This window comes from Falco rusticolus, chromosome 3 (genome assembly GCF_015220075.1).
Source record: "Falco rusticolus isolate bFalRus1 chromosome 3, bFalRus1.pri, whole genome shotgun sequence".
Lineage (NCBI taxonomy): Eukaryota > Metazoa > Chordata > Aves > Falconiformes > Falconidae > Falco > Falco rusticolus.
In genome coordinates, this window is record NC_051189.1 from 118,546,933 (window position 1) to 118,617,819 (window position 70,887).

The 70,887-nt window shown below is 54.4% G+C and overlaps 1 protein-coding gene across 1 annotated transcript; it reads right to left on the reverse strand.

Annotated features, from left to right (window-relative positions):
• Positions 1-12,922: 12,922 nt before the first annotated feature.
• Positions 12,923-57,526, reverse strand: EPHA10 (EPH receptor A10). Its single transcript, XM_037381583.1, has 17 exons — positions 57,424-57,526; positions 56,296-56,360; positions 54,334-55,003; positions 37,602-37,757; positions 36,487-36,828; positions 29,713-29,837; positions 27,320-27,482; positions 25,837-25,945; positions 25,570-25,625; positions 24,087-24,212; positions 22,169-22,354; positions 21,334-21,395; positions 21,007-21,210; positions 19,100-19,249; positions 18,712-18,905; positions 18,442-18,606; positions 12,923-17,911 (listed from the first exon to the last, which is right to left on the reverse strand). The coding sequence occupies exons 1-17, from the start codon at positions 57,524-57,526 to the stop codon at positions 17,797-17,799; spliced, it is 2,991 nt and encodes a 996-aa protein (XP_037237480.1). The 3' UTR covers positions 12,923-17,796.
• Positions 57,527-70,887: the final 13,361 nt, after the last annotated feature.

The following is a 70,887-nucleotide window of genomic DNA, read 5'->3' on the forward strand; positions in this document are numbered from 1 at the left end:
GGCAACACTCTTCTGGCCACGTGTACGGTATCAGCAGCATCGCAGGGTGTTTCCTCCCCTGGCAGAGCAGCTCTAATCGATTCTGGGCTAATTCCTGCCTGGAAGACTGGCAGGAGGAGAACGCTCCCAGTCCAGCTGCCCACGGTGGAAAGGGGGGTGTGGGGGACACTGCTCCCCAGCTCCCCTGCTCCATGGGGGGGCCCGGCACCACTGAGCCCCAAGCAAGAGGGAACAGTCACCATCCCAGTGATACTTTTAATCAGCCAGTGCAGTCAAAGGGAATCAGTCACATTAAAAGGGAATCGTAAAGCTGCTTTGGAAACCAGAGGGCCATGCAGAATTGCTCAGCGGTGTTTGTTGAGAGCCCAGCCGTTTTACGGTGCCATAAACCTCCCGGCACATAGGCTGAGAAGCGTAAATACTGCCTTTACTCTTCTACGCACCGGCTAATGGCAAGGGCATGGTGCAGAATGAGACAAGCTGACATGGGGACCGAGGCGACGTGTCACCACGTCCTTGGTCTTGCACAGCTAGCCTGATGAGATTTATATTTTGCTGAGTAGACAACTCTGTGCTCCTGGGACACGATGGATGTTGCAGCTTCTCCATCCCTGTAACACTCATTGTAATGCGACTTGCTGAGCTTCTCAGGCTTCAGCGGTTTTCCTCTTTGTCACCAATCTCCAGATCATGTTGCTTCCTCTTCTCGCTCTTGGCTCTGGACCAAAGCGGGCATCATGTCTCCTCATCTGCCATGATATATAGGTCTCTGCTTACAGAAATGTTTCTTGAAAACTGGGATTTTGCTGGAGTCATTCTTCTAGAGGAGCTGCTGCCGCAATAGGCTCTGCCAGCAGGTTCCTCCCCCCAGGACCTGAGGTCCCTGGGGGCACAGAGGCACCACCGGTCCCTGCGTGGTGCTGCCTCCACTGCTCCCGGCTTGGTCCCACTGCTGCTCGGGGACAGGAGGACGTGCCTCGCAGCCCAGCACATCACCTCGGCCTTGCTGTGCCCACAGGGGTTGTGCCCACCTCTATGCTCACAGCCCAGCGAGTGGAGAAGGGGCTCCTGGGCAGGAAAAGGGTTTTTTTTACTTCTGCTCTTCCACCTGCCACCTCCCCGAGGTTCCCGGCATGAGCCTTGCTGGTGTGTGGGGCCAGGGCAGCACCCTCTGCCCGCCGTGCTCTGGATGGGGCCATTCCGTCCCAGTGACCACAGCTCCACGGCGTGGGGACTGGAGCTGCCCGCGGGGACCCAGGTGACAAATCACTGGCAAAGTTGCTGTGGGGAGCATGCACAGGCAGTAATGGAGTTGTAATGAATTAAGTGCTGTTAAAATTGATGCAGGGCTACTGTAATGAATGTGCATGTGTTGTGAGGATTAGGACACGGGTATGATGAATATTGTCTATCAGCTGTGATAAAAAGCCTATCATCCCAATACATATTTTCAAAAACGAATTTAAGGCTGAAAGAGATTATTAAAAATGAGGAGAGGAAATTGTCTGGGATATATTTAGAGTCCCTTGCTAGGTAAGATGAATTCCAGAAGTCAAAATACCGCCTGTGGGGTGAAAAGGATAGATGCGGATATTGTGGTAGCTCGAGATAAGAAGACAGAGCTGCGGTGATCCTTCCTCTGGCAGGGAGTGTCCGGGGCAGCCCCTGCCTGTGCGCGGGGGACCCGCGTGCCAAGCCAACCCCACAGCACGGGGACCCTCCTGGTCCCACACAGCGCGGGGACCCTCCCCACCATGGAGCGGAGCACAGTGCTGCTGCTGTTTCCACACGTCCCTGCCCCAGCCTGGGGTCCGGCTAGTCCCTTCCATCGCCAGGGTCTGTGACCGCTTTGGAGCTGTGCCATGAGGACACCAGCGGCCGGAAGCGCTGATAAAGGATCCGGGAGCTCCCCTGAGCAGAAAGAGATGCTGGAGGAGAAGGTCTAAGAAAGGCCTTTGCCTGCAGCTGCCAAGGAAAGGACCCACCAGCGCTGCTAGGGATGGGTGGCTCCGGTTCTGTCACTCCGTATTTCATCCTCTTTCGTTAGGAGGGCACGTGCACACGTACGTGTACCCCGAGCTGCTGTGCCAGCTTGGCTCCGAGGAGACAGGGCACCGCGAGCCTGCAACCTGCTGTGCTCCGGACGTCTGGAAATCTGAGTTTTGATCTTGACTGTTCCCTCAGTCTTTCATTTAATCTCTCTGTGCTGTTCACAATGACAAGATCATTAGAAACCCGGTTCCTGTTGCAGAGCTCTTCCTCCTGAGCAGTGTATAACCATGCGGACGATGCCTGCAAGACAAGAGGTTTAATTGTGTTCTGCCAGCATCCAGGGGGATGTCAGCGAGTCAAATTTAAAGCCAGGCTGGATGGGGGTGGGAAATGCACCTCCATTACTCACCCAGCCTGAATGAGGTTTAGGTTTTATTATATCCCAAAATAGCCAGTGCCTGGGAGGTGCTGATTGAAGCCATTTGAAAACATGACAACATCCTCAGGACAATAGGTGTCTAATCTAATGAAGCCAGAATGCATTAGCTAAGAGCTGCGTAAAGTGAAGAAAATGCAATTAAAGCATTCCTGAGGACAGATGTCGACCTACGTAGGGGACACTGATATGAAGACATCGGCAGAAGTCTAATGAAAATAAATGATCTGTTTGAAACATCCCTCAAATCGATACCGGAGCCCAAGCCACCACCGTTCCCCCCAGCCCTTGGTGGCTGCCGCCTCGCTCCAATCCCACCCGCGTTTCGGCATGTTCCGGCAGAGCCTGCCTGGCTCTGGGACAGCTGGGGCTGCCGGGAGGATGGTGGCTCTGGGCGAGAGCCGGGGGGGCATGGCTGGCGCATGCTCCATGCCCACCCACACGGGGAGCAGCTTTGCTGGAGGCCTGTGGCTTGGGTCAGAGGGCAGGAGTTGGTTCGGGGGGCTGGGGGCTGAGCTGCTCCAGCACCCACTGGGGGTCAGGCTGGGTGGGTCCCACTGGCAAAGCTAAACCCGGGCTGGGTGGCTCAGTGGGTCCCACCAGCCCTGGGCTGGTGCAAGCACTTGCCCATGGGTGGTCACAGGGCAGGGGCCGATTGCACGCCTGCCCACCCAGCACCGTGCTGATGGCAAGAGTTTTGTCTTTGCAGCAAAACAGCCCAGGAGAGTGTCACCCCCTCACCCCGCAGCGATGACAGGGTGGCCTGTGCGTAGGGAACCACTGTGATTAGTGCCTGTGCTAGACAGGTCCAGGCTTTTCCCAGACAAATGCCCTTCCCGAGGCTGGGAGACCGAAATCTCTCTTGAAGCCTCTTGACAAGACAGGATCCCTTCCCTCCTTGCAGAATTTTGTAAGTTTTTGTCTCTAAATAACCACTTAAAATACCTTGGGCTGCTGAATTTTAAACAGCTTTTTTCTTCCTTAAAGACTAAATCAGAGGAACACACAGAATCTTTCAGTGCAGTTAGACATTGATGCATAGGAGCCAAATCTCAGAGATTTCATCATCAATAACCGTGGCCTCTTGCTGTGTCTTGGATTTTAGGTTCTCAGACACTCTCTGACAGATTTCCTTTTATTTCCAGCTCCTCGCTGACATGGGAAGTCTGACAAAATTTTGATCTCAGACCATACATCTTGCTATCTTTTTTCATCTCCTGATGCTGCGTTAAAAATCTCCACAGAGCCACTGCAGCCCTACATCAGGGTACACTTTTCCCTGCGCCCATTCCCTTGCCCGTGGAGCACCGTGTGGGAATGCCACCAGGGCACCAAGCCTCTCCACACCTACCCACAATCAAGGCTGCGTGAACGAAGGCGGTATTGGGGGAAATGCATGTTTCCATTGCAGTGTGACTAGTGTAAACAGCTGAATAATTCAAAGCTCTAGACCAATATATTTTGAAAATAAAAATTCCCATTTCAGTTCACCCATAGGCAGGTTGCTGGCAGCAGGATCCCTTCTGGCAGCCTGGGGTTGCCCATGGGCCATCCCTGCCTGCATCTCTCTGCCTGCACGGACCCCCAGCCCATTTTGGGAGGATGGCTGGCTCCCGGGGCTGGTCCTTGGGTGCTGCTGCCGGCAGGCACCTCCGGCTCCCCTTGGGCTGGATCCCAGCACAAGGCAGCAAGCATGGATGGGAAGGGCCATCTGCTCCCACCTCCTGATCCTGCCATCCAGGAGAGTGCCCGGTGTCTCCCCAGCCTCAGCACCACTTGCTGTGGGTGGGTGTGCAGCCACGCTGCTGGTCCCCATCGTGGAGCCCATGGCCAGGGGACGATGCTCTGGCAGACCTGATCAGAGCCTCCCCACTGACAGCAGCTGCCGTCGCCCCCCGAGTGTTTGGTAAGTGGGGATGGAGACAATCTGCCTTTTCTTTGATTGCTCAAAGCGGATTGTGTTTTGCTCGCTCACTCTAAAGCTCTGCTACGGTGGAGCCACATCCGGGATCTGGGATTTCTGTTGTACAGCTAGCGCGTATTTGGGTAGAGACACCTTCCTCTTTTCTTTAGGCTCTTACTCGTGTTATAAATAGTAATTAAAACCACCCACTTTCATAAATTGCTGGCAAAAGTAACTTGCATCAAATCATGATTCTTTGGCAAGAGTTTAAATTGACAGTGACAAGTTTATTTCTAGAAGAAAGTTTTATTTTGGGGAGCTTGATTCATTATGCCACATCACATTTTGATGCAGTGTGATGTGATACCTGACACATTGCGTTTCCCCGCAAGTCAAAGCAGGGATTTATATATCGCTCTGCTTTGTGCTGAGAGACAGCACACGGGCTGCCAAGAGCCACCCTGCTCTGATTAGGCAAGACAATACTCTGTTAACAATAATTTTAACAGACTCAGGGAAACTTTTATCCTTCTGTGGGCAAACGTTAAAGTCACAATAGAGCTTCCTTATAAAATAATTTAGGTGGAAACCAGAACCTGCCCCAGCTGCAGGCACTGTAAACCCTACTATGCACTTAATCATGATTAGGAAATCAAAGATGTTGCAGAGCTGACTGCAAACGTCTTTCTGCCTAGCTCAGCTCAGCACAGCCAGCTGCCCCACTAACACAAGCACTTTGATTGCCGGTGCAATGGGTGGAAAGAATTTGGGCACATCTGTGAGACAAGCAAGACGAGCGCCTCTGCCATGTCTCCTGCTAGTTCAGCTCCCATCTGGACACCCACCACACCGCAGCATGCAGGGGTTCCCCAAAACCATTACCAGACTCCAACATGCTGCAAACTTGGACAGGGTGTCTGCTACATGGGTGTGATGGTTTTATGCTTCAGCCAGCAAGGATTTGGTGGCATCTTTACTACCACAAGAGGCCCTTTGTTTTTTGCAGGTGGGAACATGCAAATGCGCAAAGGAGAGCCTTGCAAAGGAAGGTGTGAGCCTGGCCCACAGCAGCTGGCTGGGCTGGAGGCTCGCTGTGCAGGAGCATCTGCCTCGCAGCAGCAGTGTGAGAGCGTGCGACGCGCCCGACACGTGAGACCCCCTTGCCTTGGGTGATACACACACGTGTACAGACAGCACGAGGAGAAAATAGTTCCTTCAGGATTGCTGGTGATGAAATGGTGGAGACGGAATGACTCTGTTGCTGTTCCTCACATGAACTGCTGTAATGAATTCTGCTTCTCCTGCAAAGCCGCATTATATCTTCACTTAATTTAACTTTGCCCAGAAACAGCCATAGTGAAAGCAGTCTGGCTCCCTGAGCCTGTTTGTCCCCAGAGACGTACAGCATTACCAATTTACATACCACTTACCCTGGGAGCTTGTATTTACAGTCACAAACCGCTATTTATCCAGCCCACCAACTGCCGTCACCCCAGAGCACCTAAATCTCACAAAAAGCATTTTCATTGCCTTATTAATCTCTATGCCTCCTGGCGTTTAATAGAATTCACTTAAAAATATTTAACAGCATAAAACCCCCGTGGCTGAGTGCCATTCCTACAGCTGCCTGAAGAGATTGCCCTGCGGCCTCTGTGCTTGGGACACTGCGAGCGCATTGCTCCACTGTGCTCTCATCCCTGGCCCTGCAGCCTTGGGGGCTTTATGAGAGAGCAGGGGCTGCCAGAGCTTCCCAGTCCCAGAGCTGGGGCCAGACAGACCCTGGGCGGCAGTGGCACTGGCACCAGCACTGGCACTGGCAGTGGCACCAGCAGGGATGCGCTGGGTACCAGCCTCCCTACAGGGTCCGTCTGTCCATCAGACGTGGCAATGGCACTGAAGCTGGGGGCTGGCACGAGGCTCAGGCCAACAGTTTTTGCTCTCCAGGATGCATCGAGATGGGAGCCTTGGGGTCAGACGGAACACTGATCTTCTCATGCTTCACCCAGAGAAGATGGCACCTGAGCAGGACGGAGGGAGGCACTGCCAGGGCTGTGGCACAGCCCAAAATGAGCCGTAGAAGGGATCGGCGGCAGATCACTGCCTGCGTGCTGCTGCCTGCTGTGTCACAGCACTGGTGGCAGAGCAGGACATGGCGACTTGCAGGAAACAAATTAAGCCGAGTTACGTAAACACTGCGGTCTGGTTTATTCATTGCCAATAAACACAGCCTGCAGCAGGGCCCGTGCTGCTACACCCCAGCGGGTGAACATGCCTGTTTCTGGCCAGGCTGTGGTCCTCCGGGGTGTCCCTGCTGCCCCTGCCCATCCTGCGCAGCTGTGACAAGGCCAGCTGGCCTGCCATAGGCATGAGGAGGGTGGTGCACAGTGCAGTGCACAGCCCACGAGCAGCTTGCCCTGCGCTGCTGCATTGGGCTGGGTTTACCATGTCCTTCTGTTGCTCACTTGGCCCTTGAGGCCCCGTCCAGACCTTTGCTTCTTTTGCCAGAAAATGCCAAAGCCCCACCATTGCCCCACTGCTGCCCACCATCTCTGAGCACTCTACTAAGCATCCAGCTAGCAGAGACGCAATATTCCCCTGGGAAAACATCAGCAGGAACAGGCTTCATTAAAGAGAAGGGACTTGCAAGAAAAACCTGAATTGCCCAGTTCCAAGCTCTTATCCAAATGTGAAGGTTTCCCCAAAATGCCTCTCTGCAATACATGATCTAGGGCTCCAGCGGGGATAAGATGCTGCTGCTTTATTTTTAAATACTGTGCAAGTTAATGGAGATGTTTATGGCTGTACATAAAAAAGCGAGCTGTGCTTCCATCGCGCTGTGCAGAGAGCGAGACCACCCCTCCACACACTGCAGGTGCCTGGGGGGTTCCATCAGCACCCAGAGGGGATGCCCAGCCTGCGACACCCCTGCCGGGGGTGCCCCTAACCCCTGCCCCTCCCTTAACAGCTCGCCCCTGCTCTCCAGAGCATGTGGCTTCATCTGCGCAGGGCAGGCAGAAGATGTCCCCAACCCCACTGCCACGAGAGCCAGGGCCGCCACCGCAGCGGAGATGGCACTCACAGCCAGGCAGCACCATGCTGCTCATCTGTGCTAAATGTTTGTGGGTAAATATTTCATCACCCATTTGTAAAGTGTGATTTAATGAATATCCACATTCGACGGCACCCCCGAGCCTGATGCGGCCGCATCTCTAATGAATGCGTTTGCTCAGCTGTTGCCAATTCCCAGCACTTCATGGAGTTTCTCTCATCTAATGCAAGTTTTATTAGGTGTGATACAGACCCACGCACGCAGCCTCTGCATCACTCCAGTCAGGCTGGCGGCTGTTGCAGCTCAGGATGCTCGGCTGGGCACAGGAGCCTCCGGGGCTGCTGCAGCGGCAGGGAGAGGAGGTGCTGGCCCTGGCAGTGGTCACAGTGCCCTGTGTGGTCTCAGGATGCCAGCTGGTTGTTCAGCCTGCTCCGCTGACCAAGGACATCGGCTTCTCCTGAGATGTGCCAAGGCCGCTCGCTGCCAAGGCCACTGCTCTAGCAGCCCACCGGCTGCTCACTTCAAAAGTGCCCATTTGCAGTGAGCTTTGGGAACAATTGTGCAGCGCTCCTGGCACAACTGATTCCTGGCAAGTCTGCTCTGCTAATAAACCGGGACGCATGAAAATGACCCTTTAATTACTTACATCCTCTAAGTCAGATGCCACCATAAAAAAAAGGGGGCAAGGGGTGGGCGCCTGGGAAGAGCACCTTATGAACACATTTCATTGCAACAAACCCTCTAGACAGCCTCCCCTCCCTCTCCTTTCCCCCTTTGCCACCAGAGACCTGCCACCGGCAAGCAGCTGGATAAGGACACCTCCCAGCCACCAGCACCATCCCAGTCAGCAGCACCATCCTGGCCACTGGTGTGTGTTTTACTTCCAAACACTGTGCAGACAAAGCTCAAAAGGCAGGGGCAGAGGGGCACAGCCCCTGCCAGCCCATGGGCTCCTGCTGTCAGGGCTCCAGGCGTGCCAGTTGTTGGAACACAACAAAAGCAAGGCAGCAAAAGGGCCAGCTCAAACCCCCCGAGTTGTGGCTGTGCGCAGAGCCTGTGCCGAGGCAGTGGCTCAGGGACTGATCTGCACCCGCTGGCTCAGTGCAGTTCTTCTGCTTTTGTTTGTGCCCCTTCACATGTGGCTGCTGCCCAGGAAGGCAGGCGTTGCACTGAGTGATAATGGCTTCTCTTTGTCTGATGCTGAAGGTGCTTGTCAGCCTCGGCAAGATAAAAAGGCCAAAGACATTTATAATTGTGTAATTAAATGGCTCCTGTGCCTTCCAGGCATCTCTTGCTGCTGGGCAGATGGCTCTGTTGTCAGCAGGCAATGGAAAGTGCAAAGGCAGCTAAGGTTACCCGTGGGGGCTGCACGGGTGCTGCTGGTGGACACCCAGCCCTGAGCCAAGGCCACCCAGCCCTGTGCCAAGCTTGTCTGAACTGGGATGTGCCACCAACCCCAGCACTTGCTTCAGCCTGGGCGCCCCTCGGCCGGTCCCCGCTCTGCGGTGGGCTCAGCCAAGCCACACCTCTGTGACCACTCCTGCTGGACAAGCCCTGGGCTGGCACCTTGGTTCCTGCCGGTGTGACCAGTGGCAGAGATGGTCTGGTCCCAGCAAGGGATGGGGGCCAGCAGGAGCTGGTCCCTGCAGCCTTGTCTCTGCGCTGGGTGGCTGAAAGGGAGGCTGCAGCCTCTGCTTTAATTAGAAGTGATTTAAGCAGATGGTGCAGGCAAAGTCCTGAGTAGCTGAACACCCCCCCAACAACTCCTGTCTCTGAAAACTCGCTTACCACACCTTCGACGGCTGTGAGGTTAGCACGTTGCCTCTAGTGCATTTTCAGCTTTTACAATTAGCAAATAGAGCGCAAGAGTCGCAGCCCTGCAGGACGCGGCAGGCGCAGGGAGAGCTGGCCCCACTGCCTGCTGCCCAGCCGGCGGGGCACAGACACGCTTCCCAAGGAAGCCGCAGCTGGGGGATGTGCTCCCCTCGCCCGGCGCAGCCTGTGTTTCCCAACTGATGTTTGGCTGCTGCCATGCCCCAGCGCTCCCTGCGGAGCTGACAGCTGGCTACACTGCCCAGGATATCGCTCCATCACCCACCTGTCCATCGCCCACAGCGCCGCTTTACATGCTCATCCGTCATTTTCCTCCAGGAAAGGCTGACGAGCCCCATGTGGGCTTTTAGCCTTTCCCAGAGCCCGGGCTTGTGCTGCTGGTTGGTGAGCAGAGCTGCTGAGCGCACCAGGGCACGGCTCTGAACGCACACCACGCAGGGTGGACACCTTGTCCCTCACTCTGCAGGGTGCCTGGGCTCTGCAGGGCACCTCCACCACTGCCCCATGGCCGTGTCTGGGGGATGGCTGTCCCTTCGTGCCACCACGGAGGCACCCACCCTGTCCCAGACAGGGTGGGCAGTGCACGGCACTGAGAGCGGCTGGGAGGGCACCCATCCTTTGTGGCAAAGTCCCGGCGGGGAGGTGGGTGCTGCAGGGTTTTGGCCATGCCCCAGCGTGTGCATCGCTCTTGTGCACTGAGATGGTGGGAGATTAATAAGAGGAGGAAAGATGCATCTGTCCCGGTGACACTTGAACTGACAGATAGCTGATTATGATGATAAATGGCACCGGCTCTTCCTGATAATTAGCAGTCGTTCATATTTAAACATTGCTCTTCCTCTAGAGCCAGGCTCTTTTTAACATTCCCTGGGCATTGCTTTCCTCCTGCCCATCTCCTTCCCACACCAGGAGGACGAGGGACACACGCCAGCGAGGCCAGGCTTGTCTGACCCCACCACGCCGCTGTCACGGGGGCAGTGGCTCGTCCCGACCACATCAGCCATCACAGCAGCGATGGGGCCATGCAGCCTCACCGCAGTAAATGTCCAAAGGAGGAAGGGGAGAGGTGATGGATGTCATGCCTGAGGCCACTAAGTGGGAGCGAGGGGCAAGCTCCTGGGGTACAGGTGGGGCTGGCTGGGCACTGCGGCCAGCTGCTCTCACCAGCACCGTGCAATAAATATTTTATCTTAAAAATCCCCCCCTATGAAGCAGCACCTGCCAAGTGCTGAGTCCTTCCTTGACTGATCGCTGCTGCATCTCGCGTTCTGCTGCGCCTCAGCTGTAACAGCTTATTGATCCTTCCTCTGTCACCAGAGAGCAACGTCCTCCGCTGCAGCGTGCTCTCCACCAGCGCCGGGGGTGAGCCACAGGCGCAGGCACAGCCTGGGCGCACGGGGAGCAGGGAGCTGACACCGGCACTGCTCAGCCATGGGCCAGCTGTACATGGTGAGATAACCATGTTGTTTGCTGTGATTTTCCAGACATTTTCCAGAGCTAGTTTTCTTCCTGAAAGACACTGCATGTGTCAAAAGCTGGTAAGTCCATTGCTGGATATACAAGGCACATGCACAGTTGCAGACCAGGCTGTGATTTTCCCCTCAAACCTCCAGATCAGGGAAGCAGAATTAGAAGGAGAGAATTTTTTCTCTGGTCTGTTGTGCAGAAGATATTTGCAGTCTGGTCAGCTGCATCAGCAGAGGGTGGGGGAAGAAGGTGCAGCAGCTTCATTGTCAGCCCATGCAATCCATCACTGCAACAGGGCAGCTGTAAAAATGCGAGCACTAAGTTATAAAGACAAACTGTCCAACTCAGAGAGGGCAGGGAGATGCTGACACCGCTCAGCACAGCAGCTTGACCCAGTAAGGCAGCAAATCTGCTCCGCGGTAGGCAACGTGGCGAACTGCGCCGGCGTGGACCTGCGGTGGGACAGCCAGGGTGGCAGTGGGGAAGGAGCCCCTTCAGTGCCATTAACACCCGCTAATTATACAGGTGCATAACAACTCATTTCTGGGCAATTACCTTCCTTAGCTTTGGTTTTTTTCCACTCCCCACACAAGGCTTCGAGCGCGATGAGCCCAGACCTGCCAAGGCAGACAGGAGAAGGGCTCCCGAGTCTGGAAGCCGGGGTGAAGGCTTAGCCCCGGGGGGGGGCTCACAGCTGCCAGCCCCCACGCAGGCGGCTGTGGAGCCACGGCACGGAGCCCTGTGGTGCCCGCCCCGCTCTGACCGCCTTTCACGCTGACCTTTCCTGGTGCACGGGGAGGCAGCTGCTAATGATTTCTCGGCTATCTCCGCGAGCCGTTGCGCGCAGCCTACAGCAGACTTGTTTCCATCTGACGCGATCTCAATTATTAATGGCTCGATTTACACGGCACGCCGCAGCCTTTGCCCGGCACATTCCCCAAGGGAGCCGCCCCTGCCCACGCTCCACGCGGCCCAACACGCTGTGCCTTCACCATTGCCCCCACCCACGCACCAGACCCCAAGGGAGGGCGATGCCTGCAGCAGGAGACCCCCACCACCCTCAGCATCACTCCTGTCCTCCACTGCACACCCCCGCCGCTGGCTGTGATGGGTGTAACCAGCCCCCCAGCAGCACAGGGGTCCTCAGCCCCGCTGTCACGCCCAGAGGGGAGGTGTCACACGGCCCCCAGTTGAGCCTGTGCCACGAAGGTCACAGAAGAGAGGTAAAACCATCACCCACAGACCACAGGAAGCACGAGTGCCAATAACTCCAGGCAAAAAATACATCTGCTTGGCCGCCACTCGCAATCCACTATTCATAACCCCGCTTCAGAGCTCTAATTATTTCTTTATAGTGCCAATATAGCCCCGGCCAGGCTGCTAGTGAAGACTGGCTGAATTAATTGATCGACAGAAGGCAAATAGACTTCACCCATTTTAAGCACCCATTCAGTTCCCTTTTCCTAGCAGCTGTCACTGTTGTCAGCGTGCCGAAACGAGGCTTTTGTACATGTTCTTTGGCATTAAGCAGCCCAAGAAAAAGAGAAGAAATGCAAACTAGTGAGAGTTGCATTGGATTATTTCTAAATATTATTGTTTGTGCAGTGTTGGCATTTAACATGCTGGCCATACACTGCTTTCATTTACTCAATTAAACAATTAATTACATGCCTTGAGCACAGTGACTCTGCAGTGTTTTCCCTCTGCTCAGCAGCATCCCCACACTTAAACAGCAACACGTACATTAGACTGGCAATTGCACTTGTATTGACAGCTCCACACTGTGAGCACTTCCAAGGTTATCTGGTCCTCAGGGTGACAGGAAGGACTCCTGCCTGCCTGAACAGCATCTGGCCTGACAGGCCCCCTGACGGACCTTTCTGCCCACAAAACACACCCACTACTAGTTCAGTCATGGTTTTTTCCCCCGTAACGAAGTGTCAGTAGCAAGAAACCACCACCCTGACTTCCACTGTTGCTGCCACCTCCACAGCAGGAGCAAAGGCTCTATTCTAATCACACTTGCTGTTTAATAAAACAATGCAGCCTTTCCTGCCTTGCTACTAGTAAAACTATTCCTTACCTGACACCTGCTACCCTTGCTAAAGTCTGTCCCTCACCACGACACCTGAAATGACCCACACAGACAAGCCAGGGCAGAATCAGTGGTTGTTTTTACTTAGGTATTTAGATATCTTATTATTGCAGTCTTCCAACATAGTTCAATAAATACAAAATTAACAAAAGTGTCAATAGATCTTTATTACCTTTTATTATTATTATTATTATTCCAAACCAACTGTGATTCCCTGGAGATGTCTGACTATAGTTCAAACATGAAATGTACACAGTGTCCCTTATGATATTATATTACATTTGTTTCAAGCTTATAAAAATATATATTGACTTCTCAAGTATGTATTTACAGTATATAACACGTGGTTAATGAATATCAAAAAGCGTGTGGAGATGAACCAACTTGACTCCAGTTTTGGTTTCACGCGAGGGGGTTGTTGGAGGTGCCGGCACATCCTGCCCACACTGAGCAGCACCACATCGGGCTGCAGCCGGAGCTTCCCAAATCCTGGCTCCAGCACATTGTTCCTAATGCTGCCGTCCCTGGGGATGGGAGACACGTCCCTTGCCCCCTCCCTCACCCCTATAGCCCCATGGGGCCTGATCCCGCAGGCGCTGTGCCTTGCTGTGCAGGATGCAGTGCAAGATTGGACATGTGGTTAGGGTCCGTCCTTCCGACCTCATGGAAAACAAGACGTGACACAGGAGGGAGATTTGGGGACTGCAGCCGAGGGAGCTGAGGGGAAAGGGCCCCTCCTGCAAAGCAAAGCTGCAGGGAATCGCTCCCCAGTGGGAATCGCTCTCCAGCCGCCCCAGGAGAGGCTGTGCCTGTTCTCCCCAGCAGAAAGGAACACCCAGCGGAGACGTTCCCATGAGGAATACCAAGCAAAGCCCAGGAAAAGGAGCTTTCCTGCTACTGTACCAGGGCAGCAAAGTGTTGCCTCAGCAACGAACGCTGAGGATGCGAGGCTGGATGCCGGGGCCACATCGCTGCCCCCCAGAGCTGCACTGCTCTTCCTGAGGTCACGCGATGGAAACAGTGTCCTCCTTTACCGTCACAAGGCACCGACAGCCGGCGGGACACTGAGGGGCAGGGGTTGTGTTCCAGGTGCTTCCCCTCCCTGCACAAACAGGCTCGTCTGCACACGAGCTCAGATACCTGCACTTGCTCCGCTCCTCTAATTCCTACCTGGCCCCCACTCTGCCTGAACACCTAAAATCTAACCCTCTCAGAACAGCATTTATTAGCTCCAAAGCCCCCAGATTACCAAACACTCGTCGTTTTTTCTTCCCTGAACAAGCCCATTAATGCTAACGCTGCTGCAGAGACGGGGAGCGTGCTCGGCCGGTCCTGAGCCCCTGTTAGCACCAATGTGACTGGGGCTTCCCCGCAGCCAAGGGAGGAGGAAGGAGCCTTGCACAGGGTCAGACGCTGGATGCACAAAGAGACTGAAATAATTTTTGAGGCATTTCCCTTGGTCAAGCAGATTCAAAACAGTGTTGCTAATTAATTTAATTATAAGGCATTGAATACTTCCCCGAAGAGAGGTGCTGAGAGGAGGCAAGTTAATTTTAAAATCATCACAACAATCCACAGCTTAATCTGCTCATTTTGTTATCTTCAGCATTGATGAGGAGTTCAATTAAAAGTGTTTACTGTTGCAACGAGCTAGGCTAGGAAGCGTATTTCCATTATGTGCTTTTTCTTTTCTTTCTTGAAGGAGAGGCCAGGAAAGCAAATGCCTCTTGTTTCAGCTGAGTTAGAGCATGATCCCATCCACAGAACCACACTGTCTAAAAGAAACAGCTTTCTGAAACACCACGAGACCCTCACCAGGGTAGAGTCAGGAAAGTAATTAAATACTGAATTTCTTTTGGGAACAGCTAGAGACACGCAGACAGAGAAATTACACTTTCAGTTCGGTTTGTGCTAGAGGAGGTAGGGTGGGAGCCTAATTCAGTGGGGGGAATGCTAAAGAGATGATTGAAAGATGGTCTTACTTTTACTTGGAGTGCTCCAGCACAGAGCGAGCACCAGGCGCTCACACAAGCAAACAGCACAGGAGCTGCGGGGCTGCCAGCCCCCTGCAGAGCTCAGTGGCTGCGGGAGGGCAGGGACCCCTGCCCACATGGCCACGGAGGCTTCCCAAGGGACCCACAGCTCCCAGCGAGCCACCGGTCACCGTGTCCTGGGAGAAAGTGCCACGACTCTGGCTAAGCTGTGCTGGGGTTTCGCTCTCTCCACTAGGCAGCGTCCAGAGGGAGTGGGGGGCAGACTGGGGCAGCCCTGCACACAGCCGGCCCCTCCTCGCACCCCAAACTGTGGAGACAGGGTCTGCTTTGGGGGTCCTGCTCACAGCCAGCTCTGTTTCCCAGACCCTGAAGCACTCTGTCACCGCGTCACCAAGCCCTGGATTTCCCCAGACCTCCCTGAAAGCAGCTGCACCCACCGGCTGCAGCTCCCGGCATCCCGACACAGGAGGCTGCTGCAGATCCCACCGACAGGACAAAAGCAGGGAGATGGGGGAAAGGATCCGGAATCAAGTTGGTTCAACTCCTTGCCTAAAGAACTATAATATACTTTCTCTATAGATAAAATGTAAACATAAAGAGCATACAAATTGCACTTGATCCTTGGGATCTGGCATTTCTACCAAATGAAGGTTTTGGTTCACCTTTATTACTCTTCTGGGTGAGAAACAGCAGGATGGCGAGTGACCGACCAGACCACACAAGGGCCAAACTTAAAGACAAAATTATTTCCGCTAATAACCAAGTGACACTGGGGGACGTTGTTTAAAGTGCCAAGGTGGCAGGAAGGAGAGAGCTTCTTTACCCCGGTGAGCAGCAAACTCCCTGGAGCGTGCCCAGCACGCATCTGCCCACAGCATGCCAGCAGCTCCGGGTCCTGCAGGGCGAGCGTTCCCGTCTCAAGCTCTGCACACACGTCTCTGTGCTGCCTCACGCCCCCCTTGGGGTTCGCTACTGGGAGCTCAGGACCTGCATGGTGGAAGGTGCCCTTCTCCCTGCCAGCCAGTGCCACCGGGGCTGCGGGACCCCAGAGCAGCTGGGAGCGCACAGTGCCCAGCGCAGCACTGCCCAGCAACGCCGGCACAAGGCAGAAAGAGCGATAATCCACCATTAGCTGGCACCTTCTTGACACCACCGATCAGCGAAGTTCAGGCAGAGAGTTCTGATCTCTGATGCAGTCAAGCTAAAATATCTGAAAAAAGTGAAATCTTGCCACTTTGGAGCACTCCTGGGCATGCAGCCGAGCCAGAAGAGCCCGAGGGCTGGCGAAAAGAAAACGACAGTGCATGAGGCTTTGCTAAGCAGAAGCTGGATCCCTGCAGCGACGTGTTGTGCAAGGGCCAGCGGGGCCAGGATGGCCAGCGGGGCCAGGATGGCCACCAGCACCTACGGCCATGCTGCCCTGCTTGACCGCATGACCGGGAGGGGAAGACACCGCGGCAGGGCAGGTGCTGTGCCAGCCACGCGAGAGATGCCCGAGGGCCCTCCGCTCCATCATCGTTTAGAGATCCTCATCCTCTCAGAGCAGGTTAATAGAAGGATCTGACTCAAACAGATTTCCAGCCACATTGTGAACATCTCCCACAGCATTCACTCCCTTTATAAATCTTTGCCTTTCATCATCGCTAATTCATTTGCAACACTTACAGATGATAATAAAAGGCCTACAAAACTCCACACAAGGCTGCAAAGATGCATTTCATTAACTAACTTCAAGGAAACTTCTATTATTAAGCAGGTGTTATTTAGGTTTTTCATCAGGGATCAGGCCCACATCAGTGGGAACTGCCGGCACGCAAGGCAGGCAGTACTGCGCTACTGTCCGCAATAAAATAAAGTGCTGATGTGCCCTGGGTTGCCTGGATTGCACGGCAGGATTTCAGGGATCCCACAGATGCAATGGTCAGTGTGGGGCTGGGGTGCACAGTTCCCGGCACAGCCCCTACAGCCACCCCGAGCACCCACAGCTGAGGTGCACCTGCTGCAGAGGCTGTGGGTGATGTGGGGTGCGCTGGCACTGCAGCCCTCGGGCACGGACCTCCATCCAGCCATTGACCTGTGGTGGAAAACTGATGCCCCGGCACAGCAGGGCAGGATGCTCCAGACAGGCTTCTGCCTCTCCCTTCCCCGCTCCCAACCGGGCATGGGGCCAGAGGAGGAGGAGGAGCAGGAGGCGGGGAAGAGCACTCCCCGCAGCTGAGGGGGCCCTTCCAGCGGCCAGGGATATGCTGCCAGAGTGGACATGGGAAGCAGCCCCCCAAATCACAGCCATGCCCGCTGTCTCTCTCACTCCAAACCAATTCCCAGGTTTTCATCCCATTTCTGGCTGAACTGGGAGGCTCCTTTCTAAGGAGCCTTAGAAACATTCAGCACCATTTGCTCCGCACTTTAGCAGAGAATATTTTTGTTCACCAACTGGGGTGTCAAGGCTCAGTGAAGTAACTCTCGGAGCAGAAGGGATGTGGCTGGGAAAGAGTTTCCTTTAGCATAGCAGATGGGGAAAGTCACCTTCCAGGAGTTGGGCGCTGGGTGTGAGCTGTGCTCCAGTGTCTAAAAATAAAAGCAATAAAAGCTCCTTGTGGGGTTGCTAGAACATGTCAGCTTGTATAAAAATACCCATGGATTTCACCAGAAGGATGCTAGATACGAAAATGCTGTCAACTCTGGATTAAGACAGTGCGCAAACATCCATCCACCCTGTTAACCTAATTACCATACGAAATGGCATTATTACAGTTTGATTCATTTTACAAAACAGTGCTGGGGAGAGCCACGTCCACCTAGGTACACCGCAGGCGTGTGACCCAGGAATCCTTGGCTTTCCCGGCACAGGGGACGGGAAGCCCTGCTCTCTTGCCACGTGGAATGACTTGTTTGGCAGCAGCCCAGTGATTCCTACATCCCACCTGAAACCGCGGTACGTCAGAGATTTGGTCCAGTTTGGGGCTGGCTGGCTGCTCCTCCCTGGGAGCACCAGGTCAGTGCTCCGCACCGCTGTGGGGGTCTGCTTCACACCTGCACGCCTCGGCCATGCATTTGGATCACCTGTGCGCGGAGAGTCTGGATCCCGCTCAGGATGGTCTTCTGGTGCTCCACCAGCGTGATGCCCAGGCTGAGGATGTCTCTGCAAAATGAGCCCTGCATCAGCCACGAAGAACAAGCCCTAAACTCTGAAGCACCCCGACACCAGCTGCTCCCAGGCAAGGGCAGCGCAGGTTTCAGACCTGCCAGAGCAAGAAATCCCTGACATGTGGTCCCAGCCGACGCAAGACGGGCCCCAACCAGGAACCCAGGGGTAGCACGAGCCTGCAGCATGCCAGACGTGAGAGCTCCCAACCCTGCCCCCCCGTGCTGCCTGCGTAACAGGTTAGCGCCAAATCGCATTAGATTTGACTCCACTTTCTGGAAGGGACAGGTCACGCTCCTCTTGTCAGAAATGAGAGGTTAAAGTCGCAAACTCCAGGTTTAAACCCCTGCTTCAAAAACCAGCAACTGAGAGGCACAACACATGCAGTCCAGCCCACGCCAGCTCTTACAGGCATGTTGTGGAAGATCTGTCCTCTCGTTTAGTGACGCCTGACTAACGACAAAGCCGAGCTCCCTCATGCTGCACCCAGCAGCACCAGTTTATAGCCAGGAAATGAGTTCACTTACTGGGCTGTCATCCTGGCCACTGATTCCAGATAGCAGTAGCCTGCAGCTGTGAAGTTGTCTTTGTACCTGCCCATTTCTATTGCCTCCAGCCACTCGCCTACGGAGCTGAAAGACGGGAAGGCCGAGAAGGTTCGCTCGGTGAGGGGTATAGACGTGCTGTGGGACCTGCCAACAAAGCAGGGCGGTGAGGAGGGAGCAGGCACGGCACGCCTGGGGTGGCAGCCGGCAGGCAAAGGGGAACAGCAGCCAGCAAAGCGAGAGGGTGGTCACCTGGTGCAGGTGGAGCTGGGGCACTTCGGGGGCTCTGGGCTCTGCACCAACTTGCTCAGGATGTTGTGGATGTGCGAGAACTTGGGTCTCTGGCTGCGGTCCTTCTGCCAGCAGTCAAGCATGAGCTGGTGGAGCGGCGGCTGGCAGTTCACAGGGGCGGGCAGGCGGAACCCATCCTCCACAGCCTTCATCACCTGCAGCGGGCAAAGGAGGTGGGGGGACGGGGTCAGGTGCTGCCACGCAGATCATATGCAACCCCCTGGGGCAAACCTCCCTCCTCACACCCTGCCTGGGGAGCGGCAGCAGCTCCTCTGCGCACCACGGAGCCACCTGCACATCATTAGCAACGGCAACATCGTCATCTACCACGCGGCCGCTGCGGACTCACGTCCTGGTTGGACATGTCCCAGTAGGGTCTCTCGCCGTAGGACATGACTTCCCACATGACGATGCCAAAGCTCCACACATCGCTGGCCGGACTGAAGTGGTGGTACTGGATGGCTTCAGGGGCTGACCACAGCACCAGGCTCTTCCCGCGCTGGATGGGCAGAAGGGGAGAAATGACACGCTTGCACCGCAGGATGTAGCTGATGCCCGTGGTTCCCAGGTGGCCGCTCACCGTGCCCTGCCTGGCATCGCAGGGCAGCCACCAAGCAACCCCGCGTGCTACGTGCGGGTTTAATACTAAGAGAAAACTTTTGCCTCTCTTTGAAAACCGCCATGCAACTGTATGCTACATGGGAGTGTGAGTCCTGAAATATTAATGGGAGAGGAGAATGTCTCTGGGAAGAGCTGATGGCATTTTATACATTAATATTTAATGAAAACCGTTTCAAAGCTGCACAAACACACAGTCCTTCCACCTTGGCTTGCTCTCCTGTAATTAGCAATCCCCGTCTCGGTGTCTGCAGAGCCCTCTGGATGCGCTAAGGAAAGCAGGTGACAGAGACCGCAGCTAATTGTAATTAACAGCGGGGAGACCTTCACCCCAAAGCCACAGCCCTGCTGCACCGCACTGGGAGAAGCCAGGGCTCCTGCTGTGCTCTCCATCCCCCTCACCGAGCGAGCTGCTCCGTATCCGGCGGCACGCCAGCGCAATTCCGCTCGAGAGCTTTGCAGCACGGCTGAGCTGCAGCTCTGCAGGCAGCTCTGGCCACAGCGAGGGGCATTGCGCTTTGCCAGGGGCACTACGGGATAGTGGTGCTCTCCCTGCCCAGTGCACCCAGTGTGCCTCCACCCAGCTAGCGGTAATGGCTGAAAAAGTTGGCCAAGACTCTTTCTGCCACTGGTCTGCTCAGAGCTGGCAAATGAGTGCAGCTCCTGGCAGAGCACGGGGCAAACCCTGCAGCCAGGCTCTTCCCACTGGGACACCCATACCCTGCACTGGGACACAGGGACCAGGTCCCTGCAGGCAGCGCAAATCAGCTGCTGCCTCCCTGGCGCTGCCCAACGCTCTCTCTGCAAACAATAAGTGCTCATTTGATTGAGGAATCAATGCTCTTTAAAATATTAATGCCTGCTTAATGCGACACGCTAACAGCCCCAGCTGATGCCGGGCGGCTGCAGGGTACCGATGAAATGTCTCACTGATCTGCAGTTCAACATGCATTGATGCACCCCAAACAAAGCGTGCCGAAGGGGGGTGTGGAAGCAGCGCTGCCCCCAGCTCTGTGCCCAGGGGCTCCCGGGCAGCTTCGCCAAGCAAACGCAGGCACTTGGGAGACAAGCTGGCTAACAGAGCTGATGAGGTGTAAGTGTGAATCAAGCAGGACTTAAATTCTTAATTGAAAACCATGAATTTCATTACAAGTGATAAAACAGACATAAGGAACCCTGAGGCTGCCAGGGCTGCCTCCAGCCGCCCGTCACCTCTCTGCCAGTTCTCACAGACGCGTGGCAGGGCTGCGGCCAGAGGAAGAGCCGTGCTGGGCAGCTGCTCTGCAGTTCCCTGGCTGAACGTGTCTGATTTATAGCTGAGAAAGAAGCTGTTAAGATGCAGAGCCCCCATTCGTACATGATGAAGGAAACATGAGCCCAGGAAAAACCGAGGTTCTGGAGCAGGATTGCTGTATGCCTTACTAACTCCACCTGTGCCAGCTGGCTGGCTTTGGGTTGGATCCTTATTCACATTCTGGGCAGGTTGCAAACCTCTCCAGTGGCGCCAGGCCCTGTGCTCCTGGCCACAACCACACGTTGCAGCCAGGGAGACCCACCTCTGCGGCAGGTTTTGCAGCCACACTGTCAGCATTTTGCTTTTGGGGAACGCTGACAATAGAATTCGGAAATGCAGCTTACCATGGTGGAGAAGATGGTCTCCATCTTATCTTCTTGGGGCCGTCTGAAACCAGTTATTTTGCAAGCTAGGCTGCTGTTCACAAGGACTTTGTGGGCAGCAAGGCTTTTGTGTATGTAGCCCATCTCTGCCAGGTACTTCATGCCAGAGGCAATCCCCTGCAACATGCAAACGAGCTGGGTGGCTGTGAACTGTCCCTCATGTTTCTGTTAAAAAAATAGAGGAGGAAAAGCCCAAAGTGAGGAGTGCCCAGCTCAAGGGGGCATGGCCAGCAGAGCCTGGGTGGGTGGCAGACGCCCGCAGTTACCACCAGCTCCCACAGCACTCACCCTGAGAAAAGAGTCCAGCACGCCGTTCCCCATGTACTCCATCACTATCATCATGGTACTCCCTGCACGGACAGACAAGGAGCACCGCGTGAGTCCTGCCCACGGCTCGGGCAGCAATAACTCTGCAGGTGTCAGAAATCCGGGTGCTACCCCCCCGGGCACCGTCAGCCCACGCTGCCTGGCTACTACGGGAGACGAGGACTTTATCCCAGTTTACAAGGAGCAGTGGGTGCGAGGCCTTCCTGCCGTTCCCAGCTGGGATCCCACTAGATCCCAACACCAGATGCTCCTTTTATCAGGACACTGAACCACACCACAGAGGAGGACTGCACTACCCAGTGAAAGCAAAAGCAACCAGCTCAGCCCAACAGTCAGGACAGAAATACTGCCTTCCCGAGCGAACAGGCTAGTTAAAACCAGCACACATGCTCACGTTTCTTTGGATTTACATGAATATCCATTTAAGTACAGCATCCGCAGACCAGTTCAGCGCGCACACTCCCAGAAGAGCTGGGAGCAATCAGAGTCATCTGTTTTACTGACAGAACCTCACTTCAATTTGCTTTTATTAAGAGCGCACAGTTTTGCTGCTAAGCCAGTCTTTGATTTATTAATCTAGCTGTAAGCATTTTATTAATCATCAGAACGCTAAGTAGCTAAACCACAAGGAAACACCCGATTTCCAACAGAGCGCCAACAGCATCGCACCTCCAGCACCAGGCCATCACTCCAAAGCCACAGCTCAGGCGCTCTGCCCGCAGCAGAGCCTTCCTCCACCACAAGTGGCTCCAGCTGCCCCGTGTCCCTGTGTCGTGCAGCCCGGCGCCCCCCTTACCTCTGGTGATGACCCCCTCCAGGCGGATGACGTTGGAGTGATCAAACTGGCCCATGGTGCATGCCTCCGCCAGGAAGGAACGCTGCTGCTTCTCCGAGCACCCTGCCCGCAGGGTCTGGATGGCCACCGGCAGCTCTCGCTTGCTGGGCAGCTTCAGACAGCCCCGGCAGATTTCTCCAAACTCCCCTGCACAGCAGAGAGACGAGTTACAGGGCATCCAAGGCAGGAGTTCCTCGCAGCCGCGGCTCGGCACCGTGCCTTCCCAGAGGACCCCCTGCCATAGCGTCCACACCACTCCTTTGAGCACCGACACAGATCCCTCTGCCATTTCCAGACCGTGAAAGAACGAGCTACCTGCCAGCTGGCTTCACGGCTTCCTCACAGCTCTCAGCATTGTTGGACAAGGGCGATGCTTTACTGAGTTGGTGCAAGGCACTATAAAGACAGGTTATATATATAACTCTCTATACCTGCTACAAAGCAAAGGGCAGCAGTCCTCTTCTGGGAGGTCAGATTCCCTTTAGGGGATATTTTCTCTGCTTTGGGACTGTAAAGCGCACTCCTGTAGCACCAGCAATGTGCCTGGCTGTGCAGACAAGACATTCCCATGGCGAATCCAGGGATTTGCCAGCCCACACTCAGGAGCATGCGGAGCCCCCCATGGCTGCGAGTTTCCCCCCCAGAGCCTGTTTTCCCATCCTCCCCCTCCTCTGCTGAACACACAGCCCTGCACACGAGTCTAGCATCAGCACGTGATACCAAAAACCTGTGAAAATGCAATGCAATTTCTTCTTCCTCTTCCTACGCCATCCTCTCCATGCTCTGCTCAAGTGCATGTTCTGCTTTTTGCCCGTGGGAGGAAGATGAACCCCCAGGTACAGACCCCCTCTGCTCGGCACACGCAGGGTCTGTTCCCCACGGAGCAGAGCGCGGCCGGGCAAGGGGCGTCCTGCAGGCTGAGGCAGAACAGCCCACTCTGCGCAGCCACGCGCTTGAGCAGGAGCGACCGAATTCATAACATAAAAGGCCAATATTGGCTTAACAGCAAAAAATGTGTAGCTATGAAAAGCTTTATTGATTTGAAAGCCAAGGTACTTGTTAGGTCAGCAGTGAGACAAATGCACTCCTGGATTCCTTGTATTTAAATGACTAATTTCTTTCTTGATTTTTTTCAAACACTGATTTGTTTCTTAAAGGTATGTGGGATTAGCCTCAGCTGCTCCGCTCAGCAGCCACAAAGATAACCTTGTCTTCTCCTCAGTGTCTTCTCCCCTGCAACACGGTCCCTTCAGCTGGTGGGCAAGCCCTTCCCTCTTCCCTTCCTCCACCTCTTCCTTTTTGTGCAGCTGAATTTATCTTTAGGAACAGAAACGACAAAGAAAAATCGTGTTTCCCATGTTCTGGCACACATTAGCAATTGAGGCTCTAGGGCCCAGTGAGGGGATTTTAATTTGCTTTTAAGTTTTAGGCAGTGAAGTTGATGAAAATCAATAAATCATTAGGTTCACATATTTATAAATAGTTTTCACGCTGCTGTCAAAGTGCCCAGATGCAGATAATTGCTGATGCTTTCTGGTCTGCGCGTCACCGGGTTGGCTGTACTTTGCGCCTCAGAAAAACAAACGGGAATGCGAAATCAAGCTCTCGAACAAAACGCTCCAGCCCCGCTCCCATCTCCTCGCCGCGAGCGCACCCCCCCAAGACAAAAGCAAGAGCAAAGGTCCAGGGTGCTGGAGGGTGAGGAGCTGCTGCGGGAGCCCACGGCGCTGCGGCTTGGGCAGGCTCACAGCAGGCACGGCACGGCACAGCATGGCACGGCACGGCACAGCACGGCACGGCGTGCCGGGGCCGAGAGGGGAGCGTTATGGCTGGGCACCGGCATGGCCATCGCCATCGCCACCACCGAGGAGGAACTTGCCTGTCCCAATGATCCTCTCGATTTTAATACTAGCGTTATCCAGCTCTTTGGCAAAGAGGTGCACAGCCTGCATGGGGTCTTCACAAGTGTCAGGGTCGATGTACGTCCTCCTGGTTGGTATTTTAACTGCAGGAGAGGCACAAAGGGTGCATGAGAGAGGCTCGGCAGAGCTCCTGCCTGCCTGTCCTAGGAAATGCTCTCCCAGGTTATCCCTCTCCAGGTCTGCCGACAGGGCTAACTTCCCACTCTTTTATAAGCAAAGCAAAAGACTCACTGTAAGGTTGCTATGAAATTTCTTGTGGGATTAAATTAAATCGCTCTGCTTTGCTGCCACAATCCCTGCTTTAAAGGAGAGCGGCTCCTTCCCTCCAGCGCAGCCCCCTCCCAGACCGAGCCTGTCTACCACCCATGCTAATCCTCAATCTCCAAACCATCTCTGTTCCCAAGACCTCTAAGAGAGATAAATATCATCGTAATCATAAACAACAGCCATGTTTCAGGTCCCCTCGATTGGCAACATGGGCAGCAAAATACCTCCCACAGGCGCTACCATCTCCGGCGCAGTGAGTGACCCTGCCCGCAGCACATCCAGGGGAACCGTGTGGAACGAGGCTGACCCGGCTCACCGGAGCCCTGGCAAAGCTCCGGAGGGGAAACAGCCACCCGTTTTCTGAGGCTTCCTCAAACCCCTGCCTCACATTCCTGAAAACAGCCAAAACACGGGCCAAAGCGCATCAGCTCTGCCGCTGGCCAGGTGCTGCCGGGAGGCTGCTCGCCCTGGACAAGGCAAGGAAGGCGACGGATGTTTTGCATCAGCTGCTTGGCCCATCCAGGACCAGCGCATGGGCAAACGGCAGAGCCCTGCTGCCCCCAGGAAGGGGTCACACCACGCCAGGCTCCCCCCTTGCACCCCAGCTCCCTTCACCCCACACCAAAAACCTCCAGCAACCTCCCCAGGGCTCCTCAAAGCTGCTGCCTCAGAGAAGCACGCAGGCTTTGCTGCTTCTGCGATGCTTCGGGGAGCAGAAGACCATGTGTACGCTTCACGGGCATATGCCAGGAATCAAATAAACTCATCAATCCCGATGTCTGAATTTCCTTTGACAACTGTTGTCTGTAAAATTATTGCTGCTCAATAATCAAGAGTAGCCCCAGAAAACAAAGCCGTGTTCTGATGTAGCCGATTGCGAAAAGCTGACGGAATAATTCATACGCCCCATGGAAAGCTGAAAGCATCCCTGTTCCCGTTGGCACGGCAGTGACCTGTGCGTGGGAAGGACGGACCCTGGCTTATGAAGCTGTCAAGCCCACCGTCCCCAGAGAGCCTTCGCTGCGCTGAGCCCCTGCTCCGGGATAATGTGGGATGACAACACTTCAAAAGCAAGGACTGGGGGCTGCTTTGTCGGGAGCTGGGTTATTATTAGCGATAAATACCGGGATCCCCACACAGTCATACTGGCCACGGTGGCCAGGCTTCACTTACAGTGGAAGTACAGCTCCTCATCCCCGTCCTGGCTGGCTTTGCTGTACCCACACTGTCTGCAACGAGAATGGAGATGCAGAGTGGGGGCTGGGCAGCAGCCTCTCGCTGGCCAGAAAAGCCTCGAGCCGCAGCACACAAGGCCCGAGCCCAGCCCCCGGCACGAGGAGCCAGCCCCCACCACCGCCCCGCGCCCCCGACAGCCCCTGCTGGGGGGGGCTTCGCTTTGGTCCCTCTGCCCTGCCCCAGCCCCAAAGCTGCTCCGCTCACCTCCTCCACACCATCATGCCGATTACCATGGACACCAGCACCGTCAGCCCCGCGATGGCCACCACCGCGATGATGAGGACGGGGTTCTGCTCGCTGGAGGCCACCGTCACTGTGGGAGGGAAGCAGAGCCAGTCAGCAACGCACCCTGGGGCAGGTCCAAGGCGTGGGGCAGCCCCAGCTGCTCCTCCCAGTGCCAGCCTGCGTCCTCCAGCAGGGCTGTGGGACAATTCACCCGCAGCACCAGGCTGCTTTTCACCATCCTCACAACAATTCACATTCTGGTTCAGTTATAAGAGCTCAAGCTGGTGCCATCGGACCAATGTACCGGGCAGTGTCACAGGCACGGGCGGAGGAACACCAGCGCTGCCACACTGGGGTCCTGGTTTTGTTAATCAGCGCTGAGGAAAGGTTCCTGCTTATCAGAGGGACATATTAAAATTTATGGCTTACAAATAGTTTTCCTTCATCACATTAATCGCTTCCCTTTCTGCTTTTGCAAACAGGGGTATTAGAAAGCTACATTCTATATAAAATTTTTATTGGCTTCAATTCATTCTGAAAATGTCTTCTGTGTGGCAAATGGATGCAATTTAAAGCCCTGTTAAACACAATCTGTGAGAGTCTTACTGAGCCAGCCATCTCAGGGCTTTCATTTCTAGCCAGGGTGGGTTATTAAGCTGAAGCCCTACCATCTCTCCAAGCCCTCTTTTAGTCAGTGAAATAAGATGCTTCTGGGCTATAGTTATGAATGGAAACTGTGAAAAGGAAAAGCCCCAGCAAACAACACCGGTGCTGGCTGACCTTATTCAGCCAAGCAGCTAACAAGCCAAGTGCCTCACGAGCCCCAACGGCAGCGGGGGTAAGCAGCCATCTCCTGTCCGGGGCACGCATCCAGAGCCAGCCAGCTCTCCAGGCTGGTCTTGCCTCCTCTGCTGCAGCCTGTGTAGCTGACCAGCCCATCCCTGCAGCACCCACGGCAGGCTGCACAGCTTCACAGACCCAGGCAGGATTGCACCCTCGGCTTACACCGACGCTCGCTCCCTTCCAGCACCCGTTTGGTGGCTCCATAAAAGGGACCTGGTGAGATCTGTTCCCACACCAACGTCACGCCAAGGCAAAACAATCCCCAGCCACGCCAGCTCTGCTAAGCACTTTCTTGGGCAATCTCAGTCGAAGAGTCGAGGCTCTGTCCCCAGCCTCTGCAGCGGAGAGGAGCCAGAGGCTGGCTGCCCTCACTGACGCTGCGCTGAGAAGAGCGAGGACAGACACCCCCAGGACCGGCCGGCCAGCAGGAGCAACCTTGTTAAAGTCAATTAAAAGCAAGTCCTGGGAAGTACCTGCTCTTAGACCCAGAGGAACGGGTGCTGCTCCACAAATCCAAGAGCATCTGGGGCAGGAGCAGCAGCATCCCCAGGACCCAGCTCCAAGACCCTCATGTCCACAGGTGCGCACGTAAGAGACAACGAGCTCTGCCAACACTTACACTCTGCCAGCGTCTCCACTTCAATACTGGGGTTGTAATTTCCGTAGTCCGGTGAGGAAGATGTCCGGATTTGGAAAATATAGAGTGTGCCAGGCTTCAGGTTATTGACCGTCACGGCCGTTGATGTGGTTTTCACAGTTGAGTAACTTTGATCTCTCTGATCCTGTGAAATAATGAGATACCCGAGATCTAGCTGGACTGACAGCTGCACCACGGAGCCGGCACAGCACAGCTGTATCTTCGCCTCGCCTCTGGGTCCCATCAGGACAGTCTATCTAAACATAAAACCTTCAACAGAAAGAATACATGTACTAGGTGTCTCATTAATAGAAATTACATGGAAAGGTCACATAAAATGGCAGATGGAGCCAGATGACGCGCTGTGAAGACAGGCGGAGGACGGGGCAGTGGGGAGCAGCTGTGCCACCCCACACAGCTCCTGCCCCCCCGCCTGCCCCCGCGCTGGGGCTCGGCTGCAGGCACCACCGGCCCCTTCCCGCTCCCGTGCTACAGCCACTGAAGCCCCGCGGTAAACGCGTGTGTACAAGCACATACCGAGTAATCAAAGCTGGCAGGTGAGTTTGCCAACAGTCTTGGTCCCCGGGATTTTATTGACTTGCTCAGTGACCGACTGATCCCTCTGCTTCGAGTAAGGGACAGCACGCTGGGCAGCCCCGCTCCCGCCGCTGGGGCGGGCAGGCAGGGTGGGCTCTGCCTGGCTGGCGGCACTGCTGGGCTACCCGCACTGCCTGCCCACGGCAGACCCCCCTGCCTCGGCTTCCCCGGGCTGGCAAAGCAAACAAGCCCCAGCCGCCCTGTCAGCTCCCACAAAGCTCCCCACGCCTCTCCACAGCCGCCGGCAGAGGCTGTTTGCTCAGCCACGTCAGATGCTTCCGAACAAGTGCCCTGGTGAGAAGACGCAGCCCAGGCCAGGGTTATCTGAGGCTGCTTTCCACCCGCAGCAGGGCCAGGCTGTGTCCCACTGCCCCTCTCGGACCCACACAGGCGTGCTGCACCCTCGTCACACTGATGCCCCACGAGCATCCCAGCCCTGCAGTCTGGCTCGGGGGCAGGCAGCAGCCGCTCACCGCACCACTCCCAGCGCCGGGGACGTTGCTGTGAAGTGTATTTTCCGTTTGATACGCTTTTCCCTTTGAATCTCCGTTGTTAAAGTACAGCTTTAAAAGCAAAGACTAGGAACTAAGTTGATTTTCGTGTCAGCATCAAGAGCCTCATTTCAGTGAATAATTGCTAAACTATAGTTTCAATTCTCTACCCAAGCAGGATGTTTCCTCATTTCCCATACCCTAGGCATCTCGTTGCTGCAGCCCATTTGCAAGGAATTACCAACTCTGGCTTCAGCATTTGCCCTCACCCACAGATTCCTCCTTTCAAATCTATCAGATGCTGAAAATCACATTAATATGAATCAGCTTCACGGTAGCTTGTTTCTAAATACAGAATGCCAACATGTCACCTGCACAGTTTGCTTGACATGTAATCAGTTTCATAACGAGCCTGAGCACACGCAGATAAGGTAATTTGTGGAACTGTGTCATAAACTGCATTTATTTTGATTTAGAGCATTGTCCCTGTTCTCTGCCCACCGGTATTTCTTCTAAAACTCTCATCCCACCGCACCTGTCAAACAACAGCTATTTTTAAAATTAAGACACTGTCAAAAATGTCTGCTCGTGGCCCCTGCTGTGTGGAAGACACTCATAGCTCACTGAAGTCATGGGTTCGGTGGCCCTCAGTCCTAAACCAGTAAAGACCACAAGGTCCAACACTTTCCCAGAGAGCAGGCTATGCATTCAGGTGTCATCTTGTCAAAGATTTAGAAACCCAGTACGGTTTAGCAGTCCCTGTCTAGCTGGCTAATGGCAAACACCCAAACCTCAGATTTCTAATGTCCTTGAAAAAAAGCCAACCAACGCATTAAAAAAAAAGAATGAATGAATGAAAATTATTAGCTTTACTCTTTCTCCCAGGGAGATGTCAACATTAGGACTGGATGAAATCTTGCTGCACAGATGGGGAGGGAAAAAAACCCACTAATCAACGTAAATTCTACAAATAATCCGAATTTCCTAAAACTTGCAGGAGCAAAATGCATAACACTGTCGGAGAAGCAAAGACCTTTCTGGCCGCCATTTGAAGCACTCCTCTTGCTTTCAGGTGCCAGCAAAATCTTCACAAGAGCACTGTCCACAGACAGGCTCTCCCTCCCCTTCCCACCACGGCACCTTCCCACGGGGTGGGGTGGGGGCAGCACACGCAGCACATGCAGCACCCTGGCACCGCGCTCCCGAGGGGCAGACCTGGCTGGTGAGGGCAGCACTGGGAGTCAGCTGGGGAACGACCCATAACTGGAGCCGGTCCCCAGAGCCTACCTTCTCATAGTACTTGACCTCGTACTCGGTGCCGTTGGTGGTGGGGAAGCCCGGCTCCTGCCACGACAAGGAGACGCTCTTCTGCTCGACTTTATCCATGCGGATGTCGGTGATGGGAGTCGGCACTGAAAAAGCAGAGGGAAGCAGCAGGTGGCCACGGTGCTGCTGGGGGCAGAGCATCCCCCCTGCTCCAGCAGCATGGCCAGTAGCCCCCAGACCCCCCTGCACCAGCCTGGCGCAGCCTGCCAGGTTGGAAGCAGAGCCCCAGGGACATGGCCAGCGACTGCGTGCCACCACGCTTTGGATGCTTTGGTTCTGAACAGCCAAGGAAGTGCAACCAGGAGATGACAGGTTACAAGGAATTTTATCTCTATCCTCTTATTCAGCTGGGCTGCGAGTCCTGTGTCAGCCCAAACGTGTTCAGCTGTGATAACTTCATTTCTGCTTCTGCACTGTGATGCCACAGTAAAAACGTCAACAATTTAAACAGCTGAAGAGCGTGCTGCTTCCGCAGATACCAGTTCCCTCTCTCTGAATCAGGACCGGAATAGGACAAACTCCAAGCTAGTGATCATCCAACAGGAGAAGAGGGTGGCAAAATACAATGGCTTTGTAATCTGTGGACAGCTAGTAATGCTCCAACCAAAACCAAGCAAGAAATCCTAAAGGCACCCTCTGCCCACAGTGCTGCAGAGGGATCTGAGCCTGGGGAACATCCAGTGCTCTGAACCTGCTGCTAAGGATGTCTCTGAAATGCAAAACACAACCTTTGAGCAGGAGGGCTTGCAGGATGCTCCAAGGCTTCTCCAGCCACCCTGGCACAGGCTCTGCCCCACACCCCCCAACAGCTGGGGACACCGGAGAGCTGCTGCCCTACCCGCTGCTGAGCATGCAGCCCCTGCCCCAGCAGCCGCCTGTTTCCAGCTAGCACGGGCTCCACGCGGGACCTTCCTCCCTGGCACGTGCGCTCCCATTTAGCTCGTCTCACTATGCAAGATGCACTTGCCAACTATTCTAACCAGGCCTGGCTCCAAAGGAGCAGACTTCTCCCGCGCGCGGCGGGCAGCTCGCTGTCCCCAGCTACCTGCAGGCTCTCTGCCCGATGCTGACGCCCTCGCTGTTTGCAGCAGCAGAGAAGGGTCTGCCTGCCTTATGCTGCTGCACTCAGCCCCGCTTCCCCAAAGCCTCCTCCGTGCCGTCTCCTCTGACCACCTTCTCCTGCCTTCAAGGGGCTGAGCTGTGCTCAGCACCCATGCGGCTCCTGCAGCCGACAGGCAGTGGCTCTGCCTGCACCGGGCTCCCTGCCTGCAGGCAGCATCCCAGCAGCTCTTCCAAAAGCCTCTGCCTCCGGCACCAGCGGGAAGCCAGCTGGACCTGTCAGACTGTCTGCAGCATCTCAGGAGCCAGCCAAGGACACGGCATCCCCTGCCCACCCAGAGCAAGGCAGCAGCGGCTCGGACGCGACGATCTGCCCACGGCCGGGGCGTTCTCCCAGCAAAGCAGGGAGGAAGGGGCTGCCTGGCTCATGCTAGGACATCGGTGTCTTTGCTGCAAAGGTGCTGTTCAAGAAAGACACTAAATATCTCAGCAGGGAAAATAAAGCTTCTGTTGGAGCCCCTTGTTCTGCTTTAGGCTGATCAGAGAGAAAGTTAGGATTGATTAGAAAAACTGACCTCCCCAGTGGCTGAACACATCGAGTAAGGTCTTCACAGCTATCCCGGGGCAGTGCCACAAGCTGCCCTGGTCAGGGGGCAGAACGTCTCCTCTTCAGCTGAGGAGAGGATGGGGAACAGCAGAAAAGCCTCCAGTAGCCGTGGCTCTGGGCCACCCAGCCTGGCCACGGCTGGAAGGCAGGGTCCTGCCTCGGGGAAGGGTGGCCCCTGGATCAGCCCAGTAAGACCAGGGGGCCAGAGCACACCAGGGTGAGGGGGCTGCACTGACCAATTCACCCACTTACACCAGTGGCCCTGCAGCAGGCACAGTGCGAGCCGCACAGGGAAATTGGCTGTTTCTAGCTTGTCCCGCTGCTCCACCAAACTGGGAATTTTGCTGGACCCTGATTATCCCACAGAGTGTCCTGCGGAGAGGAATGAGTCCCTGGAAAGTAAACTTGAGTATCTGTGAAACTTGGTATTTAATAAATTACCTAGCTCATTAATCTTTGCTGAAGAAAAAAGTCCCTCTGATGTTTTATTCATGATGGTTTGCTCCTTGATTCCAAGTCCGAAGGGAACCGGAAGGAGCGAGAGCCCCGAAGGGCAGCTGGGAGCCCCCGTGCTCGCTCCCAGCCCCTGCGCACATCCCCCTACTGCGACCCTGCCGTGTCATTTGACATTTTTAAAAATGATTCTCTGAGTAGATAACACTGGTTCCAGAGCTGACCTTTAAGGGGATATTGAACGGTCCGCTGGTAAAGAAGGAGGAGCAAGCTCCCCCCGGCAGCATGAAGTACAGCAGAAGGGTTGTTAACGCTCCCACTGGGCCATGCAGGATGTGACCCCAGGGGGGGCTGCACCACAAATCCGTGGCACAAACCCTTGCTGAGGTCTGCCTCCTTCTCAGGCATCAAGATAAAGGCAGGACTAGAGAGATCTCCACGGGCACCCACGGAGCAAGCCCTCCTGCCCACGCCAGGCTGCCAAACACTTCACCGCGTCCCGGCCTGTCGCGGGTTTGCCCACACTTGTCGCACTCGGGAGGCTGGTGGCTCCTCCAGCGCGGTGACCCTGTGGCATGTGGTGCTGCCGCCTTCCCCACACCCGGCTGCACCCCCACAGTGGCAGCACCCAGTGCGGCAAAGGTTCCCTCCTCTGCCAGAGACCTTCTGCCCAGCCGACACCGTCTGGAAGCCCCGTGCCTCCTCGCAGCACTTCAAGCACCAAGAATGAGTACGACCGAATTCGCACCAGCTTGGCACCAGCTTGGCACGCTCTTGCTCCAAACCCTGCAAATGGCTCCTTACCCCCACCAGAGCCAGGCCTAGGCTAGCGCAGGCTGTAGCACGGCATTTGCTCTTGGGGAGGAGCGGTGAGAATGATTTTCACGTGTAAGAAGTGTTTCAACAAGAATAAAAAAAGAAAGAAAGAAAGAAAGATCCTCGGCTTCCTTCAGTCGCATAAACGTGCACTGACCCACGTGCACAAACAGCAATGCACATGGGCACGCTCACCGCTCTCATCGCTGGGGCTGGGGGGAATCCCCGCCACGGAGCCTGTGGTCTCTGCTTCAGCGCACGTCCCTGCATGTTCCACGAAACGAGTGATATGGGCGGCTGAGGCCACTCTGACACTTAACTTTGGTTTTGCTCCTGTAAACTAAGTTAAGTGCTCCTTGCTGTTTTATATGATTCCCATTAATAAAATATCACACAGATGCCCTCCTGTATCTCTGAGCCGAGCAAACAGACTGAAGAAACCCGAACAAGTGGTCCTGACTGTTAACAAAGCCATCAGGAAAAATCACACTCACTTAGCGATGGGCTGTAGAGCAGAACTCATGGTACATGCCAGAAAAGCAGGCACTAGCCTCTAACATGTTTAAAAGGCATTAAAAATCACACAGACTATAAAGCATTTCACACTGTGAAAAAAATGTGTTTCCCATCAATATTTTAAGCTCCTCTAACATTGCCTCTATTCTGAAAAAGCAAACATTAAATTATTCACCACTCTGCCTGATTTTATAAACTCCTTTCCATTGTATGTGGGTTTTCTCCCGTTAATTAACCAGCACACCAGCAGAAAAGGCATCAAACCGGGTGTGGGCACCGTGTCCCTCCGCTGAGCGACCTGCTGCATCTGCACGCCGAAGGGGGCCCTTTGAGAGGGACAACAGCACGCACTTGATGACGGAGCTGGACCAAGAGGTCACGCAGCAGGGAGAGCCGACTCGGCGCCCACCCCGGCTCCTGCACCCAGCCGTCTCAGGGATGCAGTCCCACACCCCGAGCCGGGGCACGCAGGCACGAGCAGGGCACAGCCCGGCAGCAGCGCTGAGCCCAGGCGGGGTGAGCAGCAAGCAGATGGACAGACCTTGCCATGCCCCCAACGCTCACACTGCCGTAGGTTATGTTATGAGCACTGCTCGCAACACCACCAGTTATGAACGCCCCCACGCAGAAAATGCACTGGGCGCTGTCCCAGGCGACTCTGGCCACAGGGTCCTTCTTCCCAAACCAGGGAAGCAGCCTCCCCAGTTACCGTGCAGCTCCTCCAGGGCTGGTTCCCCCAGCAGGGAGGGCAAAGACCCCCGAGCGCACCCCCTCGCCTCGGGGTCGGCTCCTCGGGCGCTGCCGCACCGCCTGTGCAGGGAGGTCTGCTGCGGAGGGCCTAATTCAGCACAAGCCACTTCTTCACAGTCTCGGGCAGGAGAATGCATTTCGGCACTGGCTGCATTATTAATCTGCAACAGATTTAAAAGCCCTTTAAGATAGGAGCCGATCCCTGCCGGGAATATAAATGACATCGTCCCAGAGCGTACATTTACATAGCTAATGCAGCTCTACTCCTGCAGGTAAACAGCTCCGTTCTCTCCTCAAACACTTTTATTTAGTCCCATGCTGGGGCCAGATTACAAAAAACACAGTATTAATTTTGCCTCCTGCAGACTAAATAGCATCTCTTCTTTTCCCCTGCAAATACAACGAACAAATGCTAATTCACTCTTGTGACTGCTGAAGGGGAAGGGCAGTGCAAAAGCTGCACTCAGCACTATATTTAGAGAAGCGGGGATCTGACAGCTAAATAGGGTCTTGTTTCTTTGTTTAATTTTTCCTTTGAATCCGCATATCTGCAACCAGAGCCTCCCTGCTGCTGCAAATTACTTCTGAGACCACCGCATCGCAGCTGCCCAGGACGTCGTCGCTGCTTCAGGCATCCCTGTGCTCTCCCTTTCTCCTGACCTCCAGCCCCGTCCAGCACCTCTGCCACGGGCTTTGATGACGAGGGGCGTCAGGGCTCAGGACTCGCCGGGGATGACACGCTCGGCACAGCGGCTCTGCCTGTCACCCGTGGCCCCAGCCCTCCCGTCCCGCTGCCCACCAGCACCCAGTGAGCTGCCTTCCCTACAGCCAGGGGCTCTTGCCTGAGAGGGGCGTTGCAGGCAAAGCAGGCTGAGAAGCCCCCTCCCCAGGGACGCCCTTCTCCCCCTTTGCTGAGAGGAGCTGGGCCACCTGGGCACCCGCAGGCAGAGTGGCTCCTGCCCGACACTGCTCCCAGCAGGGGACACCTTCGGCAGCAAAAAAATTTCAGTATTTCAAGAAACTTGCTGAGCCTCAGCTGCTCAGCTAATTCTGAGCCACCATCTGCATCCGGAGACTTGACAGCTCGACAAGAGACATTGATTTTGAGCAGATTACAAGATTAATTATGCCGTATTCTTTATGCGTATTTCAGTTCCTTCAGGAGCGTGTAGAGTTGAGCAAGGGGTTGAGATTCCCACTCGCCCAGAAGAAAAGCTGCACCAAACAGCCAAAGGTGCAAGGCGTGGGCTGGCGTCGCAGACTCGTTGCTTCACTCCTAGAGGACACGGCACTTGCTGCCTTTACCCACCCCTTGTCCCCAGCTCAGACCTGAAGCTCCAGGCGAGGAGGCAGCCCCAGGGCACTGGTCCCGCTGCCTGATACCAGGCAGGAGCCTCTGGAGGAACGGCTTGTTGTAAGACCTCGTTAAGCTCACCCCTCCCTAGCTTGTACACTGGCTCAAGAATAGACTGAGCTCAGGAGACAGAAGATCTTCCCAGAGCTAAATCCATCCCTGAACAGCAAAGATCCTAATGAGGAGTGACACCTCCAGTGAAGAGCAGCCTGCAGCACAGCATCCACCCAACAGATTCACAGAAATTACTACATGGGGGAAGAGAAAGCAACAACACGCGCAAAAACATTTGATCAAGTGGTGGGAAAATTATCTATAACAAGATCAAAGTTTAATCTCTTCAGATGAAATTGTTGGCCAATTCCTGCCAAGAGGTACGTGAGGATCATCTGTCTCCATTAGCTGTGGCTTGGCAAAGGGGTTTCAAACAAATTAACAACATAACCGCAGAGGAACAGACAAGGACACAACAAGCCAGAGCTGATTTTCCTTAGGCACAGCTAACAACCGCACAGGCTGGGTGCTCACATCCCCTCTCCTCCAGGAACAGAAACGCAAAATGTGGAAGGAGACACTTACAGTAAGAAATGATGCCACAAATCAGCACAGGAGAGAGATAAAAGCACTTTTTTTCTTTCCAAAGGATAGCCAATATTTGAATTACTTATTTTAAGGAAGGGTTTTTGTGAATGGGCTGAAAATGTCGCTTCTTTGAAGGCACTTTTTGGTGATTTGTAAATTCAAACTGCAGCTGGATCACAAAGCAGACTCGTCCCTTTTGAGCCCAAGCTGTCGCCATCTACCTCACTGCCATGTGGGGCCACGGGCTCCTGCAGCCCAGCCAGCTCCTCACCTCCCCACAGTACCAACTGAGGCCCCCTGGGCGTGCTGCAGGTCGGTCTCCATCTCCCCCCTCCTGCCCACCGCTGCCAAGCACCACGTCTGCACCACTGGAGCAAGCCGAGAGGAATCAGAGCACGGCCGCGGCACCAGGTGTGCAGCGCGTGAGGACGGTGCCCACACCACCTCCAGACCCCGCGTCCTCCCGGCAGCGAGGCCACAGACCCGGCCGCTGAGCGACCTGAGCACCCCAGAGGTGACACAGAAGTGACAGCGCAGGCAACTGTCCTTTTGGTGCAGTGGGGCCGAGGCAACGATTGCCCTCAGCGTTACACCGTACCTGCGAGGCCGGTGGAGATGTTGACCTCGGCGTACTGCTGCCCCCACAGCGGGCTGATGCCTGAGACGCCGTTGACAGCTGCCACACGGATGGTGTAGTTGACATGAGGCAGCAGGTTCACCAGGGTGACGGTCCGGTCCACGAGCCCCGTCTGCTGCGGCACGAAGCCCACGCTGCTGCCACACTGCTCGCAGCGGCCCCGCAGAGCTGCTGGGCAGCGGCCGCACCACAGGCTGTAGGTCAGGTCGCTTCGGCCGCCCGCATCGGCAGGGGCACTCCACTCCAGCACCAGCGATGTCTGCCGCAGGCTGTAGACCAGGTTCCTCGGGGCAGAGGGTGGACCTGGAAGCAGAAGAGTCTGCACACGGGTGCCCCGGGAGGAGGGCAAACCGATGGGTCCTCTGGGAGCAGCAGCACAGGCACCGGTGGCACGGCAAGAGAGCGCGGTCCCAGGCAGCCACAGCACGTGGCAGCACGAGGGGACACGGATGCATTGACACGTGTGGCATGGTGGGGACACCCAACGGAGGATCCCTGCAGGAGGGATGTGTACGCGCAGCGAGCCAGAGCTCACACAGCGTGTGACAAGTGCCTGGCCAGACCTGGCACCTCCCGGGGTTCGGCTCAGGGGACCCCCAGCGCCGGCTGCCCGCTGCCCCCCATGCTCGCTCTCGGGTAAAGCGGGTTTCTCATCGCTGTGCAGGCAGTTGCACCGCATCCATCACTGGAGCGGTTGGAGTCCAATCCAATTAACTAGAGGCCATTTAATTAAAATCTGTGAACTATATTGACTAAATGACTGTGCCCTAGTTTTACCAGGGAGTCTGCAAGCCCCACCACTCATCTGTCTCACCAGACTGCTGCCTCAGCCTGCACGCTCCGCGGTATAGGGGCAGCCCCTCCAGCCCCTCCCCACCGTGGCAGTCCGCAGGGCAGACCCCCCCAGCACACACGTGCCCAAGCGTGGCTCCCGTGGGCTAGCGCCCGGTGCTGGCAGGGTGCCAGGCTGGGACAGCCTGCCGGGACCCCGCTCGGCTCTGCGCCGCAGGACGGACACGGCGCCGGGACCCCCGCTTCCTCGCTTTGCAAAGAGCTGCCGCTTCAGCGAGACGTACGTGTACAGGAGGCAGATGGTGGGTCTGACGGAGACCTGGAGTAGTTCTTCTGGCACGAACAGAACGTGGAGGCTTCCTCATGTGTGAAGCTGTGCTCAGGGCAAGGAGAGCAGAGAGGGAGACGGAGGGAAGGCTTGTAAAATCCAGGAAGGCAAGCTGAAAAGACAGAGAGAGGAAATTATGGGAAGAACACCACGAGGCGAATGAGGGACACATTTGAAGACTGCACTGCCTCGTTTCCTGGGACATCCTTTGCCTGCCACCAGCCAGCAGATACCGCCCTCCAAGCTACCGTCCCTGAGCACCTCCACGATCCTGGCTCCAAGAGATGTGCCTTCGGTCTGACCCAGAAGGGCCATTGGGACACTGTAGCTCTGCACTGACTTCCAGGCTGGGAGGTTCTTTCATGGGGCTGGAGGAGTGGTCAGACATCAGCTGGGGCAATGTGTGAAGGGAGCCGGAGGGACATATGGGAACAAAGCAGCTGCAAAAAGATGCAGCATGTGGCAAACCCATGGCTTAGGGTTCAGAAACAGGTGAGCAGAACAGAAATGACATGGGAGCCACAGCAAGACTCAGCAACAACCCCAAAAAGGGGAGGAATATTCAAAACGGAGATGCTGGAGACCTTATCAGTCACCAGAGCTTCATATACACACCCAAGTCACAAGGCCATGTCACTGGCAGCTACAGATTTATCGTTGTGGATTATAGAGCAGTCACTGTGGGCAGCGAGATACGTGAAGTCAAACAACAGTAGTACAAATTTGCTTTTATAGGTCATACTCAGGCTTACCTTACCCTTTGAAAAGTACCTTTGATACTCAAACAAGCAATTCACACACTGGTCAAGGATTTGCTTGGTCTTTCCTACAAGCAGCATGCAGCCTACAAAGGACGCTCCTAGCAGGACACCCAGAAGCTAGTCCTGCATGAGAGACTTAACACTTGCCAAGAACAACAAAAAAGGCTGCAAAACTCCACAAAGCACTTCGCAACCGCTTCACTTTGACCCTGAAACATCTGAAAGGGAAGCAGCCTGCACGCAGACACATGCCTGCCGTGGCCAGGTGTCCCCAGCCATCGGGGATGGGGCAGGCGTGGCAGCCCCTCGGTGCTGAGAGGTGACCCCCAGCGAGGCCAGCATGAGGGGCAGGGGGTTTTCTCACCTGGATTTCAAAGCCAAACAGAAGCACTCATGTTTTGCTTGGCTTCATCTTCTTGATGTGCTGCTGCTGTCTGCTACCCCTTCATCAGCTCCCTGAATATTTAAACTTAATCACTTGTAAAGTTCCTAGATGAACAGCTCCACTAACGCAGTCCCCTCTCTTATCATTTTTAAGGAGCTGGCTGCTGAGAGCGTTCCTTTTAATGCAGATTATTCCAGTGCACTCTGCTTCATTAATTTTTAGCATGATATAAAACTGGCAGCTACAGCTGTGATCTGAGGACAAAGCACTAGGCACAGCACAGGGCGGACAGGATCCTTCCCTGGGATGCTGGAAAGGGGTGAACCTTTCGGGGAGGTTATTTCACCTACCACAAGGCCTTCAGAAATTCAGTGCCCTGTGGTCACACACGGGGAGGGACCGCAGCACCGGGGCTGAGGTTTGTGCTCCCAGTGCTCCCTCCATCCCTGGCCGCTGGCACACGACTGACACTGGCTTGGCAGAGCTGAGAGCAGCAACACACATGAGAGATTTTTGCTTTTCTTACATAACAGATACAGCCTTTCAAGAGCTGCCTAAAAGCCTCACTCCTTGCCAGACAAGATCTTGCGCTGTCATGTCACCCAATGCAAGCAAAGTCTGCAGAAAGCAGCAGATTTGGCCTCCTCAAGCCCGTTCCACTCATGCCCAAGTAATGAAAAGAGACTTCCTTGTATCTGGAATGGAAATTGCAACTTTTCAACCGGTGTCAACTCAACATTACATTTCCATAGCAAAACTGAAGAGTTAAATTGTTAAAATGGAAAACAAAACAAAACAAAAAAACCCACAATTTTTTAAAAAATGAGGGGACCAAAATTACCCGATGATTCCTGGGCTCCTCCCGGCTGCGGTTCCTAGCTAAACTGGACAAGACAACACGTTTCAGCACATGTGCAGTCATCCAGACACAAAGGCCAGTGGGCTCTGGCCAGCTGAGCTTGTGACCAAGCTGGACATCAGGACCCACAGTGGTCACCGGAGACACACAGGCATTCCTTGCCTGCCTGACCTGCCTGCGACGTGGGCACTGGGCGAGGTGATCCATGTGCCAGGAGTCCTCGTTGCCCTCACTGGCTGCAAGGGGAACCCAGATGCCTTCATCCACCATCAGTGCTGGCCAGACAGCTGGAGCATCCGCTCCCAAGAGGTGCTAGAGGAGGGATTTCTAGGAAAACATGCATTTCTAGGAAAACATGCATTTCTAGGAAGAAGAATCAACATTTGCTCCTTGATCTTGCAACTCTCAGCAACAGCCGCTGCCAGTATGGAACTGGTGAGCCCGTGGCTCTGCAGCCACCTCTCCTGGCTCACAGTCTGCACACCTCCAACACCACATAAAGCTAGCCCTTAAAAGCATGGGCTCGACAAACGCAACAGAGAAAGAAGATTAAGACAGCGAGCCACAATGCATAGTAAATGCCATTCCCTACCTAGGGTGCCAGATAAACCAGGAAAAACCAGCAAATGTTTAAATTGCTCCCAAAACTTCAAACTTCCTCTTTCTATTTGAGAAACCAAACCAAAACCAGTGTTACGTTCACATAACGGAGACATAGTTTGTTTTTGCTTTTATTTAGGCAGCACGGACCACAACACAGGGCAGAAACATCACCAGCGCCCTGCACACAGCATGCAGTGCTCCAGAGAGCAGCAGCCCGAGAGCACATCCTACCGCACCGGAGAAGGCAGCCCCATTCCAGCAGGGAAACCCAGCGCGCGCTGAGCCCTCGGAGGTCCCTGCTGGAAGGGCCACCGACAGCGAGCCAAACACCGCCCGTGCCGGGAATCGGCAGAGCCCTGACCCCACGCTGCCCGCCCAGGGCTCACGCTGCCAGAGCCAGGCCCTCTCCCGGCAGCTGGAGGGGATGGGGACACACGCCCAAGGAGCAGAGCCAGGATGGGTGCTCGCGGGATTCAGTGCTGCGCATCAGCTGCAGTCCCCATCAGCTGTGGCTCCAGCTCGAGCTCATCCCTCCACACGGGGAAAAGCTGATCTCATTACGGCATCAACGCCTGAACACTGGTGCGAGATTCCTGCTCGCACCCTCTGTCAGGCAGGACAGAAAAATCAATCTTGTTTACAAACTTGATGGGACCTGAGCACTAAACCCAGCACACGCTTCCTTGGATTTAAAGGCGAGCCTGACAGTCACATAAATTTGACATCTCGTTGCAGGAAATTGAACGTTTTCAATTAGAAGCATCTTTCAGGCTGTTCCTCCCCGTTTCCCAATGGCTAGAAGTGCCTTCACAAGAGTGTCTGTCAGAAGAGATGTCCGTTAATAACTGGCATTACAAACGCCTCGATTTGCATTTCCCAGTAACACAGGCACCACGACCCTGTGCGAGCGCGTCCCACGAGAAGCCTGGGTGCAGCTCTGCCGGTGGGCTTGCTTGTTAATTTTATCCCTTGTTTGTCTGAATCTTACACTTGAGAAGAACAAAAGTGCCCCAGGACATGTGACGCATCATGTGTGCATCTCTGTTTCTTTTCTCAGATAAACTCCCACCCTCTTCCACCTCATCCTACAAGTGTTTTTCTTGGTCCCCAGCTGGCTTAGGTGTCCCTGTTATTTCGCAGTGCTCATTTTTGCAGTGGGTATGTGACAGCTCTAAAGAGATCAGACCATCAATTTATAAAATGAAATTCTCTTTTTTGTACACTATTTTCTATCCTATTCCTTGTCTTCTGGTGCTACCGCAACATAATTATTAAATAATAAAATTCAATATTACATTCTCCTAGAGCCAAAGAGAAGCAGCTGGATGGGTCAGGCAGATTAATTGCCTCTCTCCAGCTCCATCATCGCTGCCCACACAGGCTACTCCTTGTTCACCAGGCATGCCTTATTCATTTCACTGACAGAGAGAGTGCATTCCCTCCTTGATATAACACTGTATGCACACACGATCAGACTAGCAGCAGAACAAGCAACATTGATTTGTGCTGCAGCCTGGCAGATTACCCGGCATGACGCACCCACGGGAAAGGTTTCTCTCTCACTGACTCATCTGCCGCAGCTCCTCGGACAAGAGCGGATGGCTCTATCAAGAGGAGAAGGCAACGTCCTCTCTCATGCTTAGGCTGTGCCACAGGGAGAGCAGGGGCAATTGAGGATGCAGGGCTGAAAAACGCATGGTTTCCTACTCAACTGGCATGGGACAGCTTCAATTTCCTCCTCGCCCAGCAGTTCAGACATCTCCAGCTCACAGCACCATGAAGCCTGCCAACTACATTTTTCCATCAGCAGCAACTAGGCATAACCTTCCTCTCCAGCCAGAGACTCAGTCACAGCTCCGAAGATGCTGAAGCTTTTCCTTCACCAGTGAGGATCTCAACATTTGCTAAGCCACAGTTAGCTGCGTGTTCAAATCTTGGCTTAAAAAATGGCAGAAGAGATTAATCGGCAAAATGCACCCGAGTTTGAGCAGCTTTATCGTGTTAATCGATGAACGGTGGTTGGAAGCGATTCACTAAGGGCATGCAGCAGCACAACCTGAGTGCAGGGAACAGGCTGTGTGAGCTCCAGGGTTGATCATAGGCGCTGTTCAAGTGAAGCATGGTCAAGATTTTGCATGCAGCAGTTATTAATCACCCTGGCAGTATTTACCAGCTGGTCAGCAACCTTTTTTGCTGTGCACTTATGACACCCACCGCTGCAACATTAAACATTAAATTAACCTTTGTTTTGGTTTTGAAGTATGGGAACGTTAACCACACTGACAAGTGGGAAGCTGGGACAGAACAACTGCATGATTTGCACGAAGCCAACAGGACACTCAGGGCCAACAACAGGACCCAGGTCTCTGGAGGTCCAGCCCACACACCAACTGCACAATGAAAGGCAAAAGCTGACCCATAAGGATCCACAGCTTTCCTCTGTAAGTGCTCTGCATGCTGGTTCCCACACAACTGGCTTTTAAGCAAATGAGAGCGAAGACTGAACGCTATTCCAGCAGCCACTTGGACGGGCGCTGCTCGTGCCAGCACTCTCCCACGGGGCAGCTGAGCTCTGTGCACAGCTGCCGGCCGGGGAGCATCCCTTCCCCACAGACTCACTGCTTCCACGTGCAACCTTGCCACGAGCAGGGCTGAGCAGCACCTCCCTGACCAACTGCACGGGCAGGGCAGCAACTCGCCACTTAGGGAAAAGGCAATGTTCTTTAGAAGAGCAGACAGCCTGGGTGAGCGAGTGAAGGTGCAATCCTGTAACTCTGGCAAGTTTTAAGGCAATTCCCCCTCCACCACCTGTCCCAGGGACTGCACGCCTGGGGACCAGGTAGCTGTGCCCCTGGGGAGATGCGGCACGTCTCAGCAGCAGTGGGAGGAAGGCAGGACCCGCCCTGTGCCAGCTCAGTGGAGAAGTCTGTGATGGAAATGCTGCAGAAGCAAATTCCACTTCCACGGTGGAAGCCGGCGCAGAGGCTCTCCATCTCGGCTGCGCAACTCTCAGCTGCTCAGCTGAGTCCAACGTGACTTTCCCGCACCCGTACACAGCGTTGGTCCCGCTGCCAGCTGAGGCAGTGATGCCCCATCCGTGCCCGACCTTGCGCGAGTGTCCAGCTGCTCTGCACCAGGTAGCTGCATCAGCTGCGGCATCTTTTGTAAATTCTGCATGGGTTTCAACAGGCAAACGTGAGCATTCACCAACGCTGCCCCAGACACAGCACTGGGTCCAGTAAAACGAAACATCCATTTCCTGCAACTTACATGAGTGTCTTTAATTAAAACGTGTTCATCACTTTGCAGAGAGGAACGGGTCGAGACCTAAGTAAATACTGAAGCTTAGAATAAAATACTAGAGAATGAGCACAGAGGGAAGATTAAACACTAAGCTGAAAATGCTTCATATGATGGATTTAGGAATAAAACTACTTAACCCAGACAAATACATGTTAATACAAAATCAGGCAAAACCCATCAAACACCCTCCCTGCCTGACGCTGTAGCTGGAAAAAATGTGTGTGCAACGCGTGTGTTCCCTTCTCTGCATCCCCAGTCGCACCGCGCTGTGCCACAGACGGAGGAGGACTGGCCTGGGGGTCCCACCTGGGGTGCAGCTCAGGAGGACCCTTCTAGAGACCATTTCAGGATGCTGCTCCGGGGCTGCGCTTCTCAGGCCACCCGCATCAAACCAGCGACAGACACCGGCACGGTGTCCGCTCGCCTTCGGCCACAGTCCTCCTTCCCCTCCTGGACCGGGATGTGGCTATGGACCACCACAACCCCCGCACCCAGGCCACGCGCCATGCAATGGTGACGCTGCTTCTTAAGGAAAACATTATTAACAATCCTGTCCATATCTGCATCATTTCTGTTAAGAGCGACCACGCCAAGGCACAACGCACAGCCCGGCAGCGAACCCACCGCCAGGCACAGCGGGATGGCAGCTGCACACCGGCACCAGCCTCAGCACCTGGCAAAGACCACGGCCTTGGGTCGGCTCCTCCGGGCACCAGCAGGGCAAACCCCTTGCTGGCTGTGGAAGGCATTTGCTGTCTCAGCAGCGAGCTCCAGCACACTCCTCCTTGCTGCCTGGTATCATTTTCTTCCTGTCAGTTTGTTGTTTACACCCTCCTCAGCATTTAGCCTTAATGATTTTGATGGGTTCTGCTTTTTTTTTTTTTCTTCCCCAAATTGTCTTGGGTCAGCTTGTTGACCCACAAACCTTGCACATATCTTCAAAGAAAGAAGAAGAAAAAAAAAAAAAAAACCCAAACCAAAAAAAACCCCCACGAAGGACACTGCCTGCGTTAGCACAATTGAACTTCTTCATGTTGCTGAACTCCTGCAGATAGCAGAATAGCCATGTGCGTGCCAGCATGAATCAATAACGCCTGCAGTTTCACTCAAAATGCCTATACAGTCATTTATAATTAACATTACAACTTGGTTGTCTTCCAAAATCAATTCCTTTCCATTTTTTGTCATGAAATTGTATTTGACAAAGTTCATCTGCTTTTAACGCGTGTTAATTTTCTCTGCTGAAGCAGGCATTCATAAAAATGCTATTTAGGAAAGACAGCAGCTAGGGGAAGCAAGTGGCCAGCTCCAAGGGGGTGCTACAGCAAGAACCATTACAGCACCCAGGGGCTCAGGCACCTGGCAGAGCGACAGTCCCTCCCGGCAAAGGACAGCCTCGGGGCACAGGGACCCCCCGAGCTCCGAGACCTGCATCCAACCCCCACCCCAGCAATGGTCAGACTGGCAACTGCAACCATCAAAATAGGATGGGGAAAAACTCTACACCATACTTATTAGGGTCTCAGCTGGGTTGGTGTCCAAACTGGAAAGCACTCCTCCTCAGGCAGGGTGGCCCCTCCGAGAGCCTCCTGCAGGCAGCTCAGCCCCGACCCTCTGCCCAGTGCAGGAGGACGCGGAGCATCCCCCTCCCCAGCCCTCATGCTCCTGCCCCGCCAGGCTTCTGCTGGCGTCTCTCTCCAGCCCCGGTGCTGCTCTTCCCGGGTCACTCCTTCCAACACGGCAGTCCAATTTCACTTGAGAAGTGCTGATTGTACACAGCCCCCCGCAGAGCCCCCCGCCTGGTGCACAGCGGGCTGACCCCCAGGAGCACAGAGGACAACCCGAGGCACGCTAAAGGTCTGCACCAGCCTCTTTGGGCACCTCTGCTGCCCATGGCACGGGCCACCAGTAAATGGCACATGCCACGTACTGCATCAACATCCATCGCTCGTGTCTCTGCAAACTCACTGTTATCATCAGTCAAATAAAACATGGAGTTGTTCTCAAGGCCTCTCTCTCCGGAGCTATCACTACCGCTGACCCCTCCCCAGCCCAGGCTGGCACATCCAGCCTCCATCTGTCTTAATCCCATTGTCAAGCCAAGCAAGTCACAGTTTATTATGTTCCAAACATGTCACCAGCACTTAAGAGGAGAGGTGCTTCACGCCAGCCCGGCAGGCCCCCAGGAGGACCAGACAGATCAGCATCAGAGCGGGTACCCTGGAGGGACGGCTGTCAGTGAGCACCCGCAGAGAAGGACAAGTTGCCCAAAACCAGACAGGGCACCTTGTGGAAAACACATCAAGAGAATAAAGTTTCAGCAGTGTATTGAGCTGGTCAAAGAACCTTGTCAACAAACATCCTCAGGTAATAGAGAGGCTCCTGTCTTCCCCTTGCACGCTAGGTTTGCAATCTTGCCTTGTCTTATTGCAAAAACTGTAATCGATACTTTGTCAGCAGAGAGCGATGCTGTCGCAGAGCCCCACTGTGAAGAAGGGAAAGAAATCATGTCCAATCTCCGCACCCATGCAAGAGGGGCAAAGTCAGCACAAGGGAGCGATCAATACGAGCGCTGGATCAGGTCTCCAGCTCCTCTCACCTTGGTACCGTGCTGTCAGGACAGGTACTTCAGGCTGCACCACTCGAGAGAATTCAAAAGCAGCTTGTCTTCCACAAAAACTTTTTTTCTTTTTTTAATAACTGGTTTTCAAGAACACTTTTCAGCAGCCTCAAGTCCAACACGCTCCCAGCATCTCTGAAACCTTCTGGATAATGCTACTCTATAGTTTTTGCTCTTGTTAAATAATTTGAAGAGCACTGAAATGAAAATCTATGTCCAGAGGCTAGGTCTTCGTGCATCTCCAACAATGAGCTCTTAATAGCTGAAATTAAATCCAGTGATTTAGTCCAGAAGAAAATTAAATACCCAAGAATATTTAGTAAGACGGTCTTCAAATAATCTAAAAGAATGCATTTGCCTGAATTCAGTGCTAGGGCAGTACTGAAGAGCAGCTCATTGCTATTTATGCAGGAATGTTCCTCAAGGACACACTAAAGTAGGCACATCCACTGAGCCAACTGCAATTTACTGTTGTCTCTTTCAGTTCCCTAATGCATCCACCAACCGATTCCCCGCAAAGGACTGACCGACCTGCGCCTCCAACTCACCCTGCTCCTGCCAAGTGCTTTATCTCACACAAACTCCCTCAGCCATGGGGACAAGAGATGTTTCTCCCTGTATTTCAGCAGAATAACCAGCATGTCCATCTCGCAGCCAGGTATCTATCACCTCAAGCCTGACAAGAATTCTGCAAACGAATTGTGATGCTGGCAATTTTCTGAGTAGTTTGCTCTAAAATTAAGTGTCATCGAGTAATTTGTGTCTGGCTCTGCCACAATTTCCATAGCCATAATTATTTCAGACACACTGTAGAATAGCAATATAATACGCAATCCTGAACAATAAATATCTCCAAACTTGATCATTACTCCAAAAAGAGACTGAAGAGAAAGCATATTTTACAATGGGTGTTCCGTACGCGTGACTGATGGAAAGCAGCATCTACCATAGGCATTACAGCTACCACGGAGCTACCGCTAATGGGCAGAGGGAGGCAGATGCTCCAAATCCATTTGGCACAAAGCTCTCCACACCTTCAAACTTCACTTCTCCGAGGTCACAAAGGTGCTCCAGCCACGTCCTGCTGGAACACAAGACCCAAGAAGAGAAAGCCAACTGGTAATTCAGAAAGGATACTCAAGTATAAATTTCCTCAGTGATTATTCCTGCAGCAACAGGCCAGATTCACTCCCACAGCCCCCACCCCGATGCGTAGCCCCCATTTCCCATCCCATTACCACTCCAGCACAGCCACCACGTGCCCGGCTCCAGCCTGACAAGTGCTGCTAAACCTGCGCATCAGCACCGGCCCCTCAAGCACAGCATCTGTCTGTGGGATGCCGGTGGCTGCATCAATGATGAAAGTAAAACCTGGTGCTTTATGCAACTTACCAAATCCCAGGAGAAAAAATAAACTTATTATGCATAATACTCAAGCATCAGTCAGAAGATAAAATAAACTCCAGAGCACATACCGGTTTGTAAGCTAATGTATAAAAGATGAACAAATAAAAAGCCCCAAGCGCTGTACATTTGGATTCACCTTCTTTCTATTTAAAGAGAAAAGCAGACCTTAGGCTTCAGGATGTATCTTTGCACTAAATGACAAAATAATGTGATTTATTATTCTAAATTTCTCTAACTTCCAATTGAACAATTTATTTTCCAGCTAAGGACACTGTAGTGACACGATGCCTTGATGGGACACACGCGATGTCCAGGGGATTATCTTACCAATACCACTTCCCACCCCTGCCCCAAACTTTTGCTCAGTGAGAGCGAGCCCTGGCCCCGCTGAGCACACATGAACTTGATTTCCAAAAACATCTTCCAGGAGACAGCCTGCTCAGGGCATCTCCAGCTCATATGGTCCTCAGATGCTTTCCATCCTCCTCTGCTACAGAAGTGGCTGATTCCCAGTACAACAGGAGGGACTCAGGTTGGTGTAAGGTCTGGCACCTCCACCCCGGGGCTCCCCCCCAGCCTGCAGGGAGCACAGCACCCCACGACTGCTCCCACCCATCCTGCCAAGCCAGCTGCAGCAGAAGCATCACCGCCCGCCGGCCGCTCGCAGCGAACGTGGCCGATGCGCAAGGCAGCCACACAGCCCTTGAGGCTTACAAGGACACAAGTCTCGCTCGCAGCTCGCTGTCATTAAGAGAAAGATGGTGCCACGAGTTCTCAGGGCCAGGCCACAGCTTTGGGATTCTTTTTTTCCTTTTTTTCAAGTCAACACCTGCAAACTCACGGCGGGAAGGAAAGGCACCGTCACCTCCGGGAGGCACCAGCCCAGCCTGGCAGCGCAGCGCAGGCAGGAGGGTGCTGCCAAGTGCTGCCCATGGCCCCACAGGACCCCCACCCTGCACACTGCCGGCTCCCGAAGCACAAACTTCCCAGGATGCTCCACCCAAGCATCCTGCATCTCCTGCCTTCAGCGCAGCCCCCTCTCTGCCTGCATCCATGCTTGCCTCCCCACACAGACAGCATTTCCCTCTCCCAAGGAAGGGGAGAGACCAACGCCAACATCAGTAGCCAGGCAAAGGCATTCCTCCTGGCAGCCTCAATGGACGAGCGTCAAATGAGTGGGTCCAACACCAGAGCAACCCCTCTCCCCACGCTCCGCTGTGATGCTCAGCAGCAAAAAGGCATGCACTAAAAGGGAAGGTACAGCAGAACACAAATGGAAAGACTGGTGGGGTTTTTTAAAAAAGCAAGTACTTTCTCTGTTGTAGCACTTCTCTTTGGATAAAGTCCTTGATTTTTATTTTCCAAACTCTCTTTTTTACAGAAAAACTTCCCTTTAAATTTGCTCAAAGCATTGACCAAATTTATGCCCAAGTAATGTCTGGCAGCACTGAAGAAACTACTCTATTTCACAGTATTTGCAGCTGTGTTTTTCTCCACAAACCTACTACTCACAACAGACAGGATGATCTTCTCAAAGGGCTTTGCTTATCCATTTGTTCCCCTACTATTCAAGAAGCCAAGCACAGGAAAGAAAAAGACTTCCCCGAGATATCTGTAGCAAGGCACGATCTGCTACGAGAGACGCGTTCTCGCTGCTTGCTGGTGCCGGGACAAGCGGCTCTAAGCTGAAGTGACTGCAAGGGCAATTTGTGTCAGACACAGGGAGAGCAAGGTGCCCGGACGGGCTGCCCGGGCAGGCAGCAAAGGCGTCACTGGAGAGCTCTGGGAGGAGGATAAACACCCGCAGAGCCGATGCCGGGGAGACCTGCAGTGCCCGAGAGCCCGGCCACGGCAGGCAGAGCAGGGAGTAGCCCAGCTAGCAGCCACCGCACGGGCACGGATCTGTAGGGAATTACTGGGGAGGGGGCTGCAAACGGCTTAGGAAAACAGCAACAACAAAGGGCCACATCGGAATCCAGGCTGTGCTGTCACAAATCTTGTCTCCTCATTACAAGTAACAATTATAAGCTGCCATAAACCGTAATTACACTACACACAGCGTTAGATTCATCAGGCAATTACAGCCATTAATAACGCACCCCAGCCTGATGAGCAGAGCAGACCTTGAGGTCTGGTGTCCTTCATTTTGTCAGCAGACCACTGATGAATCCTACAGTAGATCAGAGAAGCCATTTCTGGCCCACTGCAGCGTCAGGCGTGCATTACATTCTACATCACTAGCAGATACCATTAGCAAAGACTGCTTTCTTCTAATTAGTGTTGACTTGCGCCTTTCATCTTATCCCTATGGTTCAGACCAGCAGCCGGCCAGCTCACCTTGTAAAGCCCCCAAAGTCCTTCATGCAGGCCATTACCAGGGATGATCCCAGCACAGAGCGAGGCCAGCCCACTGCAGACCGGAGGAAAAAAGGGCAGACACAGAGGTGCAGGCTTGCACCAACAGCCCCACGTGCTGCAGCCTGCCCCAGAGTGTGCCTTCGCCCTGCCGGGAAAGGCTCCAAGGGAAGACTCACCTCCAGCCCTCAAAAAGTCCCATTTCCACGTAAGCAAATGGGCAGAGCAGCCGACAGGTTATCTGTGCGAGAGAAACGTCCAGATGGAACACAGAAAATGACACAGTGGGATGAAGCATGCAAATCTGCCCTGCCGAGCCTGGTACTTCTGCTGGTTTATCACAACCAACTACAGGAAAGGGGTGGGAAAAGGAAAAATCCTGCAACAGCAACTCCTTTCCCCTCTCTATCCTTGAAGTATCATTTCAGGAGAGCCCAGAAGACCAACATGCTTTATAAGCAAAGGTGCAAAAGAACAAAACCAGGGGCTATTATTTTCCTGAGATTTCTCCCTCAGCGAGATACAGTGTATCTTCCTCGTGTCCTGTCCATGGAATGTTGCATCTGACATGCTGCTCAAAAATCCAAACTAATGCAGAACATGGGGAGGAACTTCTTTTATTCCCCTTTTCAAACAGCCACTGCGGCCATCAGCAGCTGCTCCATACGCCCACGGGCAAGACAGCAAGTCGCTGATGTGACCCCTTGTGCAAGGTCCCCTTCCCTGAAAATTCACTTTAAAATGCTGCTTAAAAATCCTGACAGAGCACTAGAAACTATTTTGTCCCTAAAACTGGTTTCAGTAGTGTCACTCCTGTGTAGGCAAGTGATACAGCCCGCTAATTAGACCATCATCTACCAGAACGAACGCGGTGCCAGGCCGTCCTGTCCTGGTGAAGGACAGCAGAGCATGGGACATTTTCCCAGCACAATGCAGCGCAGAGCCAGCTCCTGCCACTGCTGTCAAAAGTGGAAGGAAATAAATTGAGAAGGAAATTTAGCTAGAGCACAAATTTACGTATCTGTCAAAGAAGAGTGGCTGACAGCTATTTTTGGAAACTGGTCTCTATCATATTAATTCAACGTCTGGTTGAAGTTGTCTCATTTGCAGCAAATCTGGCTGGTAAATATTAACCTTGGGCTTTGTTGAAATTCTCCTTGCAGATATTACAAGGGATTGGATGGAAAAGATGAAGCAGAAAGAGACAACTTTACAGCAAACGTCAGGCAGACCCTCCACATCGCCGTTTCATTTACACAAAAGCTATTGCAATGCACCACAAAGTAAATGGCATGAAGGGGCTACGGTTCATGCCTGGTGAAATTAAAAGTAAAAAGACATGAGCGCTGAGAAGCCTACTGAAAACAAAATAAGGATGGACAGGTGATCATCCACAGTGCAACAGGACTCCTCACTCGCCTGCCGTGCATCTGCTGGAAATAGGCTTTAAGATCTGTATAAGTGCAGACCAGCATCTGGCTACAGATATATATTAGGGAAGAAAGGCAGTCTAAATGTATTTACAGTGACAGAGCCTCTCCTCTTATTGGAGAGTAGATGTTAAACAGATGCTAAAGCTGCTCGGCTCCAGCCTAGAGATGGCTGCATTTCAAAGATCACTGAAATGATTCATCAGAAACGTGCAAGCCCACGGAAGCCTGTCAGGTATGCTGGGGCATCTTCAGAGAAGTGGTGCGACATAGAAAGCTGGACAGTCGGAAGGCTCAGCTTTCTTGCAGCAGTAATTAGCAGAGCCGTAAATCCTATTAGTCTTTTTCCATCTCTCCTAATTTCAGTGCAAGGGTACAAGTGTTCTCTCAGCGGCAGGATGATTTCAGCACTTAAATCACGGTTGCAGGGATGCTGGCTTTGTGATTTAGTTCAAACAGCTTCACCAGTTCAGCGGAAAATAAAGCTCGCTCCCGCTGCAGGGAAGCTGGCACCTCCCACACCTCCCAGTAGCGCCGTAGCCACCACCGGCGCTGCCACCCATCCCAGCCCCACACCAGGGGTGCCAGCAGCGGCCAAGCCCCCCACCGCAGCCAGCCGGGCTGGGGTCAGAGCAGCCCCCATCTGCCCAGTGAGTGGAGCACTGGCTGGTCCCCACGGAGGGACCACTGTGTACCCTGGCTTCAGAGCACACCGACACCGGGCAGCGCCCAGCCACGGGATGGCCTAGGGAAACTTCATGGCTTCTGCTGCCCCATTGCCTTGTGATTTCAACCCAAGAAGTTGCACCACGCACTTGGCCCTAAGCACCACCCTGGATCCATCCCGGACCCGGCTGGCAGCCAGGTCCCCTGGGATCACCGAGCACATGCCACCCCAGCAGTCCGTGGGGTGAACGGGCGACTGATCTCAGACACCAGCATGTTCCATGCTGCAGGCGCAGCCAGAAAGTCCTCAGAGATCAAAGGATGAGGGCGAGGGCCAGCAGCTGCAAAGCAGCACCTGAGACAGCCTGGAGAACCACCAGCTGCCCGCAGCACCGGCTGCGGGGGTCGGGCCCCAGGCTGCCCCCGCTCCCCACAGTGGCCAGTCCTCAAACAAACTCAGGGTCCAACCTCTCATGGCCACCAGAATGTGACAGACTGTGGCAAAGAAGTTTCATAGGCAAGGAGGATCCAGTGGACTTGCACCCACTGAGCCCCCCAAAGCCACCAATGTCACATCTGCTGTGCCATCACCTGGCTCTTTGAACATCCCCGAACTCCCACCGCATTTACCTGCCTCCAGCTCTAGGACTTTTCTCTTGTTGAATAATTTCTACAGCCTTGAACGCTTTCATCAGAAAGCTTTTAAAGTTACTCACTTAGCACTATGCTAATGCAGGGCTCTAAAACAAACCAAAACCTTCCAACCCTTAAAAACTGTTTTCTGATATTTGACCAGACATCAGACACTGCTCCACAGAGAGTGACTAATGACCTGCTTTCTGTGAGGGGGGGGAAAACTTAATTACGTCCATTAAATTACTTCAAATATTTTTCCTTAGAGAATATGAATTATTTAAACTCAACACAGAGAAACCTGAAACATTAGCGAAAGCCTTCTGGGACTCGCTATGTAAATTCCCACTCCAAACAGATGGGGAAAGCATGGCGAGCTGCCATGCAGCCACTGAAGCAATGAACAGCGCTAAGATTTCAATTCGATAGTCATAATAAGGTCTTCTTGAGGAGGGCACCGAGCAAATAGCTACTACCCGGAGCACCAGGAAAGGTTTCCTACCTCCTGGAGGAAGGCAGCACAGTGGGCACAACGTAAACCTGGCAAGCCTCAAGTAGCTCCTGAAGGGCAGACAGGATTCCTTGGGAAAAACTCGCTCTCCAACCGAACCATGCGCCTCGAACATGGGGGAACTGCACCTGTTTGGGACGTATTTAGCTGTTTTGCTCTGCATCTGTTTTCTACCAGGCGAAAAAGTAGAGGTCCAAGGTATCAGCTGGACACCAGGCACAGGCAGCAAAGGGTCTTTCCAGGCGTATCTTACTGGAGAAAACATCTCCCCTCACACATCCCAGCTGGTGGTCAGATCCCTCCTCTGCCCCAGAGGAGCTCTGCTAACAGGGCAGCCACAGATGCTGCCAGTTAATAATCGATAGCAAATTACACCTTTGAGAGAAGCAAAGCCCCCGTGCTGAGGGACGGAGGAACCGCTGTTCTGGGGACAGGAGGTGCACACCAAAACCCCATGCCACAGCCCCGTTTGCCCGGCACCACTGCCGCCCGTGCTGGCACCAGACCCAGTGCACAGGCAGTCAAGACCACGCTGAGCTGGGACGAGGTCCTGGCCATGGCCCGAAGCAGGATGGTGCCCGGGAGGAGGTAGGAGCCCGGCGCCTCCCTCTTCAGAGGCTCCCACACCGTGGATCAGACCGTGGGGCTGATCCCATGCCTGGCTCTGAAAGCGAGAGCAAAGTGGTCACCACTTTCCTTAGTGGGCACCAGGTTCATTAGAGGGATACCCATGAAGGTAGAGGTTATATCCATTTTTACTGCTGTCATTAGACGTAACCTTGCAAGCTGTAAAGTCATCAAATTATTGTGTCTAAAGCATGACAACGGGGACATTAATGTTCTAGAGTAATTTTATAGTTACAGATAAAGCTGTGGAAAATGCCTGACGGTGCTCAGAGCTCTGACACATCTGCCCAGCCAACACCGTGCTGCTGAGCAGCTACTGGCAACGCACCCATTTACCCGGTTGCCACCCTTCAGATTAAAGTCTGGCTGTTAGCTGGGGAGCTGCAATCAACTTAAAGAATCATATTGCTGACAAAAGGCAATTCCACTCGCCTGAGCTGTGCTCAGGCACCATGCAGACCGGAGCAGTCTGGCAGCACGGACTGACATAGAGAAAAACTGCCGGAGGACACCGACGGCCACTTTTACCTCTGCATCCCCCGTCCTTCTCCTCAAAGCCGGGACCGCACGTGCATTTGCCTATGGGGACCAGCCACTCGCCCTCCGCACTGCAGTGCATCCGGGGGGGGTTATCCACATCCACTTCGGCGTGAGCAACACAAGTGCCCTTAACTTCCACCAAAGTCGCGAAGGCCGTCTCCGCCACCGTGTCTGGGAACACGGCCAGGTTCTGCACAGTGGCAAGGCACTTCTTGTAATAGACCCGCACGGAGACCAGCGCCACGCAGGCGCCCACATCCTGGAAGCCCAGGTGGAAGCCTCTCTTGCTCAGGTGCCCAATCTCCCTCAGCTCAGTGTTCAGCTTCATCTTACGCTCACCCAGGTCCCCCTGTGTGAAGCTCTCATCAGCAGCAATGGTGTCGATCTTGGTGTGCTTGCTCTCACGGACGCTACGGCCCAGGTCAGAGTCTGACTCAACGTAATACAGATTGAAAGTCTCCTTGCAGGTGCCCGTCACGCCAGGGATGCTGTTGCAGTCCCGCAGGGTGAACTTCAGCTCAATGAAGATCCTCTGGCCATCCCGCCTGGCAATCCAGCCCGTCTGCAGCCAGTTGTTCTGGTTCGGCTCCATGACATTGCAGACCTGGTACGTGCGAATCGGCTTGTAATTCTCATCCACACCACTGATTTCTTCCCACTGGGGAAAGAACACAAAGGGCTGTAACAGCTCAGGAGCTGCCATGAGCAAGAGCCAGCTGCCCCGGCAGAAACAAAGCGATCAGTATAAATACCAGCGCCACAAGCCTCTCCCCCCACAGACCATTTACACTGTAGGCACTCAAAGTCCTCAGCCCACCAAAACCACAACCTGTAGTAACCCAGCGGTGCTGCTGGACCACCTAATACCCGAGCTCTCTGCAAAGGTACAATCACAGAGAAACAACCAGAAACGGGGCACTGGCATCAGACCTTCTAGAACAGCCTAACATGAAACTGGACCCATCCTTGGCTGAGCACCCAGAGCCATTATCTCCCCCAGGCTCCTCGGATTTTCTATCCCTGGGAAGGTGCATCTGCACGGCATTGCCACACAGCCAGACGGGGCTGGGCTACCCAGAGAAGTCAAAGATGGCCAAGGAGGCGTGATGCCAGTTCACACCATCACGCAAGGACAAATACCTTCATGAGCAGCAGCAACTTCTCCGTCAGGAGAGGTTTTAGCTGGAACAGGACAAATCCCCTGCGAGCGAGACAGTGTTTCCCCAAACTTACCAGCAGAGATTCTGATTAGTGAAATGATGATTCAACCCTTACAGCCTTAAGGATGACCTGGCAACTTCCCAAAGCAATTCTTTCTGGGGGTAAATTTACACAAGATTGCCAAACGTACACAAAACTAAGTTTCTTCTGCAGACTAACAGCTGGCCAACACAGATGAGTCCAGGTTCTACCGCTATTCCCTCTGAACACTTTGCTTCCATTCTGGAAAATAAACCCAAAGCAGCAAGGAAGAGAACTCTGAGTTTCCTGACACACTCTCCTGAAAGCAGCTATAGACCGACCCGATGTGATGCAGAGCTCCCAACGATCCCAGCCCAGCCATGGCCCCCTTCCAAGAGCTGAGCTGATCCCCAGGCGCTCGTGCTGGCGTGCACATGACAATACAAATCCCAAACTGCTCTGTGTTTATTTGCTTGTTACAGGAGTGTAAAATTCATTTTGAGGCAGCATCGCATGCGGGCTGTACCCCTCACCCAACCAGCACTTTGCTCCTCGCTGTGAGCCCAGGGGTGCCCAGCGCTGATCAACGTGACAGCTCTAGCCAAGCTGCCCCTCCACCCCCAGCTTGAGGAGACCCCGCACCTGCCAGCCCCCTCCACTGGCTCCACGCGAGCAGGGTGCTCATGCTGCAAGACTTTAAATACTGCTGAGCACCAGAAGGCAGGCCCCCTCCAGCTGCACAGAGGGACATCCCACCTCCGCACTTACCCCATTTGATGGGTGTGAGGTCCAGCCCAGCTCTGCTTGCGATTCCTTCGAGTCCAGCAGGACAACTGCAGGGAAGACAAGATGCTAGAGAGCAAAGACACCAACCCGGGACACAGCAGTAAATATCGACCTGGCCCAGCCGTCGGGAAGCTCAGCACGGCGCATCGCTCCCCACATGCCGGAGCAGTGGGTCCGGTCCCAGAGCGCAGGGAGCAGCTCCCACCCCAGCTCCCACCCCAGCGCCACCGGCCATCGCGCCAGCACCGCACCCCGCACCCGGCAGGCCCGACGCTGCAGGGCCCTGGGCTGGGCACCCAGCGCCGAGGGCGCAGCTATGCCAGGAGCACCCCGAGCTAACGGGTGCACCCAGGGCGGGCTGCAGCCCTTCCCCAGGGACTCCGCAGGACAATCCCAACACCCCGGCCAGCGCTGCAACTGCCGTGCCCGCAGCGTGCGCACCCTGGAACTGACAGCTACTGGCGGCTGCTTTGAAACGGGAATTTCCTTGGAAGCCAGCGTCCGATTTCTACGAAAGGGCTCGTTCCGTTGGGCGGGAGGCGGCGTTTCACACGCTGGCGCTCGCACCCCGCGCAGCCAGCCGGCAGCGGGCAGCCCCGGGACTGCCGCCGGGCTCCGGCCGCTCCACCCGGCGCCCAGCTCCGGCCCGGGGGTGCGGAGCAGCCCCCCCCGCCACGGCCCCGCCGGCAGCCCGGTCCGGTACCGGCAGCGCTGCGCGGGCAGCGGGCACCGCTGGGGCTCGTTCCGGCCACCCCGCGGGGACCCGCCGCGCCGCCCCCGCCCGTCCCGTCCACGCCGCGGAGCCACCGCGCCCGAGGCGACACCGGAGCAGGACGGGGAACCGCGCCCGGACCCGACCCGCCGGCACCGGAGCGGAGCCGCCGGCCCTGCCACCGAACCGCTCCGGTTTCCTCCGGACGCCGCCGGGCACGGTACCGCGCAGCCCGGCCCGCTGCGGGCGACCGACGCCGGAGCCGGTGCCGCGGCACCAAGGCCGCCGGGCACGGTGCGAGTGCCGGAGCACCGGGGAACACGCCGAAGCCAGGAGCGCCGGTGCACCGGGCGCCGCGGCCACGCCGCTCCGCTCGCCCGGTCCGCGCCCCGGCTCACCCTGCTCGGCGGCGGCGCGGGGCAGCAGCAGCAGTAGCAGTAGCAGCGGCAGCAGCAGCGGCAGCGCCCGAGGGAAGCCGCCGCCGCCGCGCGCCGTCGCCATGGCGCCGCCGACTCCGCGCGCCCCGCGCCGCCGCCGCGCTCCGGCCGCCGCGCCCCGCCCCTGCCCCGCGCAGCCAATCGCCGCCGCCAGCCGCCGCTGGGGCGTGGCCTTGGCCCGCGCAGCCTATCGGCGGTGGCCTCTAGAAAGGGGCGGGGCGAGGGCGGGCGTGGGGGCGCCGTTCACTCTGAAGCCTACTGATGGCAGCCGCAGCTCAATCCCTGACCCGCCGTGCCTGTTGGCCCGGTCGGTGGGGCAGGCACCTGCCGGAACAGGCTGAGTCCGGCGGAGCAGAGCCTTGGGCTGCCCGGTACCGCTGCCGAGGGCAGGCACTGCCCTCCCCATGGAAGCCAAAGGGCACAGACAGCCCTTGCTGATGCTGAGGAGCAGCAGCCTTGTGGTCACAGCCATAATTAACAATGCTGGGTTATGTCATGTCATGTGTCCGTGTCCCCCCTTCATGACATTGGCTCCCTGCTGCCATTAACAGGCAGTGGGTGGTGGTGAGGCAGAGCCTTGTTCCTGCACCGCAGGGTGCAGGAGAGCAGCGGGGCAGGTCTCATCACTGCCCATGACTGCAAGTGATGCACAGGAATTTTACGTCAAGCCCTCTGCTCTGCGTTTGTGGGCTGACATCTGCTTCCCAGCTTCTTCCCGAGGTCCCCCAAGCCCAGCAGCTGCCATAACATTCTAAGCGGCCAGAAAGAAGCCCTGGGAAAAGGCAGCCCCAGGCAGGGCCGGTCCTGCCAGAGCTGTGCAAAGGCAGCGCTGCAATGGCGAGCCCAGTGCGGGGAGGCTGCAGGGAGGCTGGCTGGGCTGGGGGAGGCAATTCCTGGCTCACTGCAGGCGAGGTGTGTGCCCCCAGGCCCACAGCCTCCTGCGTCGGGGGAGGAACTTGATGAGGTTTGATTATCACTAACCGTAGGTGTTGCAGGTCCCTGCAAAATTTAGTCAGGCTGAACACCCGCCAGTTTCCCACCTGATGGCTGAGACCATGATGCCAAAGCTGGCTTATGTAGCAACACTTGTTCCTGTGGGATGTTCCCTTTGCTGTGATTATGTGCTGTCAAATGTAAAACATTGCAAATCTGGAAGAAAAATATAGACTGTCCACTTAACGCAGCCTGGCTGGTCTCTGGCACCCAGTGCACAGCCCCTGTTTGTGGCAGTGGGTGCTTGGACCACGGGTCATGCCTGCCACAGCCCTGCAGCCCTGCGGAGGGGTACCCCAGCCCCGGCCATCACTGCTGGATCCCCACTGCTGCCGCTGGCCACCCCCAGAGCAAGGGCAGCACCGGGCTTGGCTGCTGGCTTGGCAGACGGGAGGAGTGCCCAGGGCAGAGGGTTGTGTCTGGACATGGAGAGCTCAGGGCTGGGTCATGCTGGCAGCAGGACTTGCCCATCTGAACCAAAACCCACGCATGGGATGAGAGGTGCAGTAGATGTGAGGGGGAAGAGCAGTGTCGCGTGTCCACACAAACAGGCTGCACTTAAAACTTCTTAAAGCCTTAGACACTGAAGCCTGAACTGTGTGGTGCCTCACAATGCTCAGGTGTGCTGGAGCAGGTATCCGATTGAAGCCTGCTGCCAGTCAGGCTCAGATTTACACATTGCATAATTAAGATTAATTAGATATGGTGAGTGCAGTTCATTTGGCTCATGCCCCAGCTTCTAAGTACTCTCCTCCTGAAGTCAGGAGGACTACCCGTGTGGATGCACTTAACCCTACGTGAAAGGCCCTGCAGGATCAGGAATTCTGAGCAACCCAGGTACCAGCTCAAAACCCCAGGCACCATGGTTTTTTAACCTGGTAGGAATCTCACCTTCCCAAGCATTTTTTGGAACACCTAAGGCACATTGGCTTTTGAGACGTTTGGGAGGGGTTGTGTCCAAGCATAACTGTTGGAAACCTGGGGCTCCTGGCCAGCACAGAGGAAGATGCTGCTCTTGTGGCCGTTCTGCAGAAACGGAGGAAACAGTTTCCAAGCACGATGAGGATTCACAATTGCATTTGACAATATATACTTCTAATAGTTCTATCTGCTTTCCACGTCTTCCAGCACTCCCCTCCCACCCCAAAGGACCGACCCCCCGTATTCCAGTTCAGCCCCAAACATTAGCCGTAGCCTGTGTCATGGTTTAACCTCGGCCGGCAACCCAGCCCCACGCAGCCGCTCGCTCACTCCCCCCAGCCAGGGGGATGGGAAGGAGGATCGGAGAGGAATGTAAAACGCGAGGGTTGAGATAAGAACAATTTAACAGGTAAAGCAGAAGCCATGCACACAAGCCAAGCCAAGCAAGGAATTCTTTCCCCACTCCCCATGGGCAGGTGTTGGGCCATCCCCAGGGCAGCAGGGCTCCATCACGTGTGACAGTTACTCAGGAAAACAAACGCCATAATGCCAAATGTCCCCCCCTTCCTCCTCCTTCCCCCAGTTTATATACTCACCATGATGTCATATGGTACGGAACAGCCCTTTGGCTGGCTTGGGTCACCTGTCCTGGCTGTGTCCCCCCCCAAATTCCCGTGCCCCCCCAGCCCTCTGGCTGGCAGGGCCCAAGGAACCAAAAAGTCCTTGATTTAGCCTAAACATCACCCAGCAACAACAAAAACCATCAGTGTGCCATCACCATTGGTCTCACATCAGAGCCAAAACACAGCGCTGTGCTAACTGCTAAGAAGAAAATTAACTCTACCCCAGCTGAAACCAGGACGGTCTCCAGGCGCAGGTGACAGACCCTGCGGTGGGACACAGCCAACCTAGCTGGGTGCCTGCAGCTGGATGGTATTCCCAGCTCTCCCTCCATTTCTCAGCCCCTCTGGAAACACGTCCGCTACTGTTTCTCTAGCTTAACATGACGAGGGAGCCAATTCCCATCCACCCGTCAGTGCTCTTTCCGTCCGGGAGAGCTCGGGGTGGCCGGTGCCTTGCTGCGGTGCCACCACGGTGCATGGACACCTCGCACCTGGCCAATGCTCCCACCTCGCGCCTGCAGCCCCGTGCTCCCGGCAATCCCGGGGTACAGCCCTGGCGACTGGGGTCATGAGTTCATATGATTAAAACTCTCCCCCCCAAACCGCATTACAGGGCAGGGAAGCAAAAGACAGAGTTTATTTATAACCTTCCTCAAGTGGAAACCAGCAAAAGTGACCCATTATTACTGGAGATTTTTCAAGCCACCCAGGAAGAAAAGTGATATTTAGTTGTCGTTAAAGGCTCATAACTGTATAACAATTTCATGCTATGTTAACTTCTAGGGTTTCTTTCGCATATAAATTTTTAAGGAGTAAAACAGAAAAACCCAGGCACTTGACCTTTAATCACAGTTATTTGTGTGATCAGTCAAGTGTGGGAAAAAGCTAGTTTGTGTTTGAAAGATGCCCTTTAAAACTAGATTGCTCTAATATGACACACAACTCACATGGTGTAATATATAGGATTTTGTCTACCAGCCTCTGGGGCACAACAGCCTCCCATTTAGTATTCATGCGCAGGATCTTGCTGCTGGTACGTTGGAAGGTATTAATGTCATGAAGCAAATCGATACAGACCCCTGGGATAGCTCCATTCACCACCAAGACCCACGGGAGGTGTACGCGTTCATGTCACTGAAGAACCAAACAGGGAACATTTTCAGTGTGTATGGAGGATTTGATGTTAGAGATATGTTTCACTAGAAGGGTATGTCATGCTAATAGCGTACAAAGCTTTTCCATTTATCTGAAATATTATTCTAAGCACTTAGAAAAGCTTAATATTAGAACAGCCAGAGGTGTTATAATTATGATTTTGAAGTATCATGTTGTTTTGTGGAAATGATCTCATGAATTTTTCTCTGGCAAGACTGGATGACTAAAAGCCGTGGCTGGAGTGAAGGAAATAGAGCAGCCTTTTAAATTGAGACTATTGGATTTAGTCATTATCAGGCACAGCTGATGAGCAGGGACAAGCCCCTGAGCACAAAGACGGGCTGCGGCACAGCCAAGCCAGCACCGGGGATGCGGTCCCGGAGCAGGACAGAGGGATGCTGTCCCCGGGATGGGACAGCAGGACAGAGAGATGCTGTCCCTGGGATGGCACAGCAGGACAGAAGGATGCTGGCCCTGGGAATGCTGGCCCTGGGATGGCACAGTAGGACAGAGGGATGCTGTCCCCGGGATGGGACAGCAGGACAGAGAGATGCTGTCCCCAGGACAGCACAGCAGGACAGAGGGATGCTGGCCCCGGGACAGCACAGCAGACCAGCTATCTCCTCGAGCAACAAGGGGCCGGTTTCTGTGGGTGAAGGAAGAGGAATACCTGGGTTGTCAGGTCAGCTCTGTCACCCACATCCACTCGGACAGCTTCCCTTACCCCACTCCCGAGCACTACCACAGCCATGGGATAAGCCTCGAGAGACAAGAGCAGGAAAGAAAAGACACCTGTTTGTCTGGGCTCCAGATTGCCAGGGGAACCTCTGCAAAGAGCTAGGGCCAGCACAGCCCAGAAAATGTGCAATTCACCGAGCTGAGCTATTACCTGCTGTAAGTGGAGACAGAAAGATAGTTTTGAAACCACAGTGAAAATAACCCTCCTGGAAAAAAAAAATCAATACAAACACCAAGCAAAGAGGATCAGAATCCAAGACCATCAATTCCTGAGATAAATAGTTGAAAGTCTCAGTGGGAGGACAGCCAGATCTGGACTGAAAAACAAAACTTTGTTTCTTTTGCTGACAAATGACTTTTTAAGCTAAAGGACAAAGGAGCCAGGAGGATGCAGGCCTTGGTATGTGGCTGCAAGAGCTGCCCTTGAAGAAAGAAGGCACAGGCAGAAACCTCACGGAAGCTTTTACACCTCTTCTTCCTTTTCCACACTTGAAAGGATTTCTTACAACAGAAAACAAGGGGTTTGTGCAATTTTGTGCTGTTTTGAGCATGTCACAAAAACATGCTCCAGGACGAGTTTTGCTGCTTTTGCTGTGACGAGGCCAGAGTCAGAGCAGAGCAGGCAACAGCAACAACCGCACAAACATATCTGGCATCCACATCCCACGCAGGAAAGCGGCAGAGTTAGCGCAGCTCACCCACCCGCACTGGGTACCCTCGGCATCTCGCCGTCCTGCTGCCCTGGGCTGATCCCGGGCTCAGGCACCACTCACGGCCCAGGAGGACCATGCTCCGGCATGGCCCGCGCCTTCACAACCACTGCCGCCAGTGCCGGCTCATCCCTGCACCATCTCCTCGCTGCTAACTGGCAGAAATCACAGCAAAAATAAAAGTTAATGTAAAGCTTCTCCATAAATCTCATGATCAAAGCTGCACAGCCCTACATCGTGGGCTGCAAAAGAAAATACTCTGCCTATTAACTCCTTTTACTTTCTGTGTTGTTTGTCTGAAAATAAAAGCAGCCAGAGCTAGGCATTTGTTTTTAACGGCTTAATTCTTCTGTCAGATGTGTACTCTTTGCTTCAGGATCTCTGTACTATAAATGTTTTTTGCAGCAGCTCTTAGCTTTAAAGTAATCACATAAAAGATCCTTGACTACATAAAGGCAGCTAATCGGGGTAAATGCCTTTAAGCATCTTTACATTTCTTGCTAATGGATTTCTAGGCAGCCCATGGAGAATCCACATTCCAGAAAATAATGTAAAATATAGTTAGTGTCTAATTTTTTTAAATGCTTCGCATTCGTCATATACTGAGAAAATCCAGAGCCCCAGGCAGCATAAGATCATTATACTTATATAAGTAATACTCTGTTCTGTCATCATCAGTATGAAACCCAGCCTTCCACTGGGGGCAAGGATCTACTCAGCGTTAAATTCCAAGTCAACCAGAGACAAATTATCACACGCTATTAATTAGACCCAGACAGGAGGGATCCAGGCACTGCAATCTGGTGAAAGAATCTGAAGGGCAAGGCAAGGCATTCACTGAGCTCGGGAGTTGTGTGTGGAAGACGCTGCCCCCTCCCCACGTCGCATGGCGCTCCAGGAGCAGCGGGAGGGCTCGTGGTGGGTGATGCCGAGCCATGCCTTCTGCTGCACGGAGCCAAGCAGCCGGCAAAGGCGAGAGGTGAGTGCAAGCCATCGTGCAGCAGCAGGTCTCCTCTGGTGCCCCGTGCCCTTCCTGCCCCTCTGCCTGCTCCCCCCGGAGCCGGGGCAGGACCCCCCATGCACAGCAGTGCAGTAGCACTGTGACCCCACACACCGCCGGGGTCTCCAGCTCCTGTCGGGGTCCAGGGCTAACCGTGCATCGCCCACAGCCCACGGCAGAGCCGGGGGCACCCAACACCAGCAAGTTAACGTTCTCTCTCACCTCTTCTGGCATCAAGGGGTTGCCAGGGCAGCTGGCGTGGGCAATGCCGTGCCCGCCCAGCAGCACTCCCAGGACCCAGCCACCCCAGGGTGCCCCAGCCACGGCTGGGCGCGAGTCCTCATGCTGCCTGCAGCCCCAGGCACAAAGCCCCTGTAAAGGAACAAGCACCTATTTTAAGAGCTATCTGATGTAATTATCTCTGTGGAGGAGGAACCAATGGATGCACAAGTGCAGGCAGGCCACCTAATTCTGCAGATTTATTACATGCATTAATTAGACTCCCTGTGCCACTCCCAGGGGATGCAGACCCACCGCCGCCCAGCTCGCTGGCAGTGGCACATGGGCACGGGGGTGTGCGGCAGGGCTGTAGCCAGTGACGAGAGCACGAGGCCAGTGAAGCTGGGGTAAGGCAAGCCCAGAACTCTTGGGCTTTCCTTTAGCGGCACCCAGGGCAGCCACAGCCCCTGCAGCTCCTGGGGGTCTGCCTGGGCTCCCCCAGCCCCTCCACAGCTGTAAGCAGGCTCCACACAGGGGGCCAGGCAAAACCCCACCCACAGCGGGGGGCTGGCCAGGCAAGGGCCCTGGACAAGTAACTGGTATCAGAAGGAGGTGTCAAAGGATTACAAATAAACAAAGGAAATGAATTATCTGATAGGAGGTTTTCATCAGTCACACAATGGCGTATGAATTACTGAGGCCGGAGAGCCCAGGCTGTAACAAAGCCAGACAGATCCCATCCCATCCCATCCCATCCCATCCCATCCCATCCCGTCCCGTCCCGTCCCGTCCTGTCCCATCCCATCCCGCAGCATCACTGAGAGCCTCGTGTGGGGCCAACACAGGGCTGAAACGTAGAGGAGAAATAATTGCTTTTTAATTTTCCCGGGAGAAAACAATGGTTTGCATTTGCTCAGCCCTATCCCAGCATGGGGAGGGTTTGCCCCATTTTGCTCCTCACTGAGTAAACTGGTGCTTCTGGCTCCACTCTCAAAGGTCACCCCAGCCCGCAGAAAAGGCAGCGTGAGGGAGCAGAGCCCTGGCATTGCCTGCTAACAGTGGATACATGGGAAAACTGCACCAAACCTTTGGCAGCGGCCAGGCCACTCCGGCTTTTCGTATGGAGCCGTGGGGGCTGGCTGGTCGCGAGGAGAGGGGCAGGGGCGCTCCTCCCAGAGCTGGTCATGGTGCCCAGCATGGACACCAGCCTGCAACACCGGCCCCTGCCCTCCCCAAGCCACAGCACTGCTCCTCCCTAGATGCCCCGAGCACAGGCAGCCGGGGGACCAGTACGTCCCCTGAGGGTCCTAGCAGTCACCACTGACCAGCCACTGGCCATGGCTCCAACCCTCACCTGGGCAGCATCAACCAAGGGGAAAGCACTTGGTGCCAATAGAAAAGCAATTTAGAGCTCCAGAGGAATCCAGCCGTACTTGAGTGCTAATTACTTAAAGTAAACATATTGACTTTGGGACTGTGTCCTGCCCCACCATTCAGTCACTTCTGAGCAGCAGGATCAGAAACCCCGACCTCCTGTGCTCCCCCAGCCCATAGCACCAGCGGTGGGGCCGATGCCATCCCACCCCCAGCAGCACCCTGGAGCCTCCCGGAGTCGCTCTGCCCCTTCACTGCTGGCAGCCAGCGCAGACCTTGGTGGTGGAGGCATGCACAGCACAGTCATAACTGGGCAGTGGGGGGGTCCCGACCAGAAAGACACCCCAGCTCCCCTGGGGGAGGCAGGTCCTGCCCTGCAGAGATGCTTTGACAGTGGTGCCAAACACAGGGCAGGACGCCGGCACCTCGGGGTTTGCAGACGGGTTTCTTCACCTCGGACTGCTGCTGCTTCTCTTGCTCTGGTTGAAAGACAGAATTGCAGAGTGAGAGCTCAGGTGTCTGAGCCTCTGAGAGCCAAGGTCTGTGCTAGAAATTATGATATACCTCAAGTATAATGGTGCAAACAACCATTATCATAATTTTGATACCAATTACATGTAATTTGAACAAAGGAGTTGTCCTAGCTTTGATTTGCTCTCCTTGTATTCCTGGCTGGTTTCATTAAAATCACTTACAGAGATTTGCAGCAGTTCTGTTTGAAGTGCTTTCATTAGGATTTTCATTTTCAGTGGCGTCGGAAATAATTTCACAGCAGGCTGTTAATGTTTTACAAAGGCATCTGCAGCATGTGGCCGTCACTCGTGCTCAGATGCATTTCAGACAGACCAGTCCTGCTGGCCACATGGCCATGTGGGGCGAGCGTCCAGCCCCAGAGCCGGGGAAGGATGCTCCGGAGCGGCTATGGCAGAGGCTGGTGCCTGCCCCGGTGCTGAGCTCTCACTGCAGCCCATGCTCTTCCCAGACCTCCCTCGACCGCTCCAAGCAGAGCTGTGCTGAATTTGCAACCCAAAACTTTATAAATTTGAAGACTGATTAAGTACCAGGCTGGTTCGAGCTGCTGTGAGGGGACCCCCAGCGCTGCCTGCATCCCTGCGCATCCCTCGGGGGGACCCTGAAGTGCCAGCACACCCTGGGTGTGGATTTCCCTGTTTCACACCATTTCCCCTATTTGTTAAGAGCTTTTTAACGTTTAAGTCTTTGCGGTGATCACCATTTAAAATCAATTACCAAGATTTCTAACTTTATTGGCCTCTCAATAAAGTGGCAGTAAATGTCCCTTAACAACAAGGGCACTGAAGTTACAGTGCTGAGCTACAGTGGATTTCCTTGGGGTGAACGCTGCTCTGGCTCCTGCTCATTAGGCAATCAAAGATGCAAGTTGCATGACACACTGATGAAGAAAGACACTTCAGGACCTGCTCCGTAACTCAATCACCACAAGGCATTCGCCAATTATCCCTTAGTCACAGGGTGAGGGTGACAGAGAGGTCGTGCAGAGCGAGTCTTTTTCATTTGTCCATGATAAAAGAGGGTAATATACTTTGCACATGATAATTAGCAATTTACTCCAGCTGCGGCTAATTCCTAGATACATTTTGCACTCCAGGACTCAGTACTTGGGCAGACTCTAAATAAGGCACCTGCACAGTGTGTCCAGCTCCGTTAAAGCTCTCCAGTAATTACAGAGTGTGCGGTGCACAGCGGCAAGCTGGACGGCTTCCCACGCCTGCGGGTGCCTCTGCTCCGCCTGCCACCCTGCCAGCGCTGGATGCAGCCCCCGGAGAGGGACCACCAGCCGTTGGCCACACTGTCCCCCTGGGTGCCTGCCAGGGGGGTCCTGCTGGCTCCGTCCCCATGATGGGGAGAGGGACCCTCCCCAGCCAGCGCATCCCGGCCCCGCTCACAGCCCCTGGCTCAGCGTTGGCCTTCGGTGAAAGGGGCATTGGGGGAAAGGGCTGCAGCTCAGGGAAGCAATAATTCAGTTTCGTTATAATGGTGCACCCGCATCCCAGGGCGAGATTGCCATGTAGGTTTTCAAAAATACTGCTTAAATAAACAGAAAGGGAGGAAATGCTGGAGAGAGTGTCCAATCTGCATTATAATTAGGGGAAAGAATAACAAATGGCAGAAACAACCTGTTCTCATCTGCAGCTGTGGTTTGTTCCTACTGTATCTGAAAGGCCATGCACCACCCGTACCAGGAGCTTTCTCTGGAAATATATGAGTGTTTCATTCAGCAAGAGTGGAAAAAGAGCATCTTTTTGCATGTATTGCAGATTCTGCTGTAATGAAGCATCAGAGAATTTTATCAGCAACACTTTGCTGCTGTCTCAAGTTTGATAGCAAAAGTGGGGAGCTGCACCCCTGAAAGGGTGTCCATGGGGAGAGCCAACGTGAGGACAGCAGTTAGGCTCCGGCATGGGGGGTCACCCTGTTGTGGGGCTGGGTCTCTGCCCCACACAGTGGTTTGGGGTCACCAGAGTCACATCTGGCCACCCAGAGTCGAAAAGTGCAGTACTCAGTGGATATATTTGAGACATTATTCATCCCCAGACTAATTTAACCATAAACCTTCCTAATGAGTCTGATAGTGCAGGAATGGAGAGAAAGCAGCATTATTATCTGTAAACAGCAGCGGCTGACAGCATGTTTAATCGCAGGCTGTGTGACAGTAACATTGGTGGACAAGATTAGACACTTCCCCAATTAGTCATACACCAAAGGCAGGAACACAGAGCCTGAGGGTCACGTAACCCACGAGCCAGAGGAGCAAAGATCAAAGCTGGAGGCTGCCCTGGCGAGGGGGAGGCACTTGGGGCCGGCAGGGCTGCAGCTGCCCCCGACACCACGGCTGAGCCATCACCGGCACCCAGTGCCCCGCGTGCCTGCCAGCACCGCGAGCTGCCTGCTCCTAACAGGATTTTGCAATCTGCGGTGAACATGCTAATGGGATAGAGAGGTAAAGAGTTCATCCTACTCACTTTTCTCTGCTTCTTCCCGTTTTTCTCTGAGCATCTCTCTCCCCTGGTTTTCTCTGGCTCACCTCTCCCTGCCTGAGTGCTCCTGAGGGCTGGAGATTAAAAGCATTAATAAGAGCCAGAATGTATTATGTGAATCCTATTTATCACAAAGCAAATGGTATCTAGAAGGCTGTAGCCTTTGGAGCCACGGCCACCAGTTTACAAGAAATGCTGTCAAGGCTGTGGGGTTTCTCCATCCCCAGCCCCTGAGCCTGGGAGCACGGGGGAGAAGAGAAAGCAGCTGCAGGAGTCGCTGCCGGTGGACCACAGCAAGAGCAAGCGCGGTAATGGCACAAGAGGCAGGCTGGTGGAGGCTGGCAGGGTCTACACAAACTGCAGGGAGGCACTGGATGTGCCAAGCACCACGAGGCAGCAGGATACAGCCCCGACCCCAGGATAGCCAGGGCTGCGGCATTCCCACTGCCAAGGCTGCTTCCAGGGCCGTCAAAACTGTAGCATATGCCTGCTCTTCTTCTTAATCCCGACATTTTGGGTTAAACCAGTAGCTCCTCAGTGGTGAAATGCAGGTGTTTTGATTTATCTGTGAGAATTCTTATTATCAGCCACAGCAACAGAGACTCTGACCTTTCATGTCAGGGCCCCTTTGAATTTACTTTCTGCCCCAAGGTACAAAAGAGGCCATGAGAAAGCGATTTTTTTTCCTCCAAGACCCCTTAGTTTTCAAGAACTTTTAAGGGCAGAGAAACCATAACTGGGACATCTTCTAACTTTACAAAGGTCCTTCATCATGTTAGATTTTGATTAATCAGCCTCCTACTTTCCTGTCACTTCCACAGGGGAGAGCACCAGAGACCTCCCTGCAGCCCCTTTCGGGAGAGGGAGAAGAAGGATTCTGCAGCTGGGGGAGCTGTGGCCACCTGTGGGGAAGCTCCAGTATCGGTGCCAGTCTGCCCTCCTGGTCCTGGTCCCACTCCTGCTCCCATCAGCAGAGAGACACAGCACCATGCTGGGTGCAGGATGCCACAATGGGCACTGCTGGCTCCCACGCCCCTGTACCGCTCGCCATGGGACCACTGGCCGTGGCTGCCTCCAGGCTTGGAGACAGTTCCTGCGGCTGCAGACCCTGAGACTCTCTGGCCTGCTCCAGCCAGCGCAGGGTGAGCATCATGCTTGCAGATGAGCCTGACACCGTAGGGATGAGGCTGCTCACCCCAGCCCTGGTCCCAGCCCCAGCTGCAGCTGGGGGGGCCCAGAAGCCCCGCAGACTGACTGGCAGCAGGCAGTTTCCTCTGCCTGCCAGATGACATGCATAATTCAGGCGAAATATTCATTTAAGACTGTCTGAGCTGTGGTAATAAAGCAGACATTATGACAATACAGATCAATAAGTCCAGAGAGGATCCTTCGCTGAAACACGCTGCCATTGTTCAAACCAAGTCTTAATTGTGACAGGAATTGATTTCTTTTTTCTAATATCCCTGACTTTTAATTAAAAGGTAGTTAAGTAGACGATACATTTCCAGGATCATTTAGAGGCAGGACAACATCAAGGAGCATGCACTTAAAATGCGGAAATGGTGCCTTGTTAATATAATGAGACTGCAGCCTGGGGAGTTGCTCCGTGCTGATTCAGAGATGCCCGTGGCTGGGCAGGGTACAGGGGTGCCAGGGACCCCACACCAGCTCCCACAGCCTGCAGCTCCCCTCTGCCCTGGCCTCAGCAGGGACACAGCCACATCCCTACTTGTTCTCCCCCTCCCCCTTGGGCCCGCCATCCCTCTGCATTTCACACCCTCTTGCACACACGAGTGCCTCGAACAGCTCTGATTACCCTGCAGACTCCAGTGCTTTGCTTTGCCCTTGGACGGTGGCTGGTGGCAGAGCCTGGCAGGACCAAGCAGGGCCACGGAGGCAGGCAGGGCAGACAGCGCATGTCCCACGGCATGCCACGGAAGGCAGCCACCAGCTGCCCCAGGAGCTCAGCAGGGTGGGTGCAGCCCCAGCACAGCCTTTCCCTCACTCCCATCCCGTGGTCACGCACACCTTGAGACTGTCCTGAGATGTGTCCACAGCAAGGAAGAGGACAGGCGGAGGGAGCGCTGGAGCCCCTGTGAAGGGAGGGGATGAACTCCTCCAACCTTTTGTTTTTTTCAGTTTCCAGGAAGCTTCTCATGGGCAGGGGTGGCAGCGGCACAGCACAGCAAGACGTGCGTGCGAGGAAGCCAACTGTGAACCAGCCAGACACTTCTCAATCATCCGCTATTACAGTAAAACAGGCCAAAGCACCCTAATCTGACTTGAGGGAGGCCATTAACATCAGAGACTCCATTAAAAGAAGAAATGGGCCTTTTATCTACTAATCAAGAATCGTAAAGGAGAAAACCTTGGAAGACACCCATAAATCCCCTAGCACATCCCCAAGGAAATCCTGGCACTGCAGCCTGCAGCACAGCACGGTGGCGGTGGCTCCAGCGACGCGGCTCCAGCACCATCCCAGCCAGCCGACCCCACCAGCATGCCAAGGCATCTGCCAGACCATGTAACACGACAGAGCCGCAGCCATCCGTACTGGAGGCAGCAGCATCGCAGCAAGTGTCCGAGCCATCCCTACTGGTGTCCTGTCCCTGCCAAGTGGCCCCTCACCGGAGAGCAGAGCTCTTGGGCTGTGTGGGTGCTGGGCTGGGTGCTGG

Coding starts and splice junctions, on each gene's coding strand:
- EPHA10 (XM_037381583.1), bottom strand. CDS start 57,526: ATGGCGACGGCGCGCGGCGGCGGCGGCTTCCCTCGGGCGCTGCCGCTG. Junction 56,361..57,423: donor CCGCGCCGCCGCCGAGCAGG/GTGAGCCGGGGC, acceptor TCTTCCCTGCAG/TTGTCCTGCTGGACTCGAAG. Junction 18,607..18,711: donor CCCAGCTCCACCTGCACCAG/GTGACCACCCTC, acceptor CTTTGTTGGCAG/GTCCCACAGCACGTCTATAC.